Source organism: Ochlerotatus camptorhynchus, unplaced genomic scaffold, assembly GCF_037179485.1.
Source record: "Ochlerotatus camptorhynchus isolate MF236.1 unplaced genomic scaffold, CSIRO-AGI_Acam_v1.1 ptg000108l, whole genome shotgun sequence".
NCBI classification, from domain to species: domain Eukaryota; kingdom Metazoa; phylum Arthropoda; class Insecta; order Diptera; family Culicidae; genus Ochlerotatus; species Ochlerotatus camptorhynchus.
In genome coordinates this window covers 1,097,913-1,148,937 of record NW_027040598.1, presented here as the reverse complement: position 1 = coordinate 1,148,937, position 51,025 = coordinate 1,097,913, and the positions used below count along the sequence as shown (strand labels likewise).

The 51,025-nt window shown below is 41.1% G+C and overlaps 4 protein-coding genes across 4 annotated transcripts; 1 reads left to right on the top strand and 3 right to left on the bottom strand.

Moving 5' to 3' along the window:
- Nucleotides 1-6,307: 6,307 nt before the first annotated feature.
- EMC3 (ER membrane protein complex subunit 3) lies at nt 6,308-7,677 on the bottom strand. Its single transcript, XM_065219653.1, has 3 exons — nt 7,427-7,677; nt 6,942-7,351; nt 6,308-6,880 (listed from the first exon to the last, which is right to left on the bottom strand). The coding sequence occupies exons 1-3, from the start codon at nt 7,573-7,575 to the stop codon at nt 6,645-6,647; spliced, it is 795 nt and encodes a 264-aa protein (XP_065075725.1). The 5' UTR covers nt 7,576-7,677; the 3' UTR covers nt 6,308-6,644.
- A 10,760-nt stretch (nt 7,678-18,437) lies between these two features.
- On the top strand, nt 18,438-21,447 carry LOC135699443 (zinc finger protein 708-like). The gene is made up of 3 exons (XM_065219708.1): nt 18,438-18,789; nt 18,871-20,400; nt 20,457-21,447. The coding sequence occupies exons 1-3, from the start codon at nt 18,484-18,486 to the stop codon at nt 21,321-21,323; spliced, it is 2,703 nt and encodes a 900-aa protein (XP_065075780.1). The 5' UTR covers nt 18,438-18,483; the 3' UTR covers nt 21,324-21,447.
- Nucleotides 21,448-21,536: 89 nt separating this feature from the next.
- Nucleotides 21,537-29,526, bottom strand: LOC135699399 (uncharacterized). Its single transcript, XM_065219652.1, has 3 exons — nt 29,361-29,526; nt 28,248-29,304; nt 21,537-21,759 (listed from the first exon to the last, which is right to left on the bottom strand). The coding sequence occupies exons 1-2, from the start codon at nt 29,406-29,408 to the stop codon at nt 28,327-28,329; spliced, it is 1,026 nt and encodes a 341-aa protein (XP_065075724.1). The 5' UTR covers nt 29,409-29,526; the 3' UTR covers nt 21,537-21,759; nt 28,248-28,326.
- Nucleotides 29,527-37,348: 7,822 nt separating this feature from the next.
- LOC135699442 (zinc finger protein 54-like) lies at nt 37,349-48,160 on the bottom strand. Its single transcript, XM_065219707.1, has 5 exons — nt 47,748-48,160; nt 46,832-47,681; nt 38,664-38,836; nt 38,283-38,603; nt 37,349-38,225 (listed from the first exon to the last, which is right to left on the bottom strand). The coding sequence occupies exons 1-5, from the start codon at nt 47,982-47,984 to the stop codon at nt 37,404-37,406; spliced, it is 2,403 nt and encodes an 800-aa protein (XP_065075779.1). The 5' UTR covers nt 47,985-48,160; the 3' UTR covers nt 37,349-37,403.
- Nucleotides 48,161-51,025: the final 2,865 nt, after the last annotated feature.

Below are 51,025 nucleotides of genomic sequence, written 5' to 3'. Positions count from 1 at the left end.
CTGTTTTTAGTTCGTCAACGGCAATTTTACCTGTCTCCTTATTTAAACTGTTAATTTGTAACGACTTTGTGAAAAACTGTCTCCAATCCGGATAAAACATGTCTAGCCAAGTTCGACCAAAAAGCGGATAGAAATCATTCTCACAATCAAGAACTAAGAGCTGCATTAGTGCCTCTTTATCATTAAATTTCACCGAAACCTTTGCCTCCCCAACAATTTTCAGTTTTGTTCCGTTCACGACCATCAATGGTTCGCAATAATTAAGCAAAGGCTTATCAAACTTCGACAAATATCGCTTTTTACTTATAACAGACACAGACGCGCCACAATCAACTTCCATTTCCAAAAATTTACCCTCAATGTCTACCTGCACCAAGCAAGGATTGCTAATCTTATTTATAGATGCCACCAACATACATTGTAGATTACCTGAATCACTTTCCTCGCCCTCTTCGTCGTCCCTAGTCCGCATCCTCTCCATCATTTCGGAAATGTGCCTGTCAGCAGATGGTCCAGGTCTGTATGAATCAACCAGATTCACCGCGTCCCGATTCAAATTTTTTAGCTTGAAGCACTTTTTCCGAATGTGGCCTTTGACCCCGCAAAAATTGCAGATCATCTGGGAGTAGTCAGGCCATTGTCGCTGCCCATCAAAGCGCCTTTCTTGTGGCCTGAAGCTTCCCGCTCCGGCTCCTCGTCCTCCTCTGCTTGTCTGTTGCCATCTCTCTGATGGTCTGAACCCTAACCTGCTTCTTACTGGTCCTCTGTTGTTACTACCATCGACTCGACCATCAACCTGGCTTTCATTACCTTGATGCCTCCTCATAAAGTCATAGACTTGGGCCAATCTAGACGCTGCTGTTCCCATGCACTCATTTGATCTATTATTCACCGCAACAACCATACCAGGATGTCCCATATTTGGTTGATTGGCCGTTCCCGCATTAGCTTTAGCCACCTCCCATGTCGCGATAATCTTTTCCGCATTTGCTAAAGTTAATTTTTCTTCACTCAAAAGTCGCTGTCTAAGTTTCTTGTCGCTGATGCCAGCAATAAGACGATCCAGGATAGCGACGTCTTTAAAGTTTTCAAAGCCACAAAACTCGGCCTGAAGTTTTAAATTCAAAACAAAATCCTCCGTATTTTCGTCGGGGTTCTGCACTCTGGTACTAAATTTGTACTGCTGTACCAAATCGGGGTCTGTTTTATCGAGACGATTTTTCAGTTTAGAAACAATGTCATCCAGCATTGCTTCTTCAAAATTCCCCGTCGGAAAAAGGAGTTTAATTTCGGCAAATATTACCGGGCCACTCATAGTAATGAAGTAGGCCATTTTGTCCTCTTCTTTTATCTTATTTACCCGAAAAAAATATTTCAGTCGGGTAAACCAGTCATTAAACGATGCCCCCCTGCGGTAGGGTTCCAACGAAAAAGCCACACTTGAGCTCATTGTATTATTATACAACAAAGCCTAGTAAGTATTCAACAAGGAATATAAAACAAATCAAAAGTGCAATCAAAATCAGCCAGTAGAACAATCAAAGGAAAAAAATGTTACAAAAGCATCAAATTAACAAACCAAAAAAAATAAAATGGTCGATAATTCGATACAAAAGGAATAAATAATAGTATATGAAGCGTGTAAAAAACAAAGGAAAGAATCAGAAAAAAAAAAACAAATTGAGCTTTCATCTAGGTTGAACAATAATATCACCTCAAATGCTTTCAAAGCATGTAAAAAAAATCAAAATGACGATAAGGAAAATGAGCGACTCACCCTATTGGACCACCAGCACTAAACTTGCGTCTACCTTGTATGTTCTGCCTTGAAGAAGCTGCTACAATCGCCAGAAGCAAACCTTGCCCTCAGTTCTCACCGAAGAAAACTTTTTCGTCAGACGATCCAATACCGCAGAAATCCGTATTGTGCCAAATTCCGGAATGACACGGGCTTCGACCGATCGTGACCTTTATTTAATAGGAAGAAAGAAAACTTTTGTAAAGCTATTTGAAAAAATAAATAATTGTTTCGGACCACCCTATTATACCCCGAAGTACACAAAGACGAAAAGGCCTTTTCGATTTTTATCAGCAACCGCTTGTCAAAATAACGCTATCTCCGCAAAATGGTGAAACCACAACCCAGAACTATTTCTTTCTTTAGTTCTGTTTTTCTCTTTTCACTCTACTTACGATTGTGTTCCTTCAATCGGGTTGCTGAAACAGCCTTCCCTTCAGCGATGGGGAAATAAATTTACCTCTCCTGGGAATATTAAGTTGCAGCAGTCAGTGGTCGCTGCTGGCGATCAAAAGTGCCCTGCTACAAACGATAAAGGGGTGCAAAAACCTTTGATGTTGAACGTTCGCAAGGAAGGTGATCCTTGGGTGGCGAGAAATAAAAAAAAAGGATTTTTCCTCGTCGACACTTTTATACTCGCGAGTTTTCGGTTGAGGACAAATGAAAAAAGATATGTTTCTCGTTCGAGGTTTCAGAACAGACTAATCGTCTGGTGTATTTTCATATACCCGAGCCCTTCGGCTGGTCGGTTCGTTCTGAGTGACGATCGTTAAACATCTTACTGTATGACATTTGAAATGTTTCAGAGCGCGCCAGGGGTGCGCAAACAAATCCCAACAATAGCTTCGGGGTTGCCAAACTCGTGGGATATTTACAACTTGATTGGCAAACTTCGGCCTACTTCGATACGTTCGGCATAGCGCATGGGACAGCTAAAACTTTCGGCACAGATTAAGGTGTTCAGATTTGAATACCCCTTGGTGTGTGATAGCTAGAATGACATATTCGTGAGTGGAAGTTCTCGATTCGTTCAACATCATCAAAGGACCATTGGACTGTTGTTTTTTTGGCCAGATCACCGGCGTCGATGCCCCTTTGCAGCTGCAGCAAACAAAATTCATCATCCAACGGAATACGTACCACGGAGGAGCAAAAATGGCTAAGATAAGATATGGCCATCCCGACACTGACCATGGTTACCAGAGAGCAATCAACATGACGGATGCAACCAACTACGTTTTCATCGAGGACTATCGGGAAGTTCACGTTCCCTTCATTCATTCCTTTATTTAATGTCGGTCTCCGACGCAATCTAGTGCCAATCACCGACGGACATCGATTGCCATCCATTGACGGCAATCGAATGTGCAGGAACGCAGCTTCCACACCTGCGTAGAATATCGCACCCATTCAACACACATGGGCCGGGACCAACGGCTTTACTTCCCTTCCGAAAGAAAACGTCACCAGAGATTTTTATGCCTCAGAAAAATCCCGCCGACCTCGAGCATAGTTTTACAATGTGTAGTGGAACTAATCCTAATTATCTTCTATAAACCCATAAATAAAATTGAAATTTATACAGTAAAATCTACTTTTTTGTTAAGAGAAACTCGTCAAAACAATCGTTGAAGTATCATGATGAAATACTATAAAGATTTCTCTTGATATCTATCACAGATTTTTTACATAACGCAACCGATAATGATCATTTTCACCCCGGTGATCAATTTGCCCCCGGATTACGGTACCAAAATTCCTTAAAGTCTCGCTCCAGCTCAAGAGCCTTAAGTATTGCTGCACGGAGAAAAGTGTTCATGTAGTTTCCATTGGAAATGCGCATTACATTTTTTTTTCCATCAACAATACAAATGATATCTATCTGAATTTCACATAACATTCACATGATAAATCACTTAAATTTAATTTGAAATATAAGGTTCATGTAATTTTATTGTAAAAATTCCCATTTATAATATCACATGAAAGTTATGTGAAATTCTACTGAATATTTTCCATTGGATATGTGATTTATTCTTGGAGCTCCAAAAGTTTCTTTTAAGATGGTTTGCACTTCTGTTTTTTAGATTTGAAAAATGCTGGTACCTAGTTTTGAAAGTTCTCAAAATACCACAATTTTCAAGACTTCTAAGCGTTATTCCCAGAGTTCTATGAACACTTGAACTTTATTTTGTTTCGACTAGCCGAGGGAATTTGGTAATTTTTCAAAGTATTAGTAAGTTTCAGAAGTCACTGAAGTTCTAGAATTTTTGAGTTCCTAATTTTCCGGGAATTCTATACTGCCGCTAATCACATAACAGACTCTTGTCCTGTGAATTCCCTATCTACATAGGACTCTTATGCGACTAGCAGCAGTATAGTTCTATTTATTGAGTTTCAAAAAAAAATAGAGTATCGGAATTTTTTGACATTGCCAAGAATTTAAACATTTGCTAGAGTTGCAGAGGTTCCAGGAGTTTTTAAAGTTTTTAATGATTCAGTTTTTTTATCTTTATTTAGAAGATTTTTAGCCACGGGCTAGTTCATATAGGGTATACGTCCCTAACCTCGGTCTAATATGCAGCCATAGATTACGTTTTTAATCATAACTCATCAATTAATTTACCTGCAAACGATATTCTACTGCTAAATGGTATGCTTAGATATGCTTATCATGTCGTTTGCTATCAGGAACCGCAAAAAGTTGAAAAACTTACTTTTTTTAAGACAAAAACTCACCAGGGAAATGTATGTAATATCGGTCTATTGTCCCCAAATTGGGTCTATTTATGGATGCAACTTCGTCCTATCCTGTTTGATTCTCAAAAAAAACGCTCTTGGTAACGTTTTCTTATGTATTTTTTTTTTTATCACTATCACTGTTAACTTAATACTCTTCATTCCTCAAAACATTTCTTAGAGAAAATTTTACGAAAACTACATTAAATCACTCAAGTTAAAAATTAAAAATTAAAAATTTCGCTTATCGTCTTTCGACCGCAGAATATCTAAATCAAAACATTGTGATGTTCATTATACAGATTTGGCAGAAAAAATCTCCCTTCCTGTTCGTTCCTTATCATCCAAATGCAAACCACATTGTTGACGTTACTCTTATTACTATATGCTGTCAAATGAATTTCATGGGCCAAAGTTAGGAACATAGAAAAGAAATGTGTCCCTAAAGTTGGGTCCATGATTTACTTGTGAAAACGTTGTTAAACAATTAAAATAAACATAAAATATTCAAACAGTAACTGTGAGTTTTACGTCTAGTGTGTATTATCAGGTAATTCCATTCAATAAATGCCATAATCAGGCCATTTGATGATCGTCAGTGCAACCTTCCCATCTTAACCTTAGAAGTCATGGCGGCTAAAAACTCCGAACAGAGTGATATTCTCAACCAGTTTTATTACTTACGAGAGCTGAAAATGTATTGAAATGTTGTGATATAAATTGATTTGTGTGTGGTACACATTTATCAATCATCAGTGATCAATATTTTCCTTATTTTTTGTGTAATATTCCTTAATTAATTATTTATTTGCGTGATAGGCCGAATGAAAGGACTAGACCCACATTACATACCGTAACCCTAGTTGCGCTTATTTTAAATTCTCATTTGTGACGGTCAAAGCGCGCCGCTCAGAGACGCGGTGCAACGCAACCCCGCCCATAAGGATTATACACAGGTGTGTAACTTAGGTAGTATTTTATGGCAGTGGTTTGAGGAGTGAATCCTGGATAAAAAGCCGCCGTTAAAACAATGGGCACAGTCGTACGGCCATAAACAGAAAACAGATGGTATAATCCCATTTTGAGAAATTATCCTACCACACGCAATACCAATAGACTGAGTGAATCTAATCTTTACTTTTCTCATATTCGTGATTTTTTTTTCCTGGAAAACCCTGGGAAAACATAAAGCAAAATTACTCATCGCTGAGATCCTGCACTGATTTATGAGCTAACTAAGCTCAAATTTGGGTCGTTCTCATTCGCCGTATACGTACATCATCTATTAAATTTTTAATAAATGAAATTTATTTATTAAAAAATTATAAACGATGTCAATATTAATCGGTCTAGTTCCGTCCACTACTGGCTCACCCACCCTTAATTATTTTTGTTCTTGCTGTCATCGAAACTTTTTATGGTGAGTGGTTAAAAGGTTGCATATCGATAGGCGTCATCAAAAGCACCTATACGGAAAAGCACCCAATATGCCTAAATTTAGACTACTCAAGACTATTGAAGCAGAGGGGTTCTTCCGCGAGTCGAATGATGTGAGAAGACATGTTCACCCAAATTCTCGTTTTCGTTCGAACCGTATTTTCCATACAAAAAAATGTGTTTTTTTTTTGTTTGGTCAATACGGTCCGAACGAAAATAAGAATATGAGCGGTTATAAAAATTGATTCAATTCAGATTCTTTTGTCTAAATTTCTATGCACTAAATCCAGCTTTCTGCTTTTGTCATCTTTTGAGACAAACCAACAAATCACATTGAATTTAAAGGATTTATTTCGTCGTTTTATTGAGCTATCGTAAACAATATTATAGTCTCCCATTCGACTAACTAAACTCTATTGATCCCGTTTACAATCGGTATCTTGTTGCCTAATAGTCCCAACCAAATGAAATGCAATATATTTAAAAATAAATACGATGATGATACTCATTATTTATCTTTGATTTCACGATTTTCCCACCAAGTGCAACACTTTGATACGGCTATTTACCACAAAACATTTGCGTGTGACGAATCTTTAACCTTCGCTATAGAATAAAACAACAATTTTCTTTCTGGATTAAACTACGAGATAAATGCGTGCGAGTGATCCTAGTTTTTAAGTGCACCTTCTTCCCTACTATGGTAGGCGGCACTGGACGCTTCCAGCGGCAAAGATCCGCTGCTGGCTGCCATCAGCATTTCCGTTTCAATATTGGTTAGTGCATTTTGGTACTCGGTAATCTCCAGCGCTTCCCATTCCGCCTTGAAAGCTGCTTTCGGATCCTGTGGCATGGCCACCGCTGCCCCGGACATCTGATCCTGCATGGTTTGCGTCTGATCGGCGGCTGGATAAGTGAGGGGAAAATTATAAGCGTTGTTCCTATGAACCATTATTGCGAAACTTACCATTGTTCTCTCCCAGAACCAACGTGTAGATGCTTCTCAACCCGAACACGTTCAGGAAATACCACGATGCGGACGATACCCAGGCGGCATCCAGTGAAGCCAGTTCGACTCCCCGCTGCAACATCGGCTTAAAGCGCAAGGTCAACGGGAAGGGAACCTTCGTCGTGACGAAGCCGGAGAACATCCAGTTGATCCATCCACCGATGACGATCATCGGGAGCACATTGATGAAGTTACCCTTGACCAGATCCGACAGCATTGCCGTGGAGTTTGGACTAGGCGGAGCCCGTTTCTGTGTTTTGAAGTAACCCGTCTCCTCGTTGTTGAAGTAGTGCCGTCTCATGGCGAACGACTGCGGGGTGAGATATTTACCGTTTTCCCGGAGCAGTCGGGCGCGGATCATGGCTTGGCTGGAAAACATCACAACGAAGGTCATAAATCATTTTCCAATAATTATTATTCTATGAGAACGCTTCGTCAATTACCTGTCCTGAATCTGCGTGAGCTCGACTTTCTTCTGGGAGCTAATCAATATCGAAAAATAATGACGAATGATACCAACCAGGAATGTGATAACCACAATCGGCAGAAACACCCATCCCCGGATGTTCGGATCGATTAGTAACTCTGCCATGGCACGAATGCACTATCCGTCAAAGAACTATTTCGATAAAACAGATGGATTTCACGATAAAAATTGAAAAATATTTCGATTCACCACGATCCCCGTGCAAGTGGCCTGATTGAAAAATAATTTTTGGCAGATCTCTGATTGCCAGTGGAAAAAAGTCAGTCTAGTATAATTTCATCCATTCCAGGTCATTGATAAGACCGAAGCCATATTTTCGATGAATCAAACGTCAAAGTTCGGTTTGTCACGGTTTTTCGATCGCGTCGTTCTCGTCCGTCAGAACTCAGAAGTGTAAATAAAGTACGCAGCTGGTCGTTAGAAGGAACTCGGTCCGTGTAAGTTTAACTTTATTCTATTAAACAGTGGCTGTAGTTGCATTAGTTGAATAGTTATTGGAAATCATACGTTTTAATGAACAATAAGCTGTAATTTTAAGATGGACAACTTGTAAACTAAGCTTGTTATCCGATTCTGAAATTGTAATGCCGTATCGGGAGTCTTGTATTGGTAAACCAATGCAGTGGCAGGGATGCCAGAACGCTTTGAAACTTATTAAAAAATATATATATTTTAAAGGATCAACTCCGTCTTCCTATTTTTTAAATAATATTTAACATTTCAACACTGATAAATTGAACTATTCCCATTTTGCTTGAAATTTAATTAATTAGACATTAAACTCAGTTTAATCACATCGAATGATTAAAAATTAATCCTCTCTTTCTAAAAAATAAGCATCTGATATTAATCCTAGTTTAATCATGGTTGATTAGATTGTAGATTATCTTTTTTTTAATTAATTTGAATCATTTTTTATTCTATTTTAATAATTTTTGATTGAATTTTAATCTTTTTTGATTATATATCAGTATTGAAAAAGAATAAAATTTAATACTGGAAAGATTATTTCGAATTTAATCATGCATGACTACTGCCGAAGTAATCACGGCTCGGACTCAATAAGGTGAAGCGGGAAACTGCATCCCGCATAAGCGCGAACCATAAATTGACCTTACCTAAAAAGGTTATAAATTGTTTATAATCCCTGCTAAACTTCAACTGAAATGGTTATGGAACTTTACATGAACGTTTAATGATAAAGTTTTAACCTTAAGTATTATAGTTTTTTGGAAGTGGACCTTACAAATAATGGGTTGTTAAGAACCATTACCATTCAAAATTCTTGTTTTCTCCATACATTTTCGGAAAGAAAACTATACTAAAACCTTTTAACTTATGGTTTGAGAACATTAATGGTAATGGTTATGGTAACCAGTAAGGTCCATGAATGGTTTTGTAACATCGATCAACTTTATGTGGAATATATCGTGAATTGGTAATCAGTAATTTACAGGCAACCAATTCGCGATATATTCCACATACAATTTACGTGAAATATATCGAATTGGTAATCAGTAATTTACAGGCAACCAATTCGCGATATATTTCACGTAAAGTTGAGCGATAATACAAAACCATTAATGGACCTTACTGACTACCATAACCATAACCATTAATGTTCTCAAACCATAAGTAAAAACGTTCTAATATAGTTCTCTTTCCGATAATGTATGGAGAAAACAAGAATTTGGAATGGTAATGGTTCTTAACAACCCATTATTTGTAAGGTCCGCTTCCAAAAAACCATAATACATAAGGTTAAAACTTTATCACACAAACGTTCATGTAAAGTTCCATAACCATTTCAGTTGAAGTTTAGCAGGGATTATAAACAATTTATAACCATTATCGGTAAGGTCATGTGATGGTTCGCGTTTATGCGGGATACTTTTTAAGCTTTTTTGATTTAATTTATCTTTGAGTGAACAAACTATACAAATAAAAGCGTCTAGCGTTCAGATTCATAAGGGTCTAACTGCGACGATTGATTTTTTTCTTTTGTTAATAACTCGGCTGGATTTGATGATGCAACGTTTCACTACAACACTCCTTTGTAATAATTTGGGAAGTTGTTTCACTGAACTATGGTTATGCGCTGTTATGCAGAGTTGCTTCCACTCACTTGCTAAAAAAAAAATGATTTTCTAAATTTTTGAATCATTAGATGATATAATGATATTTTGTACTTGTTAGATACAAAAAGAGGTTGAAAGGCAAGTGTTTGGCACATAAAACCAGTCAAATTCGCTTTCAGATAGTCACAATCACCGATTTTACGACTTGCGAGCGCTAACTCTGAGTGAATTTATAATTCCGAAAAACATATTTTATAGCAAGTGAGTGGAAGCAACCCTGCTGTTATGCGAAGAGAATCGCAGTTTGGCCCTTATAATTCAGAAAGCTAGATTTGTACCCTTATACCCCGGACAGACTATGGCTTATATCATGTAATATAGGCTAGCTTGCAATGAGCACTCATACATCTAGTTTTCACTGGAAATCCTATGTATGAGTGCTCATTGCAAGACAGCCTATATTACATGATATAAGCCATAGTCTGTCCAGGGTATTAAAAGTTTCTTTACACAGTCATATAAAAATTCGTCATATTTCATTGCCTCTAGTTTAGCAAATCCCGTCAGCTCCCAAGCGAACACAGAAAACCCAAATGATGGAAAAAGAGAACAAATCCACCAACGACAACGGGCGTAAACCCTCCGGACGGGATCTGCAATCGCTTCCCACTCGTCAGTACCTGGACCAAACGGTGAATCCCATCCTGCTGCAGGGTCTCAAAGCACTGGCCAAGGATCGACCCCAGGATCCGGTGCAATATTTAGCAAATTTCCTGATGAAAAACAAAAGCCGCATCGACGAGACCAACGGCATCGCGGAGGAAGGTTGAGCGATATCCGGTAAACTCGAATTATTGTGTGGTTGTAAATTATTTTCAAATAAAGCAATTGAGGACAAATTTTAGATCCAAATTGATATCAGTTGTGAAATATAATTTTTCTTTTATTCTTTAGTGTACAAGATTTATTTCTAGCTTTCAGAATCATAAGGGCCTAACTGCGACTATACTGTATTGGTCAAATTTCGGAAATGTTGTGGGTAGTAATAGGAAGAAATCAATCATCGCAGTTAGGCCCATATAATTCTGAACGCAAGATTTGTTTATTGCCTGGTATTAGAAATACTCATAGGGAGAGATGGGCGAAGAAAACAAAATACAATTCGGCAGCAGGGATTTGTACCTAAATTATCTCCCTTATTCTGCGAGTCACGTGACTCTCTATCACCGGTGAGGTGACAATTGTCACCTCGTGTGAAATGACTCTCCATTTGAATTGCACGGAGGTCCTATGTGGTTTGTCTTATGGAAAGTATAAGGCTGATGTTTTGGCAAAAATGTATAAGTGAAACACATGAATAAAATAATTAATTTTCGTTTCGTGTATTCATTTGACTCATAAATTTCATGTATACTTCTCAGTGGATTCTGTTTATGTGTGGACACATTAAAATCATGTGGAATTTTACGTGTAAATTTGCCAATGAAAATGTGTCGAATTTTATGAGTGTAGAGAAGGATTCCAAGTAAATCCAGCCCGATTTTGTAATTTGTATATTTATTCGTGACGGTAATCTATCAGTTGCAAAACCTTTCTAATAGCCCGATAAGGGCCCTTTTTGCACAATAAGGCTGAAATACGCGACTGAAGTTTTATCCAGCTTTCCTGGCGGCCTGTTAGTATGAATATATGTATCCTTCACTGTAATTTTTGACACTAACTGGAGAACATAGGGGAAATGACGGCTTCGGCATGACAGACTATTTTCGGCAACTCAAATTTAAACACTATTTTCACTGGATTTTCTTACGAAAACACTTCGCTGATTGCATTCAAACGATTCTTTATGCTTTCAGCTTCAATTTGACTATATTTTTACCACTGAGAAAAAGCAATCTGGCAGGGTTTTCTTGAAATGAAACACACGCACTACAAATTGTAGCTGATTTCGAGTTGCCGATAATAGAACAGCAGATTTACATGCAGTTCAAATGGAACCGTTGCCGAAGAAAAACTGGTTGCCGACAATACTCGCTCTCACTAGAGAAGATTGGAGCTTTGTAAATGTGTGCGTTCCATAGAGAGAAAGCCTATAGAAAGAAGGTTGCTGCTTATGTTGCCGAGAATACGTAAATTCCCCTATGTTGTTCCATTTTCTTCTGTTCCTGGGAGAGGGAAAGAGAGGGGACAAAATCTAAACCTCCAGATAGAACAGTTTAGCATACATTTATTCAAACAAACAGGCCGCCATTACCGAGCATGGAAAGCTGGATAAAACCCTGTACAATACAATATGTGGTTGAAACAATATTTTCGTCTGAAAAAATCGAATAAAGTTAATAGATACAAACTGAAAGTTCCAAACCAAAGGCTTACCTTAAAAAATTCACAATTATTCGGAATTGATATTTGATACGTGATTATTTAGCTTGATTTGCGGACTGCACCTCAGAAAAAAATTGAAGCGGAAAAAATGGTGTTTTTTTTTACAAATGTAAAGGGTCTCAGAAAGTTTGTTTACAAATGCTTTTGCACCGTTATTAAATGTTATGCCTGAAATGTGAAATATTTAAAAAAGGACGGAGTTGATCCTTAAAAAAAATTATTATTGTGTGTCGCAGGATAATTTCTCAAAATGGGGTTATACCGGTTATACCATCTGTTTTCTGTTTATGGCCGTACGACTGCGCCCATTGATTTAACACACGGCGGCTCTTTATCCAGGATTCGCTCCTCAAACCGCTGCCATAAAATACTATCAAAGTTACACACTTGTGTATATTCCTTACGGGCGGAGTTGCAGAGCGCTATGAGCGGCGCGCTTCGACCGTCACCAAATGAGAATTTAACATAAGCGCGACAATACTACTAGAAATACTCAGAGGGAGAGATGGGCGGAGAGAATGTTTTGAGCCAAATGAACTGTCAAAATCTGAACCAATCCAAGGTGGCTACATATAGGTGTTCTAATGTGTCAAATTCGTGATTCAGCCATGTTGGATTTTTGTATGGGACAGCGACCGAGTTTGTTTACAATTTGCTCTAAAACGCATTTTTCCCCCCTGCGACCTCCTCGCCTATATCCAGCTTTCCATGCTCGGTAATGGCGGCCTGTTTGTATGAATAAATGTATCCTTCACTGTGCTATCTGGAGGTTTGGATTTTGAACCTTCTCTTTCCCTCTCCCAGGAGCAGAAGAAAATAGAACACCATACGCCCTCCAGTTAGTGTCAAAAAGCACAGTGAATAATACATTTATTCATACAAACAGCTGGATAGTGACAAAGCTGTATCACCATTTATATACCCACCATGAGCCAATCGAACATTCTCATTAGAATTTTTCCGAGGATTTCCTATTCTTACTAGAATACATTTGAGAGTATTGCAATCGAACAGAAATTCAATCACCTTTATGTTTTGTGTGCTTCTCAAATTCAACTAGTTTTTGAAATCAGAAACAATATTCTAACTCTATTGATTAATTCTAGATAGAACTGGAATTAGGGCGTAACAGCTTTTGTAAACAATGGTTTCTCTCGATGATTTCTAGAAATCAAAGGCTCGCCCACTCAAATCAACGTCACCATCGGGTAGGGAAGACTTCTCCTTCCCGTTGGTTATGTTGGTTGGTGTGGGGGTGACTTGAGTTTCGAGAAATCATCGAGAGAAGTCATTGTTTACAAAAGCTGTTACGCCCTAATTCCAGCTCTATCAAGAATTGATCTTCGTTGGTTGGCACCAAGAAATGTGCAAAATATTGCGATGCAATCAATTATTATTTTGGACGTGAATCGAATCAAAAACACAAGTCATTTGAAATGCTAGCTTCTAGCAAGGGTTGCAAGATAATTTAGCAACAAATCCCTGCTGTCGAATTGTATTTTATTTTCTCCGCCTATCTCTCCCTCTGAGTATTTCTTAGTACTACCAACAATCAATACGAAACTAACGATTTTAAATTGGCTCACTACTTGACTAGTCTATTGGTCCCAAGCAAATCGACTAACGTATCCCATTCTAGTATAAATTCCAGTACTACACTATGTTTGTTTTGATTCGCTATGAAAGTTTGACAAATAAAATGAGGGGTTAGTGGATTTTCCTATATTTCGAGGGGTGAATCGATTAGCTTGGGACCGAAGTTAGTACCAGAGCTGAGCCAAAAAGTTGAGCTCGTTTCTTCGGGACCTTCTGGTCTTCTCTATGATTTAACCGAGGGCAATTCACTGCTCTCGAGAATGAATCGAAGATACGTTTATGAAAAAATACACAAAAATTCATCATTACTCGTCATTACTCAAAAAAATGCAAAAAAATACAAAATTCGGAAAAAAAAATACAAAAATATTCGACGAATAATAAAAATACACGATAATTCGTCATTCGGACGAAAAAATCGAAAATATGTACAGTCAAAATGCTAAATTCGAACAAAATGCGTAAATTTATTATTTTGAATTTTAATCCGAGCTCGAATCACAAAACAATGCATTAATGAGTAGAATTTCACCCATTTTTAAGAAAAGTGCCTTAAATCATTTATTAAATAAAAAAAACATTTTGAGTAGTTGTGAGCTACAAATAAGTAACGATTATTCATTAATGCGTAACAGATCCCTAATAAAAAATAACCATAAACGAACGATAACCCAAATAATTGAACTTTTCCACTAATGGTTTGGAAGATACCCAGAACACGTCGTTAAGCAAAATAACCATAACAATTTTATTAGGGATGCTTATTAATGCGTAATGAGCGAGGTAAGGGGCTGTTAATAAACTACGTAGACAATTTAGGGGGGATGGCAATTATCCGTGGCCCATACAAATTTTAAAAATTTTCTCTGGACAATTAATCATGTTTTGTTGTTTTTGACATCATCCACATCCAGAGGGCCAGTCACTTTCGAATGTATGGGAATGGTAGGAAACCATTTGGAAATGCATGAAAATTTTCAGTTTTTATTCATTATCGTCTTTATGGGCAGTATTAGATGCACAAAAATTGCACGAGTACATTACTTTGGTGATAAGGTAAACACTCGTTTATTTATTTCTTTCTGTGAAAGCATGTTTAGTCACAAATCGTGGATTTTCTGATATTCTCCATACTGCAAAAATGATTTTCCTACCACTGAAGGAGCGACATCTCGCGGATCTTCAGTATAGCTACTACTCAAATCATATAATTAATTGTCTACGCAGGGTTATAAGGGGGGAGGGCGAGGAAACCCAAAAAACTGTCTACGTAGTTAATAAACAGTTCCTAATGAGTTAATGAGTTAAGCCTATTTTCTTTAAAATGGGTGAAATTCTACTCATCAGTGGGTATTTAAAGTTAGCGCACAGACAAACAGACATAACACATTTGATATTTCCCACTGTAAAACATCGTCGCTAAAACATTACCGCCATCTGTTGAGTACACTGTGGTGGGTAGTACCATAGAGGTAACTCTAAGACCACTGGGTCCCGAAGAAAATCATTATTATTTTTGGCTCACTCAGTACCAGAACAACGGTCCCAAGCTATTTCACTCACCCCTGCATGTTCTGCATGAATCCACACACCCCTGATGTTATCTGTCAAACTTTCATAGCGAATCAAAACAAACATAGTGTAGTAATAGAATTTCAACTAGAATAGGGTACGTTAATCGTTTGCTTGGGACCAATAGGCTACTAAAGTGGTGAGTCAATTTAAAATCGTTAGTTTCGTATTGATTGTTGGTAGTACGCTGAACAGATGGCGGTAGTGTGTAAACGTCAAACGCAAGGGAATTGACTATGCCCGCCACAGGTGGCGGTACTACCAACTACGATACTTCTAAATTGACCGTTAAATGCTTGTTCGATGAACAACTTGCGAGTGTTATGTCTGTTTGTCTGTGGTTAGCGTGTGTTGTGCATTTGTCAAACAAAACGTCAACATTGTGAGTTTGATCCGTTTGATCCTCGGTTTGAGTGGTAAACATAAACACTGAAATGACAGAATACACTTATAACTGATTTCCAATACATTAATGCATAAAAATACACTTTTATTTTTCTAATACACAAAAAATACATATATTAAAAAAAATACAAAAAATACCTTATTACACAAAATACACGTTTATTCGATAAAAAATACTTCAATACGCCCGCATAAACGGGAACCATCACATGACCTTACCGATAATGGTTATAAATTATTTATAATCCCTGCTAAACTTCAACTGAAATGGTTATGGAACTTTACATGAACGTTTGTGTGATAAAGTTTTAACCTTATGTGTTATGGTTTTTTGGAAGCGGACCTTACAAATAATGGGTTGTTAAGAACCATTAACATTCCAAATTCTTGTTTTCTCCATACATTTTCGGAAAGAGAACTATATTAGAACGTTTTTACTTATGGTTTGAGAACATTAATGGTTATGGTTATGGTAGTCAGTAAGGTCCATTAATGGTTTTGTATTATCACTCAACTTTACGTGAAATATATCGTGAATTGGTAATCAGTAATTTACAGGCAACCAATTCGCGATATATTCCACGTAAAGTTGATCGATGTTACAAAACCATTCATGGACCTTACTGGTTACCATAACCATTACCATTAATGTTCTCAAACCATAAGTTAAAAGGTTTTAGTATAGTTTTCTTTCCGAAAATGTATGGATAAAACAAGAATTTTGAATGGTAATGGTTCTTAACAACCCATTATTTGTAAGGTCCACTTCCAAAAAACTATAATACTTACACACTATTTTTATTTCGCTGGAAACCAGCAAAATTTTGCTGGATTTTGCCGAGCTGGAAAACCAGCAATCCATCCAGCAAAGTAAATGTTGCTGACAATCCAGCAAATGGTTTTTGACAAGAGTTTGCTGAAAATTCAGCAGTTTTTATCTAAGAAGATCCATGACATTTTGCTGAAAATTCAGCATTGATTAAACAGTGTTTTTTTCAGGAAGTTTCTTTGTATTTGAGTAGTCAAATTATTAAAAAAAAAAAACATTAGGAAAATTTATCTATCTTTCACTTTTTAATGTTAAACTAATCCACAACATTTAAAAACATGTAGTCATCTCCATAAGCCTTGTCTTGTTTACAAATCTTCCAAGATCATATGGTCGAAGATTCTTAACAACCTGTGAATAAAGGTGGTGTCATTAAGGATAATATGTCTTCGCCTAAAAATAATCTTACCGTAGTAGTTACGAAAGAGAAACTATTATCCAACATCACAAACTCTGAATACTTTGTCCGCCTTCTCTATTGATAGACCATGCAGCTAATACGAAAAATTACAAGTTCTTTTGACAGTTGATTTTTGCTCTGATAAACTGTGTGTTCAGCAATAACAAATATGTTTGCTGATATTTCAGTTAATATTATTTTGCTGGACCTTCTTCAGCAAACTATTTTGCTGGAAGAGGATATCAGAATTTTGTGTGTAAGGTTAAAACTTTATCATTAAACGTTCATGTAAAGTTCCATAACCATTTCAGTTGAAGTTTAGCAGGGATTATAAATAATTTTTAACCATTTTCGGTAAGGTCAATTTATGGTTCGCGCTTATGCGGGCGTTCATCAATACGTTGGCCTGAATCGAAAATACACAAGTGAATCGCCCCTCGGATTTAACTACAAATGTGATTGAAAATAGTGGAAGAAAATGGTTTGTGTCTACAGTCGCAAGGGAACGGAACGGAACGGTTTGTTTACAAATGCTGATGGGCCCTTTTCTATTGTTAATCCAGACTTATCAGCAGAAAATCTCAACTACACTGAAACAAAATCCATTGGTAAAAATGCTATATTTCTGGTTTAAATTGAATACCTTCACCAATAGATTTTTGCAGAAAACAATTTCATTTAATTTTACTATAATGTCTATCAACATTACTATGCATTTGAGCAAGCATAGTATTTTTGCGAGAATCGTGGTAATTTTGTTAACATTCATACTCAACTATACTGAATTCATAGTAGATTTAACGGTAATAAGCGTGGTTATATTGAAAATAAGTGTTTTCTGCAAAATAGTATTCCTAACTATGGTCCTTGTTTCAGTGTACAGCTAATAGTCAATTATACGATTTGATTACTGGTTAGAGTATGGTAATTTCCTGCACTAAAAATTATTACAAAACGAATATAGATTAAGTTTTATGCATTTTACGGTTTTTCAAAATTTATACATTGGTTCGATTAAAATTTTCGTCAAAATTATACTAAGTCCGAATAACGGAGTGGAATTCGATCAGTGTTTACTAAAATGACAGGAATAAGAACATCTGGATTCCCTTCGAAGCTTCGTGCTGGTGAAGGGCTTTGTCCCAGCGGATTTCTACTGCGCCTGTAATCTGCTGGGCAGCATCGAAATTGTAAGTATTTTTTTAAATATTATTAATAAAAAATAAACTAATGAAAAAAGCTTCCTGAGACAATTTTTATTTTCATTTGAAAACAATAATATTTACCATAAATGAAATAAAGAAGCGAAAAATACATTCTCTTGAATAAACCGTATCTATGCATTGTGAGTATGCTTCGATTTTATACTATGGCACGCATAAACCATTTTTATACTAAGTTTGCATTCTCTCCCTTTATACCAACATTTGGGTCGGTACGGAGAGTTGCTATTTAGCGTAACTTTTATACTATTTAGATTTCAATACTTTTTGAGTGTGGGATTGAACTGCATACAGTATATTTGGTTTCTGTCAACCTTGTCCTTAAAGTTTATTCATAAATGGTGAAATCCCTTTTTCCGTGCAGACGCAGCCATATGCATGATCGTTTGTTTACAAAACAATTTAGACGATGCAACAGTTGCAAGCTACTTTTCTACTGCTGCAGCAACAATGTAGCTACAACATTTTTTTGAGTAAAGGCTAAAGTACCTTGTGCTAAAGTAAATTACATGCATGTAATTTACAATGTCCAAAAATCGAGCAACAAAATCTAAAGTGTTTATTGTAAGTGAATCAAACAAGGTGAAAACGAATGTCGATCCAGTTAAAGATAGTTCGCTGCACAGAGCTAATGACCAGCAAGACAAACTGGAGAAGCAGAACGAGGTTCATAACCAGCCGCGGAAATCTCGACAAAGTGTTTCGGCACAGAACAACTCCAATCGAGAGAAGGTAGAATTTTGGAACTCGGATAATGAGCCAAAACAGAAAGAAGATGTTCGAAAAAGAGGTCGACCTCGGAAGCCGGTAAAACCCTCGGGGGAGAAGAAGGTTTGTACGTCATACAATGTTCTGTATATCCTTCCTAAGTCAACAGTTATGATCCTCGTTCTATTTAATCATCAATTCCAGAAACCAGGTCGACCCAAAGACGAAACGAAATGCAATATAACTTGTGATATTTGTGGGAAGTTCTTCAGACATCGTTGCAATTTTATAATCCACGAACGATCCCATTATGGAATTAGGGAATTCGAGTGTGAGTACTGCCACAAGCGTTTTGTGCAGAAAACTCAACTTAATGTGCATCGCAGGCTACACACTGGAGAAAAACCCTTCAAGTGTCCACACTGTCCAGATAGCTTCCGAGTTCAGGCTTTACTGGACGGTCATGTCTTTAAGCACACCGGGATAGGTACGAAGTGCCCCCAGTGCCAATCGATCTTTCCCACGCCGGCACAAGCCAAGCAGCATATTCGGGACGTTCACGCAACGGAGAAGTCGTACGTTTGCCAGATCTGCGGTCAAAGCTACAAGATGCGAAGAAGTTTGAAGATTCATCTGGAGAACCATGACAAGCGTATCTGCGCGGTTTGTGGAAAGGTATTCAACACGATGCACGCTCTAATGACCCACCGACACATTCATGAGTTTAATAAAAAATGTAACTATTGCAATCGGTCGTTTAAGTCGGAGGAAGAACTGCAGGCGCATAGTAAACTCCGAGGGCGCGTTTATCAGTGTGATATGTGCTGCTACAGTTTTAATAAGACTGAGTTTTTGAACAATCATAATCGAAGGGATCACTGGAAAGAGATGGGTCTGGAACAGCTGCCCAGGAAGAAAGCCAAACCGGAAGACTGCAAGGTTCAGGCTGGTTTGGCCACAGTGGAGTATCCTGCATTGTCATCTGCAGAAACGAGTCAGCACGCAATGGAACCTTTTGAATCCACCACAGTGCAATCTGACCTACCGTCAGCACCAGCTTGGTGTGCAAACGTTGGCTTAGTGTCTCCAAAAATGGAACAATTAGACAACCAAGTCTACATTACTCATGGTGAGAATGAGACCCAGACTTTCAAACAAAATATCTCAGAAGAAGTCGATTGTGAATCGAAGGTAGAAGTTAAAGTCGACACAGAAGTTGTTTCTTCTTTCAAACCCGCAGAGTTTGTCAAAGTGGAAATTTATCAAGAGGAGGATACTTCGGCACCAAAGGAAGACCCAACAGAAAGCAGACTGGAGGAGAAAGAGGATAATGTGTCGGACAGTGAAGACGAAGAAGTGCCGTTGGCGGTGAGTAGCTTTTTCGATGTGTTAAACCGCCATCAATTGGATGTTGTTTTACAGATACTTGTTTCTCGACAACCTGGAAGGCTGCCAAAATTAGGCCTTACCAAGATAAAGAAGGCAGCTGATAACGATCGCCTGATGAAATCACCAGAGTTTTCGGACGATGATGATACCCCAACCGAGGAAACTAAAACGAAACGAAGACGAAGACGGAAGTACGATGGCGTAGGCCCTCGCAAAAAAATCTACCGAAAACGGGATATAACTTGTCGGTTTTGCGGTGACGTCTTCAAGGGACAAGTAGCCCTTAGGGAACACAAAAAATCCTCCCATCCGGATGCGAAGCCATATATAAAGGCCAAAACTGGGGTAATTTCGATGATCCTCTTTTCAATTCGGATAATTCGTAATATTTCCTCTTTCAGCCGGTGATTTGCGAGATATGTGGAAAATCCTACAAAACCACACACTCCCTAACCGTCCACCGTGGTCAGCATGAAGAATACCAACGGTTCAAGTGCGACGGTTGCCCAAAAGCGTTCATCTTCCAGTCCCTCCTCGAGAACCACAAACGAATGGAACATCGCCAGGAACGGCATATTTGTCCGCTCTGTGGCAAACAGTACAAGTACAGCGTGGATCTAAGGCACCACCTGCTGCGGCACGAGGAGGAAAGGCCGTTCAAATGTGATAAATGCCCGGCAACATTCACTCATTCCACTGCTCTGCATGCCCACAAGGCTATCCACAGGCAGGCAGTGTTTACGTGCACTATTTGCGATAAGAACTTCCGCTTTGCCAGTAGCCTACGGGTGCACAAACGACTCCACAATAGAGACAATTACATTCGGTGTGAGCTCTGCGAACGAGAATTCAGCGAAAAGGCTCTGCTGAAGAAGCACATGGCAATCCACTCGGTAGATCGAGAGGTGAAGTGCATCGTTTGTGATAAGATTTACTACAAAAAGTCCGAGTTGAAAATCCATCAGGCAAAGAAGCATCCGAACAATCCGCTGATAGGAAAAACGATCAAGATTTACAGTTGCAACGTGTGTTGCATGGAGTTTACAAAAGATAGTCATCTGAGGACGCACTCGTACATCCATGGGACGGAGTACAGCTTCAAGTGTGATATGTGCGAGGATCAGAAATTTAAACAGAAAGCTGGACTGCGGAACCACTGGATACGATTTCATCATTTGGAACCTCCAAAAAGGAATATGCGAAAGCAACCGGAAGCCAAGAAGGCGATAGATCGCACGGTGACCAGTGAAACTGTCAACTGTTCATGATGAAGGTAAAGGAGCATTCCCCGCTCCCAGGTAACTATTCAAACTTCAGTTGGTGGTGGTAGCTCTTCTTTACCCTCTATTTCCAGAATAATTAGTACTGTAAATATCTACTGTGATAATCCAATGCATCTACATAGTAATACTTTTTTAGATGACACCTGCCCTGCCTCTATCAGCATAGTTGTCCCATTCGTTAAAACAGCAAGCTGGGAACACCCCTGTTGGAGATTTTTTTCCCAATGGGCTCTTATGGACGGGACAACATAGTTTTGGTATTTTACGCTACATTAGGAAATTTTTCGTGTGATGGTGCTTGACAATCGGTTCCAATACGTATAACTCATTTTCGACAAAAATGCAGTGCCCTTGGCTTATGCTTCAACAGTTTCCATATTGCAATTTAAAAACATCTCTACGAAGTTTTCGCGAAATTCACCTCTGGACATTCCGCATCGAACGTTCGATTGTTTCGGTCTAGTGTTGCTTGCACTCCGTTATCAGTACTAGTTTTTTTCCCTATTGAGGTTTTTTTTCAATCCGCTTTCACACTGAGTGGTGTTATAGTATACACAAGTGTAGTGAGCATCGCGGAATTGCATTTGCCGCACAACCGTTCGAGAAAGGAAGCAGTCATTTCCGGCCGAGTCCGGCAGATGAGCTGTTCATCTTTAGCCAACAAATTTCATCGCATCACGCCACTGCAACATCAAGGTCATCGAGTTCACCTGCCGGCTAGCCACCCGGTGCTTTGTTGAAAACACTCGAGGGCAACAATAGAACGATCATCACCACCATCCTCACATCAGTAGATCATCGTCATCAGCCACACTCCGTGCGCTTGTGTGGAGAGTTAAGTAACAAACGGTTATCTTCCGTTCTCCGCAACCTGATTAATCTCCATACAGCGTTGATTAACTTTTCTGACACCTTTTTGTTTTTTCCTGAAAAAGTTTTCCTTTTTTTTCTTTTTCACTTTGGTTTTTTTTTTGCTATTAATTTTTACTGATTAATCTCCTTATAGTGTTGATTAACTTTTCTGACACCTTTTTGTTTTTCCTGAAAAAGTTTTCATTTTTTTTTTCTTTTTTTTTTCACTTACTGTTTTTTTTTTGCAGTCTGATTAATCTCCCTATAGTGTTGATTAACTTTCCTGGCATTTTTTTTTTTTTGCTTTGTTGGATTAAGTATTATTTTACCGTATATTTCTGGGTTAGTTTTTTTTTCTTATATATATTTTTTTTTATTATTATTTTATTTTATTTATTTTTTTTTTGTTTTCCTTACGCATTTTTTTTTTTTTCTTTTTGTTTATGTCGAAATCTGTTGCGGTGGTACTTAAGACCCCGCAATGGATGATACAAATGATGGCGGGGGTATTTCGCTAGCAGATATCTCCGATGATGAGTCTGTTGAATCTCCATCATTCGAAAATCTGCTTCTCACTGAAGAGAAAATGGATACCTCAGGGGACTCTACTTCGGACCCCAAAACGGGCACTGGAGCTTACCCAAAGGTGATGTCTAAACAACAGCCTCCTGCACCCCCTGCCCCCCCTTCTCCACCATCGCCCCCTCGTCCACCTGTTCCCCCTACTCCAACCGTTCCCTTAAAAATTTCTGCGACCCCCCGCCATAAAGCTTACCCAAGTGGCTCAAAAGGTCCGTGGGTTGTTTTTTTCCGGCCCAAACAAAAACCTTTGAATATTTCTCGGATTTCGAAGGATCTGACAAAACATTTTTCGGCCGTAACCGATATATTTAAGGTGACGCCAAACAAACTGCGCGTTACCGTTGATGACCTGAAACAGGCAAACCGGATTGTTGCCTATGAGCTTTTTACGATGGAATATCGAGTCTACATCCCCAGTTGCGACGTAGAAATCGAAGGAGTGGTCACCGAAGCGAGTCTAACTTGCGAAGATTTCCTTCATGCCGAATCCTTCGGTATTTTTAAAAACCGTGCCCTTCCGAAAGTGAAGATTCTGGATTGCATCCAAATGCAATCAGTGTCTCTCATTGGCACGAAAAAAACGTACTCTCTGTCAGACTCGTTCCGTGTGACCTTTTCAGGATCGGCGCTACCTGACTACGTCGTAATTGGGAAGGTTCGACTGCCTGTACGCTTGTTTGTACCGCGGGTAATGAACTGCTCAAAATGCAAGCAACTTGGTCACACCGCTGACTTCTGCTCCAACAAACCGAGCTGCGATCAATGCGGCGAGCTGCATGCAGATGGTCCTTGCCGGGCTACCCCAAAATGTGTTTACTGCAAGGATACTCTGCATGCTTTGGTTGATTGCCCGAAGTACAAACAGCAGGGAGAAAAACTTAAGCGGTCTTTGCAAGCTCGCTCCAAGAGGTCACTTGCAGAACTCTTAAAAAACACCGCTTCATCTTCCCAAACCACCCCAAAAACCAAAAACACATACTCCATTTTGCCAGATGATGATCAGGGCTCTGACTCAGAGGTTGGTGAAGGTAGTCCTTTTGTCTTTAAAGGCAACACGAGAAAGCGATTAAAAAAAAACGTCACTCAAAATCCGCGTAAGACCTCTCGTATGGACTACCAACCTACCTTGACAAATTTAAGAGGTAGCGGAAATGTACCGAAACCCCCACCACCGGGATTTAAATCTTGTAATTTTAACAAGGACTTTCCGCCACTTCCGGGATCATCTAAAACCCCAGATATCCCAGTTTTTCAGCCAGAAAAACAGCTGAATAATCAGCAAGAACATGATGCCATGTTCACGTTTTCTGAAATTGTGGAGAGCATCTTCAATATATTCAACGTCTCTGACTCAACTCGGAACATTATTAATTTAGTGCTTCCATTCGTGAAAACTCTTTTGAAGCAACTAGCTTCTAGGTGGTCCTTCCTTGCATCGATCATATCTTTTGATGGATAATTTTCCGAATGAGGTCGGGGATATGATCTCTGTTCTTCAGTGGAACTGTAGAAGTCTTATACCGAAACTTGACACATTCAAATTTTTAGTTCACAACTCACTTTGTGATGCATTTGCTCTTTGTGAAACATGGCTTTCTTCAGACACCGATCTCCCTTTCCACGATTTTAACATTATTCGCCTTGATCGAGCAGATTCGTATGGAGGGGTGCTTCTCGGGATTCATAAGCTCCATTCCTTTCATAGAATCGATCTGCCTTCCGTGACAGGCATTGAAGTTGTCGCATGTCAGGTAAATATTCGAGGTAAAAGCCTCAGTATTGCCTCAGTATATCTTCCTCCAAGAACTGCGATTTCTCGCCAAGGTCTCTCAGATATCTGCTCAGCTTTATCTGAGCCTCGGTTGATATTAGGAGATTTTAACTCCCACGGTACAGGCTGGGGGGAACTGTACGATGACAACCGCTCAACCCTGATATACGACCTTTGCGATAACTTCAATATGACAATTCTAAACACTGGGGAAGTAACACGAGTGGCCAAACCTCCAGCAAGAAAAAGTAGATTAGACCTCTCCCTCAGTTCGAGTTCACTATCGTTGGATTGCTCGTGGAAAGTAATTCAAGATCCCTACGGTAGTGACCACTTGCCAATCAAAATTTCTATTACCAATGGTTCATCTTCCACTCGCTCGGTTGACATCGCGTACGACCTCACGAAAAACATCGACTGGCAAAAATTTGCGTCCGCGGTTCTCGGTGGTACTGATTCGGTTGAGATACTCCCTCCGCTGGATGAGTACTCCTTTTTATCGCGACTTATCGTTGACTGCGCTCTTCAAGCACAGACGAAACGCGTTCCGGGTGTTTTCGTTCGCAAACGACCTCTCACTCCGTGGTGGGATAAGGATTGCACCGACGCGAACAGCGAGAAGTCCGCCGCGTTTAAACGTTTCCGCAAACACGGTAAGGTCGAGGATTTCGAGCGGTACACCGACCTCGAGAAAACTTTTAAGAGCTTGATTAAAGCCAAAAAACGCGGTTACTGGCGTCGGTTCGTCGATGGTTTGTCGAGAGAGACTTCCATGAGAACACTCTGGAATGTCGGCAGGAGAATGCGCAACGCGTCATCACCGGTCAACGAAGACAAGGAGTACTCAGACAGTTGGATATTCAGCTTCGCGCGGAAAGTTTGCCCGGATTCGGTGTCGGTTCAAACCAACGTTCGTGATAGTCCGTCGGGTAGTAACGAAATAGATTCTCCGTTTTCGATGGTGGAATTCTCACTTGCTCTCCTCTCATGTAACAACTCAGCTCCAGGAATGGATAGAATCAAGTTCAACTTGCTCAAAAATCTCCCAGACGTCGCGAAGAGACGCTTGTTGAACTTATTCAATCAATTTCTGGAGCACAACATTGTTCCGGATGATTGGAGGCAAGTAAGAGTTATCGCCATTCGAAAACCCGGTAAACCCGCGTCGGATTATAACTCGTACCGTCCCATCGCGATGCTGTCCTGTATACGGAAATTGTTGGAGAAAATGATTCTTTTTCGTCTAGACAAATGGGTCGAGTCGAATGGTTTACTTTCAGATACGCAATTTGGATTTCGGAGAGGCAAAGGAACGAGCGACTGTCTTGCGTTGCTTTCAACTGAAATTCAACTGGCCTATGCGCAAAAACAGCAAATGGGTTCAGTTTTCTTGGACATTAAGGGGGCTTTTGATTCTGTTTGTATCGATGTCCTTTCGGATAAACTCCACGATAGTGGGCTTTCACCAATTATGAACAACTATTTGAGCAACTTGTTGTCTGAGAAATATATGAGCTTTTCTCATGGAAACTCAACAACTTCACGAATTAGTTACATGGGTCTCCCCCAGGGCTCATGTTTAAGCCCCCTTCTTTATAATTTTTACGTTAAAGACATTGATGGTTGTCTTGATGAAAATTGCTCGCTAAGGCAGCTTGCAGATGACGGCGTTGTGTCCGTTATAGGGCCAAGTGCACCGGACCTGCAAGGACCATTGCAAGATACCTTAGACAATTTGTCTACTTGGGCTATGAAGCTGGGTATCGAATTCTCTCCGGAGAAAACTGAGTTGGTTGTTTTTTCTAGGAAGCATCATCCTGCACAGTTACAGCTGCAACTAAAGGGTAGAACAATCACTCAAAGTATATCTTTCAAGTATTTAGGTGTCTGGTTCGATTCCAAATGCACATGGGGAAAACATATTGCGTATCTAAAACAAAAATGCCAACAAAGAATCAATTTTCTTCGTACAATTACCGGAACTTGGTGGGGAGCACACCCGGAAGATCTTATCAGGTTGTATCGAACAACCATCTTGTCGGTTCTAGAGTACGGTAGCTTCTGCTTTCAATCCGCAGCGAAAACACATATCTTGAAGCTGCAACGAGTTCAATACCGTTGCCTCCGAATCGCGCTTGGCTGTATGCACTCGACGCATACGATGAGCCTCGAAGTACTCGCGGGTGTTCTCCCACTGACAGATCGTTTCGCTGAGCTGTCTTTCCGGTTCCTTATCCGTTGTGAAGTATTGAATCCTTTGGTAATAGAACACTTTGAGAAGCTGCTCGACCAAAATCCTCAAACAAGATTCATGAGTTTGTACTATGAGTACATGACGCTGGAGGTTGGTCCTTCTTCATTAATCTCCAATCGTGATTGCTTCCAAGCCTTCTATAGTTCCTCTGTAAATTTTGATCTGACCATGATGCAAGAAATCCATGGAATACCAGATCACCATCGGTCGATGGTTGTTCCCTCAATTTTTGCAATCAAGTACCACCATGTAAGTAACGATAAAAGATTTTTCACAGATGGGTCAACCATAAATGCTTCCACTGGATTTGGTGTATTTAATCAATTTCATAGCGCCTCCTATAAACTGCAGAAACCATGCTCCGTATACGTTGCGGAACTCGCAGCTATATTTTACGCAGTAGAGCGAATTGCCTCACTACCTTCTGACCATTATTTCATTTTTACGGATAGTCTTAGCTCATTGGAGGCTATTCGTTCAATGAGGCCGATGAAGCACTCCTCGTATTTCCTGCCTGAAATACGATCTAAACTGAGTGCTTTATCTAACTGCTCCTATACTATCACCTTAGCTTGGGTCCCATCTCATTGCTCAATTCCGGGTAATGAGAAAGCGGACTCATTGGCTAAGGTGGGCGCTATGGAAGGCGATATTTTTGAGCGACAAATCGCCTTCAACGAATTTTTCTCCATTGCTCGTCAGCAAGTCCTCATCAGTTGGCAACAAAAATGGAATGATGGTGAATTGGGAAGATGGTTACATTCTATTCTCCCACAGGTGTCGAACAAACCATGGTTCAAAGGGTTGGACATGAGCCGCGACTTTATACGCGTTATATCAAGGCTTATGTCCAATCACTGCTCGTTAGACTCGCACTTCTATCGAATTGGGCTCTCAGGCAGCAATTTATGTGCGTGTGGCAGTGGTTATCACGATATCGAGCATGTTGTTTGGTCGTGTACCTTACACCGTGTTGCCAGATCTGAGTTATCCACATCCCTCAGGGCCCGAGGAAAACAACCCGCGATACCCGTTAGAGATGTCTTGGCGACCCGAGACCTTGACTATTTGAATTTAATTTATGTGTTTTTGAAACGGATAGATTTGAGGATTTAGAAGTTAGTGTCATCTTGTGTTTTCCCAAGTTGTTAGCTACCCATCGGTGTACCCCCATGTTTGTCTTTTTCATCAGAGTGTCGCCTAGTTCGAGATCAAGAGCACATTGCTCTCCAAACCTTGTGTTCACAATCCCTACCCTGCCATCCATTTGTTACAATTTGTTACCCCTAACCTCGAGATAGCCGCGAGTAATCGGCCCCCGCTTTACTAACGTTAGTTTTAAGTAATTTTGTTATCTAAACAATGAATATCGGCTCCGCAAAGCTACAGCAAATGAGCCTGGAAAAATAAACGAATTATTAAAAAAAAAAAAAAAAAAAAAAAAATTCACCTCGCAAGGCACACAACTTGCTTTATTGATACAAAATAATCAAACTGCCTATAAACCGCTTCAAGTCTAAATTATTTGCTTAATGATCATGGTCATCACCCGTGGGGTTTTCCTCCGTGGCAACTGGAATCAATCGTTTCTTACAAATTGAGCACTTGAAACTAATGAGTTTCATTGCACTGCCTAGCTTGTGTAGCTTTTCGGAATGTTCACTCAAAAGGTGCTCCTTTAGCTGTTTGCGTTTATCGGATTTTACCCGGGGACATAAACGGCACCCTAATAGTTCATAATACGGAGGAGGTAGCAATTCGCACCGGTAGTGTCTTCTTTGTTGAATCAGATTATGCGTTGCTACGTGTTCCATCATCGCCGAACGGTTATCGTGTCGCATTGGACAAACTTGGCATTGGTATGTGCGCCGATCATAATTGCCATTTAGTAGCTTTGTTGACACTGTTCTGTATCCTTTGCATACTTTTTTCAAAATGAACTTTTTAAAAATCTTTGCATGATAAGTCGGACTGGGGATACAGGTATGTTTTCTTCTCGGTTTTAGACGTTTTTTTAATACCGATAATGAACTTTTTGTTAGTCCTGAAATCTGCTCTTCATTATCCACTACATCCAAAGGTTCATGTTTGATCACAGATGTCGTGTAGTCTCGAATTTCCTGTCCTGTGCTTACCGGAGAAAATGATTCATCAGGTTCCGGTTCGGTTTTGATTTGTCGCTTGTTGTCCGTTATTTCCACACAAGTCGTTTCCTTCGTATTCCATTCATCCAGCTTAACTGTAATCCATTCCAACGTATGGTTATTACCATGATTCAGTTCTGTTTTTGTCTCGTCTTGAGTCGGTGATGAGTCCAGCGTATACAGCTCATCGATTTCCACCTTGATCCGCATGGTTGTCTCCTCATTGGCAGCTGCTGGCATGGCTAGTGTGGTGGAATCGGGTGGATCACTTTGAATCCGCCTATTTGGCCGTATTGGACGGGGTAAAGGTCTTTTGGGAATGGAATTCTTGCCGTAGTACTGGCGTGGATTTGGCGGACGATTCTGCAGAGGATGTCGAATTTAAAAGAGACAAGAACTAGAATATTGCACTCATTTACCAAACAATATTCGATTGCCTTTTGCTGTGCTGAACTGTTGATAAACATTCTGACAATGCGATTATTTAATAATTTAACCTAATTTAAGACGTAACATAAACCATGATCGTACAATGAAATTCAATAATTTAATGTTATTTTATAATAATGAGATAGTAAGGGTAGTAATGAGTCTTTGTTAATGTTTTGAGGCTTGCACCGCCATAAAAATAATTTTTAATATTAAATATTTTGTTTACTCCGAGGTCGGCTCTTATGGCTGCGTACTATTGCACGCCTATCGAAAGTAACTCAGAGACTGAGTCAAGTTGACTCACTCTCTTTTTTTTTACCATACAAGTTTTACTCATAGCAAATTCGTTTATTAATCAGTTTCAATTCACAATAATTAATTATAATATATAACAATAATAAATTATTTACTGCTCTCGATTAGTGAATCGAAAATATCTGAACAAAAATTCATCATTTCTCATTATTTAAAAAAAAATGAGGCAATTAGGAATTTGTAAAAATACCCAAATCTCGATGAACATTTCAAATGGTCCTATCTGCTTTGATCGATTCTCTTCATCGACTTTCTCTTTTCATAACCACTGCTATGCAAACAGATTTCGCGCTAATTCTACCACATAGTTTGATAAAGGAGGTTCTTATCTAGCGTCCAAAACGTCAAATACAACAGGGAAAGGTTTTGCAACTGAGGCTGTGAACCATTTGCCGAGTTAAATTTAACTCGTGGTTAAAAGTGACATTTCGAAAGTTATTTTCTATGTTCGAAAATCCCCGTGCTGTCGATCGACCGGTTTTCGACCCAAGGTTGTCAAAATTTAACTTCTTGTCTGTCAAAAGTAACCACGCTCGGATAGCAGGGTTAATCGATAACTTTCCATCTGTCAAATTTTAACCAAAAGTTAAAATAATCCACCAAATGGTTCAGAGCCTGAGTTATTAACGAAAGAGAAAGTCGATGAAGAGAATCGATCAAAGCAGATAGGACCATTTGAAATGTTCATCGAGAAATATTCTACGGATAAAAAAAAATAAACGATAATTCGCAAGATAATTCGACATTACATGAAAAATGTCCGACTTATTCGAATATTAGTCTAGAACTAACATCAAGTCAAGAGCAAACTTTCATTATGTCGAAAGCGAGGTCGAAAGTAACATTCGCACCGATCCGAGAAAAATAAAGTTTTGTTTTGATGACTGAAAAGTTATTCCTATTTCTAAGGCTGTGAACCATTTGCCGAGTTAAATTTAACTCGTGGTTAAAAGTGACATTTCATAAGTTATTTTCTATGTTCGAAAATCCCCGTGCTGTTGATCGATCGGTTTTCGAGCCACAGTTGTCAAAATTTAACTTCTTGTCTGTCAGAAGTAACCACGCTCGGATAGCAGGGTTAATCGATAACTTTCCATCTGTCAAATTTTAACCAAAAGTTAAAATAATCCACCAAATGGTTCAGAGCCTAATTAAACACATCTCATAGTGATAGCAATGTTTAACATATTACGCAGGAATCCTGATGAATGTGGGCGTCTTAGTGGAATACCTGTATAAAGAGAGAGAGAGATTAGTAATTTCCATTTAATTCCACTACCTTATTTGCTTATCCTTGACACGCGTATTTCGTGCAGACTAAGTCGAGTATTAGTACAAGACACTGAAGAAGTCTGGGCACATCGTAGACGAAATACGCGTATCTGTCAAGGATAAGCAAATAAGGTAGTGGAATTAAATGGAAATTACTAATCCTTCTCTTTCTCTCGTTATATTAACATACATTTATTTGTACAACATCACATTTAAGATAATACATAATCAACAATAGTACGCCACAATACTCGGTTTGCGGCTGCTGCTCTCGATCCTCGGTCATGCCCAATGCTCGCTAGATCACGCTCTACCTGGTCCGCCCATCGTGCTCTCTGCGCTCCACGCCTTCTTGTGCCAACCGGATCAGTAGCGAACACCAACTTTGCAGGGTTGTTGTCCGGCATTCTTGCAACATGCCCTGCCCACCGCATCCTTCCGGCTTTGGCCACCTTCTGGATGCTGGGTTCGCCGTAGAGTGCAGCGCGCTCGTGGTTCATTCTTCGCCGCCACTCACCGTTCTCCTGCACACCGCCGAAGATCGTCCTTAGCACACGTCGCTCGAAAACTCCGAGTGCTTGCAGGTCCTCCTCGAGCATAGTCCATGTCTCGTGTCCATAGAGGACCACCGGTCTTATTAGCGTTCTGTACATGGTACATTTGGTCCGGGGGTGAATCTTTTTTGACCGTAGTTTCTTCTGGAGTCCGTAGTAGGCACGACTTCCACTGATGATGCGCCTTCGTATTTCACGACTCACATTGTTGTCAGCCGTCATTAAGGATCCAAGGTAAACGAATTCCTCCACTACCTCGAAAGTATCCCCGTCTATCGTGACATTACTTCCTAGACGAATCCTATCATGTTCGGTTCCACCTACTAGCATGTACTTTGTTTTTGACGCACTCACCACCAGTCCGACCTTTGCTGCTTCGTGTTTCAGGCGGGTGTATAGTTCTGCCACCGTTCCAAATGTTCTTGCGATAATGTCCATGTCGTCCGCAAAGCACACAAATTGACCGGATTTCGTGAAAATCGTACCCCGGCTGTTGAGCCCGGCTCGTCGCATTACACCTTCTAGAGCAATGTTGAAGAGTAGGCATGAGAGTCCGTCACCTTGTCGCAGTCCCCGGCGAGATTCGAATGAACTGGATAGTTCACCCGAAACCCTTACGTAGTTTTGCACACCGTCCATCGTTGCTTTGATCAGTCTGATCAGCTTCCCAGGAAAGGCGTTCTCGTCCATGATTTTCCATAGCTCTGTGCGGTCGATACTGTCGTATACCGCCTTAAAGTCGATGAACAAATGATGCGTTGAGACCTGGTATTCACGGCATTTCTGGAGGATTTGCCGTACGGTGAAGATCTGGTCCGTTGTCGATCGGCCGTCAATGAAGCCGGCTTGATAACTTCCCACGAACTCGGTCATTTTAGGTGATAGATGACGGAAGATGATCTGGGATAGCACTTTGTAGGCGGCATTCAAAATGGTGATCGCTCTGAAGTTCTCACATTCCAAATGGTCGCCTTTCTTGTGAATGGGGCAGATTACCCCCTCCTTGCACTCCTCCGGTAGCTGTTCTGTTTCCCAGATCCTGACTATCATCCGGTGCAGGCAGGTGGTCATCTTTTCTGGGCCCATCTTGATGAGTTCGGCTGCGATACCATCCTTACCAGCTGTTTTGTTGTTTTTGAGCTGCTGCTTTCCTCCATTGCGCTGGTCTCCCGTGCTTACGTTCTCCTCGCCATTCAGGTGCGCATCGAAGTGCTGCTTCCATCTTTCAATCACCTCACGTCCGTCCGTCAAGAGGCTCCCATCCTTATCTTTGCACATTTCGGCTCGCGGCACGAAGCCGTTGCGGGATGCGTTGAGCTTCTGGTAGAACTTCCGTGTTTCTTGGGAACGGCACAGCAATTCCATTTCCTCGCACTCTGCTTCTTCCAGGCGGCGTTTTTTCTCCCGAAAGATGCAGGTCTGCTGTTTCCGCTTCTGTTTATACCGTTCCACGTTCTGTCGGGTTCCATGCTGCAGCATTACCGCCCGCGCTGCGTTCTTCTCCTCCAAAATCGCTCTGCACTCCTCGTCGAACCATTCATTCTGTCGACTTCTTTCCACGTACCCGATGGTGCTCTCGGCTGCGTCGGTGATGGCTACTTTAACTGTACTCCAGCAGTCCTCTAGAGGGGGCACATCGAGCTCGCCCTCCTCTGGCAACGCTGCCTCGAGATTCTGCGCGTATGCTAAGGCGACATCTGGTTGCTTCAGTCGCTCTAGCTTGTACCGTGGCGGGCGTCGGTACCGTACATTGTTGATGACGGAAAGTTTTGGGCGCAGTTTGACCATCACCAGGTAGTGGTCAGAGTCGATGTTAGCGCCAGGATAGGTCCTGACGTCGATAATGTCGGAAAAGTGCCGTCCATCAATCAGAACGTGGTTGATTTGTGATTCCGTCTGCTGTGGTGATCTCCAGGTGTAACGATAGGGGAGGTGGTGTTGGAAGAAGGTGCTACGTATGGTCATGTTCTTGGAGGCGGCGAAATCGATGAGTCGTAGGCCGTTCCCGTTCGTCAGCTGGTGGGCTCTGAACTTTCCAATCGTCGGTCTGAATTCCTCCTCCTGGCCTACCTGAGCGTTTAGGTCTCCTATGATGATCTTGACGTCGTGGCTTGGGCAGCAATCGTACTCGCGGTCGAACTGCGCGTAAAATGCGTCCTTGTCATCATCAGTGCTTCCGGAGTGAGGGCTGTGCACGTTGATTATGCTAAAGTTGAAGAATCGGCCCTTGATCCTCAACCTGCACATTCTTTCGCCGATCGGCCACCAACCGATCACGCGCTTATGCATTTCGCCCATCACGATGAAAGCTGTGCCCAGCTCGCGTGTGTTGCCGCAACTCTGGTAGATGGTATGATTACCTCTGAACGTTCGCACCATGGATCCTGTCCAACACACCTCCTGCAGCGCTACGATGCCGAATCCGCGGTCCTTCAGTAGATTGGCGAGTATTCGGGTGCTCCCGATGAAATTGAGACATCGACAGTTCCACGTGCCGAGTTTCCAATCGCAAGTCCTATTTCGTCGCTGGGGTCGTTGCCGTTGGTCTCGGTTCGTATTCCTCTGTTGCTGATTTTCCGTTGCAATGCTTTTTTTACGGCTGGCTCGCAGGGCCTGACACCAACCCCCTAACTTTCCGGAGGACCAGGGTGCACAGTTGTGCTTAGAGTCCTTCACTGGCACTCGGACTTAGATCAGCCGCCCCTAACATGGGAACAGACGCTGTTGTGAGTCGCTCCTCCTGGAGAACAGACGCTCAGGCTTGCCGAAGCAAACCCCCCCCCCCCTCAACCTATGACCAAAGTTCCCACCGGGGTTGGTTACCCGATCTTCCCTAAGGTTGCTCACAGTTCCGGCCGGTACCACGGGGAGGTAGGGATAGGAGTTGCTGGGAAGAGGCTAGTGATCTCAATGGGATCTGTATTGCGCATTACCCAGCATTAACCGACCCTCTTTATATTAAGCAGGGTTCTAATCATACAAAGCTTTCATGCTAAAAAATACTGGTTTTTGAGTCAAAAGTTATTATACGTCGTTTGGTGGCCCTCAATTGTTACTTAAGTCAAAGTGTATTTACCAGGATATTCGGGAGAATTTTAAATCACGTCTCCTTACGTAAAGCCCATTCGTCATCTTAGGACCACCGGAATCATCTTAGCAACAAACAGTTCGATTTATTCACTTTAATAATGAGAAAGCCTCGGAGAAAGCGTTCGTCGGTACACTTTTCACGGGTTGCTCTGCTCTGGATAAACGGCATCTCCATACCCGCATAAACAATAACTATACACCTAACCACCAATTCGGGATATCATCCCAACTTTATGTTGTATGGTCGTACCATCTATGATATCGCTAGTGTATGGTGACTTAAGTAACATCGAAAAATATTTTGATCTGAAGGTGATTATCGTGACCGGACCGAGGTTTCCAGCCTCGGTCACGGTTACACGAATCTCGGCTGATTTGCTTCGAATACTGCTGTTTTATTACTGCTGCTGCTGCTGCTGCTATTTGGTCTCCGTTGCTTCCAAAGTTAGTTACAAGAATGCCCTCTACGAGACTTTTGACTTTAAATGATCTTTATTTCTTCTTGAATTTGTGTGGTTTACATGTCAAGAGCAAATTTTCATTATGTCGTAAGTAACATTCGCACCGATCCGAGAAAAATAAAGTTTTGTTTTGATGTCCGAAAAGTTATTCCTATTTCCAATTAAACACATATAATCTCATAGTGATAGCAATATTTAACATATTCAGCCGGGTTTTAATCATACAAAGGCAAATCGCTAGCTTTCATGCTAAGAAATACTGGTTTTTGAGTCAAAAGTTATTATACGTCGTTTGGTGGCCCCTATTGTTACTTAAGTCAAAGTGTATTTACCAGGATATTCGGGAGAATTATCAATTACGTCTCCTTACGTGCAGCCCATTCATCGTTTTAGGAACTCCGAAATCATCTTAGGGTACGGCCAGGGTAGACGCGATTCGCAACGCGACGCGACCAATTCAAAAGAATCTTATTATTTATTATTATTCCTTGCGTGAGTCGCATCGCGTCGCGTCGCGTGTCACGTCTACCCTGGCCACGGCCTTAGTAACAAACAGTTCGATTTATTCACTTTAATAATGAGAAAGCGAAACGACGAAAGTACACTTTTCACGGGTTTCTCAGTGCTGTTACTTAAGTCAAACGGCATCTCCATAGAAATTGGGTGACTTAAGTAACATCGAAAACTATTTTGATCGGTAGGTGATTACGTCAAAAAGCAATTTGACTGGTAAATAAATTTAAAAATGGGATTTGATCCTATATTCGGACAGTATATAGTGTAATAGCAGGAGAATCGATTGACACTGATAGCTCGACTTTGTTTACCTTTGTTACATTCGACGTAATGAAAATTTGCTCTTGATGTATAACTTATCAAGTGACACAGATGCATCTTTTCAACAACAACAACTACACCTAACCTACAACTACTATATACACCTAATCTACTATATACAAATTGCTTTTCAAAGCATGTTCTGATAAAATACATTATTGTGCAAATTTAGTCTTAATTTCGTTAATTCTGGAATCTATTTTGGAAATGCCTGCCTCTTCGTGTAAATTTGTTATTCTAGTGTCGAAAGGACGATCAAGTACCATCCTCAGCACTCTATTCTGAGCGACCTGGATGTTGTTCCTGTGAGTCTGTGCACATGATTCCCACACCGGAGCTGCGTAGATTCCCACACCGGAGGTGCTATGATTTGTTTATAGACAGCCAGTTTGTTCACCCTTGAGAGGCGGGATTTGCGGCAAATCAGCAGACACCTAACCAAGGCAGAACACGTGACTACAGTTTTCTCTACATGCGAACGGAAGAGGAACTTTTCATTGAACAACATCCCGAGATAGCTTATTTCGGCAGACCACTCAACCCTTGTGTCATCCATGGTTACAGTACAAGAGGGAGCCGGTTTCAGTTTGGGCGATTGCCGATGGAGGAACATGATCGTTTGAGTTTTGGAGGCATTGATTTTGATTTTCCACGTGGTGGCATAATCAGCAAAGGCGTTAAGGCATCGTTGAAGTTTGTTCGTTATTTCGCGAGGCATCCTTTTTTTGACGGCTCAAAGGAATGTCGGAAGTGTAGATGCTGTAAAGCAAGGGGCCTAGCAGACTGCCTTGCGGGACTCCTGTTGGGATGGAAAACGTGTCTTTGTACATCGATTTTTTTTTCTTTTTTCGAAGCAGAGATGAGCTTCCTTTCTTTGGAATTAGGCAAGAGAGAGGAAGATGGAGGGGAGGAATAAATGTACCTAAAATGATAAACAAACCCGTGTTTGCGTTTTAGCCCATTCAGGTGGCCCCACGTTGGGCGCCAATGTTGCATGATTTGGATCAGATTTTAGCATGATCTATTTGATTTTGAGGCACGGGCCACATTGCCAGAGAAAAGACAACGTTTTCTGATCTCGTAGCGCATTCAAAGCGTGTTTCGTGTTTTGACCTTGCCCCATAAAAAATTTCACCGTCAACTAATATGCGAGTTTGTAAGTTTCGTCGACAGATTAATCAGTAGATAAAATTGGGTGCGGTATTGAAGATCAAAAGTTGGCCCTAGTGGCGAAAATAAGAACTATTGATATGATGATGGTTTCAACATTTCTAGAACATCTCATTTGCCCGTGTAAACAGACAAGCTCCCCCCCCCCCCTTTCTTTTCCCTGCGTATATGGGTCGTATGATATTAGTCTAATTAAAAAGGCAATAGAGATTGAGGTGAATTTTCTGAAATTCTAAATGTTCCACATTTTCCTGTTTTACACTCCGTTCCCAACATCGCACTCATTGTGAAACTCATCGAAAGGTGCTCTCACAGCTGCATTTGCTACCCTTTAGATCTTCTCTTTTGGTTTCTTTCCCAGATTTCTCTTGGCTGGCTCCATTTGATGAAAATGCTGCCAATGGTAACGCAGCCCAGTTTTCTGCTTAAACTTCTGATCTTCACACATATCACACTTAAACTTATACTCGTTGTCATGGATGTCGGAGTGTATTCTAAGGTGACTCTCCTTCGTAAACTCCATCCCACACACGTTACAGGTGTGAACCCTGATCGTCTTTCCAATCAGTGCATGATTCGGATGCTCCTTCGCCTGATGGATGAGAAGCTCGACTTTCTTGTAGTAAATCTTATCACAAACGACGCATTTTACCTGCCGATCTATCGAGTGTATTTTCATATGCCTCGTCATCGCTGCCTTCTGGCTAAAGTCTCGCTCGCAGATCTCACACCGGAAAAAATCTCTGCTGTGAAGACGCTTATGCAGCCGCAGGCTAGTTTCGTACCGAAAGCTTTTGCCACAAATGGTGCATGTGAACACCACTTGGTCGTGGACCCCTTTGTGGCGTCGCAGGGAAGAGGTTTGACGGAACGCTGCGGGACATTTCTTACATTTGAAGGGCTTCTCCTCCTCGTGCAGTAGGGAGTGATATTTCAGGGCCATACTGTACTTGAACTGCTTGCCACAGAGCGGACAAATATGCCGTTCCTGGCGATGTTCCATTCGTTTGTGGTTCTCAACGTGGGACTGGTAGACGAACGCTTTTGGGCATTCATCGCACTGAAACCGTTGGTATTCCTCATGCTTGCCGCGGTGGACAATTAGGCAGTATACTGTTTTGTACGTCTTTCCACAAATCTCGCAAGTCACTGGCTGAAAATGGGAAGATTGTAGATTATCATAAATGAAAAGTACCATCCACGAAATTACCCCAGCTTTGACCTTTGCATCCAGATGAACGGATTTCTTGTGTTCCTTGAGGGCGGTTCGTCCTTTAAAGACATCACTGCAAATCGGACAAGTCATGTCCCGTTTCTGGCGGATCTTTCTACGAGGGCCTTCGCCGTCGAGCTTCCGTCGTCTTCGTTTCGGCTTGGAGTTTTCAGCATCAATATGATCTTTCTCGTTCAAGTTGAGTGAGGAATCCTTGGTGACCTTTGGTCGTTGTTTCTTCTTACAGTCGAAATCGATTTTCTCTTTTTTCTTTTCAGTGATTGATTTTACTGTATGACGCGGAATTAAACGTAAAACCTGTAAAAAGTATCAAGAGCGTATTAACGGCGATCTTGAGTTGCAAATCTGTTTACTTACTGCCAATGGCATCTCATCATCGACTTCACTATCGGTCGAATTCTCCTTTTTTACTTCCAATTCCTCCGGTTTACTTTCTATTGGATCTTCGTTCTGTAGCGGTGCGTCCTCGTCTTGATTCTCTTCTGGTTTGGCCGTTTCGGTAATCTCTACTTTGACGAAATCACCGGGTTCTAGGATAGGAGCGGTTCTATAACATTTTCCCGAAAATCATTCACCAGAAAATCATTTCCCAGAATGTACCATTCTCCATTATGCATTAAATTCATTATGTAATTTTAGGTTCTATAACATCCGTCCGAATACCAAATGAGTGTCACAAAGGCCCAAAAGTCCCTCGACATTTTCCCTAAAAAACTATCGGCCGTGAATTTGAAGTAATAAAAATTGTGTAGTGGAATTGTATGTGGATTGCGTGACGGTGACCAAATGGAGTTCCACTCCTTACAGTTGCTGGCAAATAGTGGAGTTTTTGAATAAGTACAGCAGTTTTTTACAACCGGTGCTGACGCACAGCTATAGTTATACAAAAATAAATAAATATTTAAGCAACTAGATGATGCTCATTAAATATGCCTCAATCAAGCATTGCACTTCTGCTTGATTGAAAATTTCAATACATGATCAGTGGTTTATTAACATCAGTAATGTATCGGTGCGGGCCTTATCGTGTGTGAAAATAGCTTCAGAATGCTTGCGTTCTTAAAATGGGCTATTGGATCTGTGGTACAGCCACCGACAAACCGACATGAAGGCCCATAGCAAAAATGTTCGCGGGAAATATTTAGCTAAGCCATGAACCTGCATGCAAAAGTTATGAATTGGTTCGTGTCTGATCTATTCTGGACAAATTATTTTAATCTAGATCCAAAAATCCTATGGTTATGACAGTTCGTATCACTGCACATTTAAATTGGTCGTTTACGATTTTCGGGCATAAGACAGAATTAAGTGTCATATCGGTTTGTCGGTGCTATTACCACCGACAAACAGACGTAACTCTTTGAATAAAATTATCTTCAAAACATGGTACCGCCAAACATAGGACTGCAGTAACGACATCTCGCGGGCTTCTCGCAGAAAACAAGCTTGCTCACTGATTCGCAAACAATGTTGCATGCAAGAAAAATCGAATATATAGAAACGTCAAAGTGATCCGATGCCAGCGCTGCGGCGAGTAGTTCGCGAAAACTATCGCCGTTACCCTGTTCTTCGTGGCGATGAACGGAGTCTTCCGTCAACTACCGAAGAACATATATGTGTTCGTCTACGCCTACGACATCCCCATCGTCACCACCACGTACAAGGATGAGAGCCCAAGCGGCAGTCTCCGCCGTCGCCAGGTGAGCCCACTCAGTAGGCTTTGAATTATCAACCTCTAAAAGCATCATGGCACCTGATGCCCTTCTCGACACAGAATTAGCGGACCACCCTCAACTTTGAACAGCATTTCAGTGCAGTCAAGAAAAATTTCCGCAGCCGAGTGAATCTCATCCGGATTATTTCCCGACAAAATAGATCGAACAACCGCAGCATCCGTTTTCACGTGGCGAGTGCAATTATCGACAGTCGCCTTCTATACGGGTTGGAGATGACCTGCATCGCAACGGATAAGCTTTTACTACGTTAGCACCAGTCTACAACACCTACGTCCGGATTGCCTCTGGCCTGCTACCATCCACGCCCGCTGACACTGCATGCATCGACATCCGGAAATCAAGGAATCTTCCTCCTCGACGAGGGGAACAGACTCCTCCGCACGGCTGCCAACGAAGATCTCCCCCCATAGTGGCCAGGGTCCATTGGCATGGAGACAAATGCTGGCAAACACCATTACCGAAAATCGAAAGCCGGATTAAGGACAGGTTCAAAGCCGGAGACAATTCCGTGGCCATGAAAAGGACTGTAGCTGATATGTAAGGAGAAAAATATCCCACGCACACTCACCGATACACGGACGGATCTCGCTCTCGGGCCGGGGTCGGTATCGGTCTAGCCGGAAACATCACACCAACCAGCTGCAGCTTGCCGCCGCAATGTTCTGTCTTCTCTGCTGAAGCTGATGCCATCTTCATCGCTGCTACAACGCTCTCCAACCGACCGATCCTGGTCCTCACGGATTCGCACAGCGTCATACAAGCCCTGACATCCGAGGCCCCGACTCATCCCTAGGTACAGGCGACGATGAAGTCCGCGCCACCAAACACGGTATTCTGCTGGGTTCCGGGGCACTGCGGAATACCAGGCAACTCGGAAGCTGACTTTTTGGCTGGGGCAGAACCATCTGCCCCTGGCTATACTAACGAAGAACCGTTACACGATGTCAAGCACTGGATCGTGAGCAAAGTACGGGAAGCTTGGGACGCAGAGTGGGCTCAAAATCGCTCCCTCTTCATCAGACGTATCAAAGGGACGACGAGGAAATGGACAGAACAGTTGAACCAGCGGGATCAGAAGATGGCGTCGCGTTTGAGGACCGGTCACACCAACTTACTTTACTTAAAGGTCCTGTGCACCACCAGCGGTGCAAAGGGCCAACGTGAAAGACTTCCATTCTGGGCGGCTGCTCGCTTTTGCCTTGACCTAGGCCCAGGTCAGATTCCTATCGACTTGCTTAATTTCCTTATTGAGGCTCCGCCGCCATGAGCCCCTGGGTCTGCCTCTGCTGCGATGTCCTGCCGGATTCCAATCCAGCGCTTGCTTGCAGATTTCGTTTCCGCCCCGTCGAAGTGTGTGGCCGACCCACCTCCACTTTCGCTCTCGAATTTCTGTTGCTATCGACTTCTGATGACATCGACGATGGAGCTCGGCATTCGAGATCCAGTTGTGAGGCCACCAGGCACGAATTGTGTACCGCAGGCATCGGTTGATGAAGACCTGCAGCTTTTGAGTGTTCTCCGCTGATACACACCACGTGTCGCTGGCGTATAACAACACAGATTTCACGTTCGAGTTGAAAATTCAGTGCGTTGACTTATCTGGTTGGATCTCCATACGTTTCGTAAACTCGCAAAGGCAGCCCTTGCCTTCTTGATTCGTGCACCTATGTCGCTCTTGGTCCCGCCGTCCGACGCTATTTGGCTGTCAAGATATTGGAAACTTTCGACCTTCTCCACTGCTTGCCCCGCTACCGTAAAGTTGAAAAGTCTTGTTGACGTTGATGGTGAGACCCGCCGCAGAGGAGCGTTCGGCTAGGTCATTGAGCTTACTCTGCATATCAGAGCGCCGTTGTGCTAGTAGAGCAACATCATCAGCCAAATCGAAGTCGTTGAGATGCTCCATGGTGATAGGCTGCCAAAGCAGCCCACGGTTCGGTACACGGTCAATTGCACCTACCATGATCTCGTCGATTACGATGAGAAACAGTAGCGGTGATAGTATACATCCTTGTCTCACACCAGTGACTACCCAGATAGGGTCGGACAAGACTCCGTTATGCAGAACTCTGCACGTGAAAGCCCCATACTGCGCTTCGATGAGGTTGACGATTTTATCCGGGACTCCCTTGCGTCTCAGGGCGCCCCACAGATTCTTGTGATTGAGACGGTCGAAAGCTTTTTCGTAGTCAATGAATACCAAATAAAGGGACTCTTGGAATTCATTGATCTGCTCCAGGATGATGCGGAGCGTGACAATATGGTCCACACAAGATCTTCCGGCACGGAATCCTGCCTGCTGCCGTCGGAGAGTCGCGTCGATCTTCTCCTGTTTCCGATTCAGGATAACTTTGCACAGAACTTTGAGAACAATACACAGTAACATGATGCCTCGCCAATTGTCGCACACAGTCAGATCCCCCTTCTTTGGGACCTTCACTAAGATGCCCTGCATCCAGTCGGCCGGAAAAGTCGCGGTGTCCCAGATATTACAGAATAGTTGATGCAACATTTGTGCGGATAGCATGGGGTCAGCTTTGAGCATCTCTGCTGATATGCGATCGACCCCTGGAGCCTTGTTGGATTTCATACTTCGGATAGCTGCTTCAATCTCTTGCAGTGATGGGGCCTCGGAATTGACGCGAGTGATGCGCCGCACCCTAGGTAGATTATGCCGAGATGTTGATGGCTGGTTGGCCGTCGAAACTTGAAGAAGTTGTTCGAAGTGCTCAAACCAGCGTTTCAGCTGGTCAGTGGGGTCGGTAAGCAATTGTCCAGTCGTGTCCTTCACTGGCATCCTCGGGTTCATCCTTGCTCCACTCAGACGTCGTGAGATATCGTAGAGGAGGCGTATATCACCAGTGTTTGCGGCTTTCTCCCCTTCGTCGGCCAGGGAGTTCACCCACGCTCGCTTGACCCGTCTGCAAGAGCGTTTGACTTCCTTCTCTAGAGCCGAGTACCGTTGACGGGCTTCGTTCTTGGCTCCTCTGGTTCTCGCCCGCTTTATCGCGGCTTTTGCTTCTCTACGCTCCTCAATCTTTCGCCAGGTTTCATCTGTGATCCACTCTTTCCTCTGGGTGCGCATCTCACCCAACTGGTTCTCGTTTGTTTCTATAAAGGCATTCTTGATGGCCGTCCAGTGTTCTTCTACGCTGCCACCTTCTGGAACGTCCGCAGCTCGAGTCTCAAGTTCTTGAAAAGACCTTTTTACCGCTGGATCTTCAAGTCGTTATGTTGTGCGTGTGTTGAACCACCGCCCGAGTCTCTCCTCCCGTCGCTGGATTCGCGCCATGCGTAGGCGGATTTCGCCGATTAGAAGGTGATGGTCAGACGCGGTGTCGGCGTTTATTCCGGACATCAAGGCTCCGTCTCCATTTTCGGCTGATGCAGATGTGGTCGATCTGATTTTCGGTATGTCCATCACGGGAAACCCACGTGACTTTGTGCACTGGCCGATGGGGGAAGAGCGAGCCCCCGATCACCATGTCGTTATTGCCACAAAATTCTGCAAACAGTTCTCACTCATTTCGCCGAGACCATGGCGTCCCATGACACGCTCATAGTCCGTGTTGTCGGAGCCGATCTTCGCATTGAAGTCGCCAGTGTAGATCTTGATGTCACCCTTTGGAACCTTATCCACGACGGCATTCAGTTCACTGTAAAAATTCTCCTTGTCCTATAGCTCGGCAGCATCGGTTGGCGCATAACATTGGATTATGGTAAGGTTACGAACCCGTGTTCTAAATCTGGCATCGATTATCCTCTCATTAACACGCATAAGTATTACAAGCAATCAAGAGTTAATGAACAATCAACAAAGCATCCTATTACACTAGTAACCCCGCAATCTGATGCTATCATAATTTTCAGCAATGTCAGGAATGCTCACGAACCCCCAACATTTGCCAGAAAACTTACTACTAACTCAAAGTATCTTCCAAATAAGCTTCAAAATTGCATTTTTTTTTAAATGTTAAATTCAGTCCTCTATATCCGTAATACGCGCGCGAGGCTCAAACCTTTGTAGACTACTTTTTTTTTAAATTAATCTACTATAAAATCATATATTAAAAATCCATCATCACCCTCGTGGCGAACAGAAATAGTTTTTGCAGTGCTACAATAATTATTAAAAAGTCGTTATGACAGCTATCCATATAAAATAATCCGTTAGAGATAACTTCGTCAAGATACATAATTTGTCAATTCATAAAAAAAAATCACTGGATGACTGTTCAAAAGACAGTTTTAACGTGTGAAATGCAGTGTCTTTTAAATTCTGTAAGTGTTGCTAAACGTTTGATATGTCTAGGCATCGAATTGAAAACATTTATTCCTTTATAATATAATGAATTTTGTGAAGCACAAGTCAAGAAATGTGGTGTTCTTATTTCAACCGCGTTTCTAGTATTATATCTATGAAAGTCACTTCCTCTTTCAATTCGATCACACAAATATCGAGGCAGCAAACCGTTAACTACTTTAAAAATGAACATTATAGTCAAATATACAATTCTTTGCTTCACCGACAACCATTGTAAGGCGTCTAACATCAAAGTTGAGGAAGTGAATCTATTACATCTCAAAATCAAACGCATTATTTTATTCTGCAAGCGCTGTAATCTCGATATTTGTGTTGCATTGGCCAGAAATAAAATGGAAGGGCAAAAGTCAAGATGAGGAGAGATGATTGATTTGTATAGCTGTATTTTACTGGCAATAGTTAAATCGTTTTTCAGTCGACATAGAATTCCATACTTCTTGGCAATTTTCTTGATGACATTGTCAATGTGAGAGTTGAACTTAAGTGTGTCATCAATAATCACGCCAAGATATTTAATCTCCCGAACGCGATCAATAGTCTCATCATCAATTACAACAGAGACGTTCTCATTTACTCGATTCCGCGAAATTACCATAAATTTAGTTTTACTTGTATTCAATTTTAACTGCTTATACTTCAACCATCTACTTAGAGAACGCAAATCTTCATTCAAGTGTAAAACGGCATCATCTAAATCCTTAGCTGCAATGAATAACACAGTATCATCTGCAAAAAGATTAATGTCGCAAAATCGTAAAACACGTCGCAAGTCATTAATATACATAATAAATAAAAGGGGCCCTAATACACTTCCCTGGGGCACTCCAAGGGTATTCCCCACGGGACTGGACACAGAATCATTAAAAACAGTCCGTTGAGTTCTGTCAGACAAATAGCTTTCAAACCATTTATATGCAGTACTCGTAATTCCAAAGCGCTTGATTGATCTTAACAATAAGGGCCTAGAAATTGTTTCAAAAGCGCGTTTAAGATCTAAAAAAACAGCAACAATCGTATCTTTACACTCCAAGTTATTTTTCCACTTCGCTAATACCAAATTCAACGCGGTTTCACAAGAATGACCTTCCCGATATCCCGATTGTTCTGGTATCAACAAACTATTACTATTTAAATACTCCAACAGCTGGCCTTTAACAACAAGTTCTAAAATTTTCTCTAATGTGTGCAACATGTTGATGGGACGAAACTCTTCGGCTTTAATCGTTCCAGCAACTTTTTGAATAGGGACCACTAAGGATTCCTTCCAAATTTGTGGCACATGTCCAGTTTGTAATGATTCATTAATAAGGTCCAGCAAGATGTGGCCAATGACATGAAAGCAATCTTGAATAACTCTAGCATTAACATTATCTACTCCAGCCGATTTTCCTAATGAAAAACAAATAACTCTAAGTTCATCTAATGTGATTGGGTGAAAAACTTCAAATCTACAACTACTATTAACTGGCTGTTTTATTTCACGATGGCGGGGAGCGTTTTCACCTCGAATACCAGAGTATAGTAGAACCTGTCCCGACGGCAGTTTGTGTTCTCCAAAGTTTGGCCAATGAACTTCACTCAGTCCCAGGATTTCTAGCTTCATGCGTCGCGCCTCGTTGGCGAGTTGTGCCAGATTACCCTGCTTAGCTAACGTCAATATATTCCATGATCCAATTCGTGTCCGTTGTTTTGCGCTAAAAGTCGTTGCCGTTATATCGGGCGTAATTGCTTTTGTAAACAATGACTTTAGCCGTCAATTTCTCGCGAATGAAATCTTACCTCTCCAAAATTACAATGCAAGCTCTACCTGCTGGTGTCATTATTTTTCATGAGTGAGCTTTTATTCGCGAGAAATCGACAGCTAAAGCCATTGTTTACAAATGCAATTACGCCCCTTTGAAATGTTGGCACTGATTTCAAGGTTGTTGCTTGCCATTGATGAATTGTTCTGTTATACTAACTTAAAATTATTGTGAAATGGTCGGGTACATGGTCCATTCGGGCGAACGGAATTCGGTCGAATGTTATAAAATCGTATTATTCATCAATAGATTGTATATTTCAGTTATAAATTACGAAAAAACTTAATATATAATAATAATAATCAATATAACTAAATCGCGTAGAATATGATAAAAAAAAATAAAAATAAAATATCAGCAAAATTGTATTTCGTGGAATATTGTATAAACCATCTTACTATTCTACTCAATATAGTGAGCACCCTTCCATTAGGTCTGACGATGAGCACAATATACACTTATCATAAATAAAAACATCGAATATTACTTGTAAAAATTGGAGTAATGCTTCCGCAAAATGGCGCGGACGTTAAATAGCCGATTATTATAGAATCAAACATATGGTATAATTTTCTGGGGAATGGTTTTTACTGGGAAAATGAGATTCTGCGGAATGGTTTTCTGGGGAATGTTATAGAATCGTTGCACCAACGAACCAATCTTCACCTTGAAATTCCGGTTCGACCTCGAATTCCATCTGGTTGTCTTTATCCTGATCAGAAAATGTGGGACGCAATGCTAAGGATGAATCCACCACAACCGGTTGGTCGGTTATCTGAACAATTTTGGCTTTCGGTTTTCTAACCCGTGGCAGTCGCACCAATCCCAGCTCTTTCCAGTGAGCCCTCCGATAATGATTCTTTAAAAATTCAGCCTTATTAAAACTGAAACAGCACATTTTACACTGATAAATCCGTCCTCGGAGTGTGGCGTGAGCCTGCACTTCTTCCTCCGATTTAAAAGACCGATTGCAATAGCCACACCTTGGGACCACCTGATGACTCTGCTGTCGGTGTTTCCCCAGGGCGTGCACACTGCTGAACATCTTCCCACAAACCTTGCAGACACGCTTGTCATGGTCCTTCAGGTGAACCGTTAAACTCTGTCGATATTTGTAACGTTCGCCACAGATCTGACATACGTGTGGCTTATCCGTAGTGTGAACTTCTAGGATATGCCGCTTGACGATTGCCTGCGTTACAAACACTGACGGACACTGCGGGCACTTTATTCCCTGTTTGGTGTGCTTGAACACGTGCAACTCCAGCATATTCTGAACTCGAAAACTTTCCGAACAATATGGACACTTGTGGGGCTTCTCTCCTGTATGTATTCGAATGTGTATCGTAAGAGCACCCTTCTGAAGAAAATGTTTGTGGCAGTAGTCGCATTCGAATTCCTTGATCCCATAATGAATTTTCTGATGCTGCTTCAACATGCTAATACGCTCAAAAAACTTCCCACAAACATCACAGGTAACATTCCATTTAGTTTCGTCTTTTGGTCGACCGAGTTTCTAAAATTTAATAAGTGATTGACATTTTTTAAACTGCCTAGAATCACTATAGTGGGTACTACAAACCTTCTTTTCTCCTGGAGTTTTTACTGGCTTCACCCGAGGCCGACCTCCTCTTTTGGGACCTGAGGCTTTCTCCTTTTTCTCCGGGTCAAATTCTTCGTCATAGCCAGATTTTTCAAATTCATTCTGCTTTTCCTGACCTTTTCCACTGTGAAGTGAATTGTCCCCCACTGAAGCATCTAGCTGAGCTTCTTTGAGGTGAGTGACCTCTTTTTGGTATACCGTGGGAACCTCGAACATTGCTTTGAAACTTTGTAAAGCCTTTTTTTTCTCCTTGATCTGATGCACAGTTTTAACTAACAGGCCAATTAATTAACCAATAAAACAACAAAATTTGTATTTAATAACAAATTACAAATTAAGTTTGCAAAAATAATAGCAATATCGTAAACAGGTAAAAACACTTTTCCAGGTGAGTTGGGACATGTATCGAATCAAAATTTGTGAAAGTGGCTGCGTTCAAATGTATCCAAGTGCTGCCAGTAAATTTCATGCTGTACACGTAGGGATGTCGGCTCGGATGTCGGAAATATTTCGATTAATCGAATGATTTGTAATCGACTACCACTATTGAGGCTGTGTCGCCAGAATTAAGTTAAAAATAAATGATTTATTTCAAGTTCGTAATTAACTTTATGAAAGAATATAGATCTTCATTCTAGTCCCATTAACTTTACAGCAATTTTAGGAACTGGAGAAGTTCTGAGGAATGAAAGGAAATGCGGAGAATTTCAGTGAAGCTCTATAAACATGCAGGAACATAAGGGATGTTAACTCGCTGAAAATATGGGACACTAACTGGAAGCTGTAAGAACCTCAAAGCGGTTCTTTTAGCATCCGAGACTTTTCAGGAATTTTTATGAAGTTCCTAGAATTTCAGAGAATTTGAGAAATTTAAGAAAATATGAGGAGAATTGTGCAAATTTTTAAGAAGTTCTAAGCACCTCAGAGAAGCTAGATCTAGAAAACTTTGGGGAATTTCAGATCTTAAGAGCAGTTCCCGTAGCTATAGTCCAGACTTTTGGAGCAGTTTAAAATCTATAATCGTAAATTTAGAAAAATTTAAGATAGTTCTTTGATGTGCTGAGAAACTAATCGAGAATCGCGAATTTCAGGGAAGTGCAGAGACCTTCAGAGAATTTATGAAAACTTCAGAAATGTTTCAGAAACTTCACAGAAGTCCAGAGAATTTCAGGGGAATTTAAAGGTGTGCACGGGAATTCTATTTATTTCCGAGCAGAACCGAGATCTTCAATAGAACCAAGAGTTAGCTTCTTAGAGCTTCGAGAACAAGACAGGTCAGAGAATCAAAGGGCAGTTCAAATAATTCCAAGGAAATATTAGAAACCTTAAAGAAGTTTCGAGAAACGCAGTGAATTTCCGAAAACTTCAGCAAAGCTCCGAGAGAATTCCTGGAACGTGATACAAATTTTATGAACATCCGGAAAACGTGAGATATTTTAAGGGTACTATATCATGGAGATTTCAAGAACTTAAAAAAATGCGAAAATTTAGCTAAGTTGATTAGAGACCATCAACGAAGATTCATAAATAAAAATAAAAGCGAGAACTTTTAGCAAGCAGCGATATCCTCCAGAAATTTCAGAGAACTAAATTTAGATATTTTTTGATAGTTTAATGATATTCAGCGAAGTTCCGAGTACTTCGAGGACGATCATCGAAAGACAAATCAAGCACAAGACCTTCAAGAAAACTAACAACACGAAGTCTGGAAATGGCAATGTTTCATTCAAAATGTCAAGTTTTTCAAGAATATCGGGTGAGACTAATCGGACTGAGCGCTCTTTCGGTCATCTGGAAGGGTTGTGCACGAGGAGCGATTTTAATCCTCCCAGTTTTGAAGACATTCCGGAGCGAGGAGCCATTATTTTGTGTCAGAGGGATGATGGAAGTGGCATATCGAGAAACACAATACAACAAGAGAAGGAAGTAGTATTGAAGGTAAACAAGGAGTACATGGGAACGTCGATAACTGTAAGTATACTGCGATCTATTCTAGGACTCTTGTATAAAACCTATTGTAAACCGGCTAGATCGTAGTCGTCGTCACCGGGACGCATAGTCATGTGAAGATTGCTAGATCCGTGACCACTCATGATAAAGCACACAAGGCTCTCAACATTAAATACATTACTTTGACTGTGATAGCAACAATCAATACGAAACTAACGATTTTAAATTGGCTCACCACTTTAGTAGCCTATTGGTCCCAAGCAAACGATTAACGTACTCCCTTCTAGTTGAAATTCTATTACTACACTATGTTTGTTTTGATTCGCTATGAAAATTTGACAGATAACATCAGGGGTGTGTGGATTCATGCAGAACATGCAGGGGTGAGTGAAATAGCTTGGGACTGCTTGGGACCGTTGTTCTGGTACTGAGTGAGCCAAAAATAATAATGATTTTCTTCGGGACCCAGTGGTCTTAGAGTTACCTCTATGGTGATAGTAGGTGGGTGATCCATATTCTTGTTTTCGTTTGAACCATATTTTCCATACAAAAAAAAAGTTTTTTTGTATGGAAAATACGGTTTGAACGAAAACAAGAATATGGGTGTATATGTTTAGCACAGACAAACAGACATAACAGTCGCAAGTTGTTCATCGAACAAGCATATAACGGTCAATTTAAAAGTATCGTAGTTGGTAGTACCGCCACCAGTGGCGCGCATAGTCAATTCCCTTGCGTTTGACGTTTACACACTACCGCCATCTGTTCAGCGTACTACCCACCACAGTGTACTCAACAGATGGCGGTAATGTTTTAGTGACGATGTTTTACAGTGAGAAATATTCAATGTGTTATGTCTGTTTGTCTGTGTGTTTAGTATTACCAACAATCAATACGAAACTAACGATTTTAAATTGGCTCACCACTTTAGTAGCCTATTGGTCCCAAGCAAACGATTAACGTACCCTATTCTAGTTGAAATTCTATTACTACACTATGTTTGTTTTGATTCGCTATGAAAGTTTGACAGATAACATCAGGGGTGTGTGGATTCATGCAGAACATGCAGGGGTGAGTGAAATAGCTTGGGACTGCTTGGGACCGTTGTTCTGGTACTGAGTGAGCCAATATAATGATTTTCTTCGGGACCCAGTGGTCTTAGAGTTACCTCTATGGTATTACTTCTGCATGAAGTCAATGATTAACATAGTTGAAGATGGTAATTTAAAATAACAGACTAAAGTGGTAATTTTTATACGATAAATGAGGAGGAGATGAAAGTATAGAATTGATAGTTCCGTTTAGAG

Excerpts from the sequence above, each read along its gene's own strand:
- LOC135699399 (XM_065219652.1), bottom strand. The coding sequence starts at position 29,408 with ATGTTTATCAACAGTTCAGCACAGCAAAAGGCAATCGAATATTGTTTG. Across the intron at positions 29,305-29,360 it reads AGGCAATCGAATATTGTTTG|AATCGTCCGCCAAATCCACG; the intron begins GTAAATGAGTGC and ends CATCCTCTGCAG.
- LOC135699443 (XM_065219708.1), top strand. The coding sequence starts at position 18,484 with ATGTCCAAAAATCGAGCAACAAAATCTAAAGTGTTTATTGTAAGTGAA. Across the intron at positions 18,790-18,870 it reads AACCCTCGGGGGAGAAGAAG|AAACCAGGTCGACCCAAAGA; the intron begins GTTTGTACGTCA and ends CATCAATTCCAG. Across the intron at positions 20,401-20,456 it reads ATATAAAGGCCAAAACTGGG|CCGGTGATTTGCGAGATATG; the intron begins GTAATTTCGATG and ends TTCCTCTTTCAG.
- EMC3 (XM_065219653.1), bottom strand. The coding sequence starts at position 7,575 with ATGGCAGAGTTACTAATCGATCCGAACATCCGGGGATGGGTGTTTCTG. Across the intron at positions 7,352-7,426 it reads CTCACGCAGATTCAGGACAG|CCAAGCCATGATCCGCGCCC; the intron begins GTAATTGACGAA and ends GATGTTTTCCAG. Across the intron at positions 6,881-6,941 it reads GGTTCTGGGAGAGAACAATG|CCGCCGATCAGACGCAAACC; the intron begins GTAAGTTTCGCA and ends TCACTTATCCAG.
- LOC135699442 (XM_065219707.1), bottom strand. The coding sequence starts at position 47,984 with ATGTTCGAGGTTCCCACGGTATACCAAAAAGAGGTCACTCACCTCAAA. Across the intron at positions 38,837-46,831 it reads GGTCGAACCGGAATTTCAAG|AACCCGGTGATTTCGTCAAA; the intron begins GTGAAGATTGGT and ends CTCCTATCCTAG. Across the intron at positions 38,604-38,663 it reads ATGATGAGATGCCATTGGCA|GTTTTACGTTTAATTCCGCG; the intron begins GTAAGTAAACAG and ends TACTTTTTACAG.